The 68,221-nt window shown below is 49.5% G+C and overlaps 6 pseudogenes; 2 read left to right on the plus strand and 4 right to left on the minus strand.

Moving 5' to 3' along the window:
* Positions 1-972: 972 nt before the first annotated feature.
* On the plus strand, positions 973-1,033 carry LOC142265979 (U7 small nuclear RNA; annotated as a pseudogene).
* An 11,681-nt stretch (positions 1,034-12,714) lies between these two features.
* On the minus strand, positions 12,715-12,775 carry LOC142265989 (U7 small nuclear RNA; annotated as a pseudogene).
* Positions 12,776-16,213: 3,438 nt separating this feature from the next.
* Positions 16,214-16,274, plus strand: LOC142265980 (U7 small nuclear RNA; annotated as a pseudogene).
* A 917-nt stretch (positions 16,275-17,191) lies between these two features.
* LOC142265982 (U7 small nuclear RNA) lies at positions 17,192-17,252 on the minus strand (annotated as a pseudogene).
* Positions 17,253-29,745: 12,493 nt separating this feature from the next.
* On the minus strand, positions 29,746-29,806 carry LOC142265983 (U7 small nuclear RNA; annotated as a pseudogene).
* Positions 29,807-37,150: 7,344 nt separating this feature from the next.
* Positions 37,151-37,211, minus strand: LOC142265973 (U7 small nuclear RNA; annotated as a pseudogene).
* Between the last annotated feature and the right edge of the window lie 31,010 nt (positions 37,212-68,221).

Below are 68,221 nucleotides of genomic sequence, written 5' to 3' on the forward strand. Positions count from 1 at the left end.
AGGGTTCTCTGCAGTCACTGGTGATGAGGGGGATTCAGGGTTCTCTGCAGTCACTGGTGATGAGGGGGATTCAGGGTTCTCTGCAGTCACTGGTGATGAGGGGGATTCAGGGTTCTCTGCGGTCACTGGTGATGAGGGGGATTCAGGGTTCTCTGCGGTCACTGGTGATGAGGGGGATTCAGGGTTCTCTGCGGTCACTGGTGATGAGGGGGATTCAGGGTTCTCTGCAGTCACTGGTGATGAGGGGGATTCAGGGTTCTCTGCAGTCACTGGTGATGAGGGGGATTCAGGGTTCTCTGCGGTCACTGGTGAGGGGTCAGTTACCACTATACGGCACAAACATCCGCTGTCTTCTGTGAGCGGGGGGAGCCGGACCCCAGGGAAAGCCGCTTTCTGTCTCTGATGGCTGCACCTGGGGTAAAATGTGGGTGCTCGGAGGATGATGAAGCTGCTCCCCTGTATATGCAGTGTGAACAGCGGCTGGAGGCAGGAGAGGGGCGACCGCATCACACTCCACTGATTGCACCATTATCTGTGATCTGATATCTGACATGGAGAGTTCTTGATATCGTGTGATCTACTTTGTGAGACTCGAGACTTGTGAGACGCTTCCATCCACCTCCCTGAGATTCAATGTAACAATCTCCCTCCCCTGAGGATCCAGGGCTTGTGCTGCTGATTGTGGAGGTGGGAGGAGCCTTGGAGGAAGGAGGTGTGGTTTCCAGAAGGGGTGGAGCTATGTAGATTTCCTCTGGTGGTCTCTGGGTGGATTCCTGTCGCCTCCTCCTGATTTGATCTCTCCGGGATCATTATATATGAAGGATCTGCTGATGATTATACAGCTGTGATCTGTGATCTGGAGGGATCTTTCTATTCTGTGATGATTTCTCAGATGATGGATCTGTGCGGTGTCGTCTCCATGATATTGATGGTGATGGGGGAGGGGAGGTCGGGGAAACGCTCCATGTGACCCAGGTTTATAGCTCTTTTACTATTTGTTTAACTGCTTTTTGGTAAATGCTGAAAAGCCCAAATGCCTGTGAAAAATAGAAAAGTTATTCCTGAGACTGATGATCACCAGTGTGATCCAAGTGACTGCAGCACAACATAAGGATCCATTTGTGAAGCTGAAATGGGGAATTTGCATAGCTCCGCCTACTTATGGGAAAGGGCGAGTGAAGATCCTCTCCGAAAGCTTCACAGGTCCTGGAAGAATCAATGGCATCAACTAACAACCGAGTGTGACCCAAGAATGGCGATCACCGGCCGGAGGCAGCAGAGACCGGAGGATTTATTACTGCAGTGAATTATTCCTGGAAGAGATGGAAGCGTCTCACACAACGGGATCTGTAAGAAGATCCACTGCCTTCAGATCCCTCAGCATCTAAGCCTCTGTGACCGGGATCTTCTTACACAGGAGATCCCAGAGGTCACCTACTTCCTCCAAGGGTCCTTACCCACAAGCCCCGTGTTACGAGTCCTGCTGCTAATAACTCGCGTTCTCCTTTGTCCCTTTCTGTTGCAGCGTCCTGGTGGTCCCAGATCACAGAAGCGCTATTGCGATTTGAAGGGCGACGCTGTTGTGATCTGCGCATGTGCATCATGTGAAGAACGCTGATTGGTCGCAGATGACGTCACGCCACGTGGAGAACGCTGATTGGTCGCGGATGACGTCACGCCACGTGGAGAACGCTGATTGGTCGCAGGTGATGTCACGCCACGTGGAGAACGCTGATTGGTCGCGGGTGACGTCACGCCACGTGGAGAATGCTGATTGGTCGCGGGTGATGTCACGCCACGTGGAGAACGCTGATTGGTCGCAGATGACGTCACGCCACGTGGAGAATGCTGTTTGGTCGCGGGTGACGTCACGCCACGTGGAGAATGCTGATTGGTCGCAGGTGATGTCACACCACGTGGAGAACGCTGATTGGTCGCAGGTGATGTCACGCCACGTGGAGAATGCTGATTGGTCGCGGGTGACGTCACGCCACGTGGAGAATGCTGATTGGTCGCGGGTGACGTCACGCCACGTGGAGAACGCTGATTGGTCGCGGGTGACGTCACGCCACGTGGAGAACGCTGATAGGTCGCGGGTGATGTCACGTCATGTGGAGAACGCTGATTGGTCGTGGGTGATGTCACGCCACGTGGAGAACGCTGATTGGTCGCGGGTGATGTCACCGCTGATGCGATGTCACTTGTCTCTGACGCTCTGGTTGCTGATTGGCTGTGTGATCCTCCATCTTGGAGGAGGCACAGAGTCTATATAAAGCCCTGACACACGTTGCTCAGCGTCCAGTCCTCTTGGTCCATGCACAGGAGTAGACGCTCCATGCTGGTTCCTTCCTGCACCATTACTGTCACAAGTAGGTGAGTGCTATCAGTAGGATAGTTCTTGTACCTTGCAGCATGGCTGACTTAGGCAGGTGCTTGGTGCATGTGGCCGTGCTGGGACTTGTTGTTCCACCCCAGCTCTTAGGTTGGAGAGCTCTCCCTGTGTTGCTAGCGGTTATCTAGCAGACGTTACGTACTCTCCTGTGCTCTTGCACAAGTGATCTCATACTGTCTCTGTGAAGAGTAATGGAGATGACTCGCCCACCCCAGGGCTATGGGACACCCGGTGCCGGGCCGGACTAGTCCGGTGGTAGTCAGTGGTGGCTGGGCCCGGCTCCGTGGCCCTGGTGGGTGTCAGTTGAATATGTGGCTTGCTTGTTAATGGTTGTGTTCGTGACGCCACCTGTGGCATGCGGCTATTAAGCCGCCGCTGCTGTGTGAGGCCTCCGGGGTGATGTTATGGCAGCAATGGTGGTACTGCTCCCCACAGGTGGAGCGGAGCCCCGGGAATACTGTTAGTGCTCGTGGAAGTCTATGGTGCTGTGTGACTAACACGGTGCAGGGCAGACAAGCAATGAAAGAACCAGGCACAAACAACAGTCTCTTTACCTTTTCCTCTTTTACTCTGGGAACAGTCCAGTCCTGGGAGACCGTTACAGGTGGTGATGGGGATCCGGTCGGCCTGGAAGTACTTGGGGTGATCTTTCTGGCCAGCTGAGTATGAGGCCTACTCCTGTACCTTTCTTGGTGATGATAGGACCCTGCTTCTCTGAATCCAGCAATGGCCCTCTTCGCTGCTGGGACCAATGGCACGTCCCTTCCCTCTGTAGGTGGCTGCGCAGGCCCACTCTCTGGTGCTTCTCCGCTGGGGTCCACACCGGGCCCTGATGCTGCAGCTGTACCTTGGATGTGTCTGGGCCAGGGGCTTGCAGCTCCCCTGCCCTTCGGATTCGGCTACCAGGGACGGATTTTATACCCTGGCAACCACAGACTCCGATGTCCGAGTCTCTCTGCTGCCTCTCAGCTACTCCTGCTTCTCTGGGCCAAACTGCTCCAGCTCTAGGCCCCAGATTCACAGGACAGCTCACTCTGTGTCTGTTCACTTCTGCTGCTCCCTACAGACTCACTAACTCCTCCCCCAGGTCAGGCTTAAGGAAGCTCCCTGAAACTTCAGGTTCAGAGCTCCCCCTACTGGCCTGAGGGAGAAACTGCGGTGGATGTTAACTTACTGGCCAGTAGATTTCCCCATTACCTCCAGGCTCAGCATTAACCCTCAGGAGGGCAATGCCGTTGTGGCGACCAGGTCCTAGGGCGCCACACTCCCCCTTAGTTAAATTCAGTACTCCCGGACTGTAGAAACAAAACATAACATGTCATACATTTCATCCCAATATGGGAGGCACATTCTCTTTAACGTTACAATCTTAAACATTTCTATAAGAGTCCAGTGTGGCTCCCTGCCGGGTGTCCATTACACTGCTCCATGGGGGACCCGCCGCGATCAAACCCCCAACGTAGGCTCTGGGCGTGCGTCAGAGCATTGATGACCCCACTCTATGCACGCCGGACGGGTTTTTCTTCAGGGGTGTTTGAGCACACTGGTGCTAACTATGAACAATTTAGGTGTTGGCCACCCATAGTCCAGTGGCCCAATTGTCCATTTTCGCAATCAAAGAAAAAGAAAACATTTTGTACACAACATGACAGACATTTTGCATAACTATTTACACTCTAATAAGTACTCTTTACTTTATACAGTAGACTCCCTATACCTTAGAGGGGGTTGTCCCCGAGTGCTGCGCTGGGACCTACGTAGCTCTGGTGTTTGCCCCTGACTACGTGGTGCGTCTTCTATCTCAGCACTACAGGTGGGCCTAACCCCAATAGGTAAGCGTGATGGTTGCCTTTGTGGTCTAGGAGTCGCCAAGGGTATGACAGGTTCACCACTGACAGGGGGTTGATCCTCCTGTTCCACTGCTGGCGTGTCATCTCGTGCTGGAGCGGACGATTCTTTAGGTGGATCCGGAACCTTTTCTGTTTCTGGCTCGACCAACTGCGGAAACGCCAAAACTGGTACCACTATGGCATTGTTGATTCGGGTCCAAGTTTTGGGGAACTTCCCAAGGATGGTTTGAATCATCTCCCCTTCTTTCTCTTGACTTTGGGGACTTCCTTGTACTCCTTCCATTTCTCTTTGGATTCGGCACCGTTCAGGGCACGCTTTCAGGCGGTCTCGGGAAATTGCTTGACAGGTCTTGCCTTCATCTTTGCTTATGAGGCATACCTTACTATTGTCAAAGTTGGAGGGGATAATGGTGTAGGGCTCGTTTTCCCACTGATCATCCAACTTATGCGTCTTCCGCTTCTTCTTGAGGACTTGTTCTCCAGGTGCTAAGGGAGTTGCTGGGGCTGTTTGATTGTAATGCTGTTCTTGTCTCGTTCTTCCTTGAGACAGGCTCCTTTCCACGCACTCCTGGACCTTACGGTACCGCTGCTGCCGTTCTGCATCCCAATCCTCTATTTCTTGAACCGCCTCAGGCGACACAGTCCCCATCTCAAAGTCTACAGGCAACTTGCCTGGTCTGGCTCGCATCAGGTAAGCGGGGCTGCAGTTGGTCGAATTCACTGGGATGTGGTTGTACAAGTCTACCAGATCTGGCAACTTTTCTGGCCATTGGTTCCTCTCTTCCAGCGGTAGGGTCTTCAGCATATCAATAACCACATGGTTCATTTTCTCGCACAGTCCATTGGTCTGGGGGTGGTACGGTGTGGTTCGAATTTTCTTACAACCGTACATGTTACAGAACTCTTGGAACACTTCAGCCTCGAATGCAGGACCCTGATCCGTCAGTACCCTTTCCGGATAGCCGTGCGGTCGACAAAAGGATGCCTGGAACGCTCTAGCTGCCGTCCTGGCTGTCTGGTCCTTCACAGGCACTACTACCAGGAAACGAGAGTAATGGTCCACAATGGTGAGGGCGTACACATAGCCTGACCGGCTTGGTGTTAACTTCACGTGGTCCAGGGCCACCAACTCCAGGGGCTGCTTCGTGACAATTGGCTGTAGGGGAGACCTTTGGCTGGCATCATCCTTCCGCCTCAAGTTACACGGGCCACAGTCTCGGCACCATTTCTCGATCATCTTTCTCATGTGCACCCAGTAGAACCGATCACGGAGTAAGGCCTCCAACTTCTTCCACCCGAAGTGCCCTGCGTTATCATGATACGCTGCTAGGACCATTGGAGCATCCCTCTGCGGAACCACTATCTGCCAGACAAGTTCATTTGTTCGATAGTTGACATATCTCTTGCAGAGCTTGCCCTGGTAGGTGAACAGTCGTCCCCTCTCCTTCCACAGCTGCTGGGCTTCCTCTGGAGCGTCTGGGCCAAGATGGGTCTCAGCTTGCGCTAGCTTCTCTTTGACCAATCGCACGGCCGGGTCACCATTCTGTGTTTCTTCCCAATTATGGTGGAGTAATGGATTGACCGAGACCTCGTGCTGGTTTAAGCGCTTCACTCCCACAGCATGCTCACACTGTGAAACACCCTGGTGATGGAAAGCCGGTAACTCTATCTCTTCGAGTTCATCCAGGTCTTCTCCAGACTCGGGTAAGTGAGGCATTCTGGACAGCGCATCAGCATTGTTATTCTTCTTGCCAGCCCGATACTTGATGGTAAAGTCAAAGTTAGACAGCCGGGCCATCCATCGCTGTTCCATCGCACCTAACTTGGCTGTTGCCAGGTGTGTCAACGGATTGTTGTCCGTGAAGATGGTAAACTTGGCCGATGCCAGATAGTGCTTGAAGCGTTCAGTCACTGCCCACACAATAGCGAGGAACTCCAGCTTGAAGGAACTGTAGTTTTCTGGATTCCTTTCCGTGGGCCGAAGCTTCCTACTGGCGTACGCTATTACCCTCTCTCTGCCTCCCTGTACCTGGGACAGAACTGCTCCCAGTCCCACGTTGCTGGCGTCTGTGTACAGTATAAACGGTTGGCTGTAGTCAGGGTAGGCCAGAATTTCTTCTCCCGTGAGAGCCCCTTTCAGCCGGACAAAGGATGTTTCCAGTTGGCTGCTCCATTCAAATGGAGGGCTCTGCTTCTTAGCCTGCTTCGGCTGGCCCACCAGGAGATCTTGAAGGGGCGCTGCTATCTTGGTGAACCCATCAATGAACCTTCGGTAGTAGCCCACCAGTCCAAGGAACTGCCGCACCTCCTTCACCGTGGTGGGTCTTGGCCAGTCCTTGATTACCGTGACTTTCTCCGGATCAGGTGCCACGCCTTCTGCGCTGACCACATGACCCAGGTACTGTACCTTTGGCTTCAAGAGGTGACATTTGGACGGCTTGATCTTCAGGCCATATTTCGACAAGGACTCAAACACTTCTGCTAAGTGCTTCAGGTGGTCCTCATAAGTCTTGGAGTAGACTATTACATCATCCAGGTACAGCAGCACGGTTTCAAAGTTGTGGTGGCCCAAGCAGCACTCCATCAACCTTTGGAATGTCCCTGGGGCGTTGCAGAGCCCGAATGGCATACAATTGAACTCACAGAGACCCATTGGTGTCGTGAATGCAGTCTTCTCCTTGTCCGCCTCTGCCACGGGAACCTGCCAATACCCACTGGTGAGATCCAAGGTGGAGAAATAGTTAGCTGACTTTAAGGCTGTTAGTGACTCCTCTATTCTGGGTAGTGGATAGGCATCTTTATGTGTAATGCGGTTAATTTGCCTGTAATCTACACACATTCTCATTGTACCATCTTTTTTCTTTACGAGCACTAGTGGAGCTGCCCAGGGGCTACAACTATCTCTGATAACCCCAGCCTCCTTCATTTCCCGTAACATTTCCTTGGCACACTGATACTGTGCGGGGGGTACAGGGCGGTATCTTTCTTTAATGGGATGATGATCACCCGTGGGGATTTGATGTTGAACCCCTTTCACCTGCCCAAAATCTAGGGGGTGTTTGCTGAAGACCCGCTCGTACTCCTGTACCACCCGGTAAACCCCATGCTTTTGGTGCGAGGGGGTGGAGTCGGTGCCTACATGTAATTTTTGGCACCAGTCTTCCGGCTGCCCCTTGGAGCCATTGTCTTCCGCCTGGTCGGACGGGATCAAGGGTTCCACTGCTTTAATGGTATTGTTGCTGACAGTGTACAATTTTGCCACAGTGGCATACCGGGGCAATTTGGCCTCCTCCTCCCCACAATTCAGGACACGGACGGGCACTCTCCCCTTGCGGACGTCCGCTACCCCTCTGGCTATCAGGACTCCAGGCCTACTGTCTGAATACATTGGTTCTACCAAGGCATGGTAATCCTGACCCTTGAGGCCTATTGCTGCCCGACACCATATCAACATTTCACTTCTTGGGGGTATTACAATGGGGAGGGGGTCACTTACCCTCACACTGCCAATTTCTCCTCCGGCCAGCTCTACCTGCTGCCTCCTCATCAGGGCTCTGATCTCCCTCTGTAGGACACGCTGCTGCCCGGAGCTGGCAGTTTCAGACGCCTGTTGTAACAAAATTATCACTTCGGCAATACAATTTTCTATCACATTTGTACCAAGAGTTAGCAGTGGGTCAGATTCTTTGCGATCAATATCTACAATTATCATCCCCTGACATGGCAATTCTACCCGCCCCACTTTAATGGTTACTTCTTTGTACCCAATCTGAGGTAAGGGCTGACCATTACTGGCCACAATTGTTAAATCATCATCTGGGCCATGGTCAATGTCTGAATCGGCCCAATATCTTTTGTACAGTTTGTGGGGGATGGTTGTTACCTGGGACCCCGTATCCAGGAGGGCATTCAAAGGGATCCCATCCAGCACAATAGGAAGGACCGGTCGTCCTCCCACATACTTGCTGCGGCTGGGGGTTGAGCCGGGCTTCCTTACACCTGGGGGTCGGCTCCTGGCCCCAGGCTCGGCCCATTTAAAGGACAGCGTCGTGCAATGTGGCCCGCCTGGTTGCAGTTGCGGCAGATCGGTTGTCCTGTTGAATCATACCGGTCTGTGTCTCTGCCTCGGGTCGGCGGAATCCTTCTCTGTCGCATCCATGGGACGTCCTCTGGGCTGGAGGCCAACTCGATTTTCGCAGGCGAGGGGGTCATTTGTAGAGACTGCACGGTCTTGGCAAGGGCAGCCACAGTCTTGGTCAGCTCCTGGACCTGTTGTCTGAGCTCCGCAGTGGGATCCTTATCCAGGGACTGCGCCTCAGCCCCTGCAGTGGCTCGTGTTGCAGGCACCACCCCGGGGTACGTGATAGCAGGAGGCCGGAGGGGTACTGGGTCACTCGGTGTAGATTCTCTCAGTACCCTGATGGCCTGGTCCTTAAACTTGGCAAAGTCCAGAGCAGGGTTCTGCAGGACCAGGATACGCAGCTGGGTCCTGTGGGCATCTGACAGGAGCCCCTCTATGAACTGCTCAGTTAGGAGTTTGTCTTCTTCACGTACACCCTCTGGGTCCACCTGTTTAACTGCTTTCAGGGCCTCTTGCAGGTTTAAGGCATAGTCCCTTATGCTGTCTGTGGCTCGCTGCTTGCACCCAAAGAATCTCATCTTTATCTCTGCTGCGGTGCGAGTGTCAAACGTACTCTTTAGCTTGGCCAGTATCTGGGCTGCTGTCCCTTTATCTGTATCAGGCCAGGACTTCGCTTCACGCTGGGCTGCGCCGGCTAGCTGTCCCATTACTATGCCCACCTTCTGGCTCTCAGTCAGCGGATACACCCGGAATAAGCTGTGCAGGCTTTCTCTGAAGTCACTCAAGGTATGGGACTCCCCGGAGTATTGCGGCAGCCATTCTGCTCCCGGTATGTATGGCATGGTGATCGGCATTACCGGCGCTACAGTGGGGGCCGGGGCGACGGCGACTGGGATTGCTTCTGCTGGTGCTGCGGCGTCTCGGGCTATGGCAGCCACCTGCCCTCCCTCTGAGTCGGACATCTTCCTCCCCCTTAGTGAACCTTACCAGGCTCCGTTCACTTTTCAAATTTTCTTCCGGGTCGCGCGGGGTTAACAGCGCTCTGCTCTGATGGCGCGCTCCCTTCGCGCTCTTTGTCAGGCACGCCCCCCTTCTTCCTGCGCTCGGCGAGGCTAATGGCGGCGGTGGTCTGCAGCCAGTACACAGTCTTTTAAGCACAATTCCGGCAGGCGCACAGTACCCGGTGGGACCGGGCACGAAATCCTGTTCGTGACGCCAAAATTGACTCGCCCACCCCAGGGCTATGGGACACCCGGTGCCGGGCCGGACTAGTCCGGTGGTAGTCAGTGGTGGCTGGGCCCGGCTCCGTGGCCCTGGTGGGTGTCAGTTGAATATGTGGCTTGCTTGTTAATGGTTGTGTTCGTGACGCCACCTGTGGCATGCGGCTATTAAGCCGCCGCTGCTGTGTGAGGCCTCCGGGGTGATGTTATGGCAGCAATGGTGGTACTGCTCCCCACAGGTGGAGCGGAGCCCCGGGAATACTGTTAGTGCTCGTGGAAGTCTATGGTGCTGTGTGACTAACACGGTGCAGGGCAGACAAGCAATGAAAGAACCAGGCACAAACAACAGTCTCTTTACCTTTTCCTCTTTTACTCTGGGAACAGTCCAGTCCTGGGAGACCGTTACAGGTGGTGATGGGGATCCGGTCGGCCTGGAAGTACTTGGGGTGATCTTTCTGGCCAGCTGAGTATGAGGCCTACTCCTGTACCTTTCTTGGTGATGATAGGACCCTGCTTCTCTGAATCCAGCAATGGCCCTCTTCGCTGCTGGGACCAATGGCACGTCCCTTCCCTCTGTAGGTGGCTGCGCAGGCCCACTCTCTGGTGCTTCTCCGCTGGGGTCCACACCGGGCCCTGATGCTGCAGCTGTACCTTGGATGTGTCTGGGCCAGGGGCTTGCAGCTCCCCTGCCCTTCGGATTCGGCTACCAGGGACGGATTTTATACCCTGGCAACCACAGACTCCGATGTCCGAGTCTCTCTGCTGCCTCTCAGCTACTCCTGCTTCTCTGGGCCAAACTGCTCCAGCTCTAGGCCCCAGATTCACAGGACAGCTCACTCTGTGTCTGTTCACTTCTGCTGCTCCCTACAGACTCACTAACTCCTCCCCCAGGTCAGGCTTAAGGAAGCTCCCTGAAACTTCAGGTTCAGAGCTCCCCCTACTGGCCTGAGGGAGAAACTGCGGTGGATGTTAACTTACTGGCCAGTAGATTTCCCCATTACCTCCAGGCTCAGCATTAACCCTCAGGAGGGCAATGCCGTTGTGGCGACCAGGTCCTAGGGCGCCACAGAGACATTACAGTGCGCACTCTGTGAGTGCAGCCGTACGCTTGTTATCTCTCATACACCCCTCTGTGAGGTAACAGAGGTACCTGTCTCTGTGTGCGGTTACGGTTAGTGAGCACACGTTTATGTAGAGCTCTGTGCAGATAATAGACTCTACTACGTCCCCTTTTGGTTACTTTTGTAGTCTGCATTAGTTGTTTAGCATATCCCTCATTTGTGTTTATGCTAATTCGGTAGTCGCTGTGATTTAAACAGTGAACGCCGTCTTTGTTAGTGCCTCTGTGACGTGACAGTGTCAGTGCTGCTTCTGTGGCACAGGTTCCCCTCGTCCTCTGCCGTTATCAGCAGCAGGTTCCTGCACAGTGGCCCCCGATAGCCTGTGGTTATCTACTATCAGCCCCCGTTACACCTCCCTCCTCCGCTGCACTTCTCGTGAACTGTTTGTGTTTTCCTTCCTCAGGCTCTCTGACCTCCTCGGTGGGTGTGGCCAACCACCTGGCTCCGCCCCCTGGTGTGTTCCTCCAGCCCTGAGCGAGGTGACTAGGGTTTAATGTGGTTGGCTGGTATTACCTAGTGAGGGGACAGGTGTTGTGCGGGGCTCTATCAGTCACCACCTGGCTTGTCCAGGGCGTCACAGAGATCCCTCAGTCCAGTCTCTTCTTACAGAACCTGTTGCGTGACCCATGACACGTCTCCATCTGTACCGCCCCGGGGGTCGACCAGCTGCCGAGCCGCTCGGGTCCGTGCTCGTCGGTGGGTGGTTCGAGCTCCTCCCGGACCCTGGGGTCACTTCGCTCTGAAGGGGAGTTGGCGCTACGTGTAGGGATTTCGGTGGAGAAGGTTCACGGCTGAGGCCGTTGAGTTTATAGGTGTAAGTTCGTGACGCCACCGACGGGTTGTGGTGAATGTGGGCACCACCGCTGCCATTAACTAGGCTCCCGGGGACGGTGTTGTGCAGCCTGGTGTTAACCCCTCCGTGGGCAGGGGGTGATGGTCCCGGGGCCCGGTGGTTGCGAGGTGCGGGCGGGATGGTGCGGTGCGGTACGCGGCCCGAGGGCACTGTTGTACTCACTATGACAGATACACCGGAGTCTCTGGTAAACCAAAAAGGATGGTGGTCGGTGCCCGCAGCCGGCTGCGCTTTGCCCCTTTCTCAGGTTGGTGGTTCCCGCCTTTCTCCTGCACCTCTTTGTAGAACTTGACTGCCTATGCTTCAGCGACGGGAGTCCGCTCCCCGGCTTGATGTGTGTCGGGGAACCCGTTTGCCCGCAGGCGCTGGCCTGTGGGATCTCTCTGCCTGTGCGGTGGCTTTCTATCCCCCTCGGTGGGCTGTTGCCGTCTTTGGGTCTTGGGACAGGAAAGGACCTAAGGTCCAGACCTCAATCAGTGAATTCAACGTGGTCCAGTGGCTTCTTGACCTCGTTCTGGGTCTGAGAACCCCTCCTGGTGCTCCGGTTTCCAGTTGGCTCCCCGGTTCGGTTCCGGTGGGGCACTACCCTGTCCCGGTCCCTTATGGTTCCACCAGCCGTTTTCCCGACTCCTGCAGGCGGCAACCACCGTCTGCCTCATTGCAAGAGGTGACTGGACTCCAACCCAGACACCTGGTGTTAGACTGTGGCAGACCTGGTCTGCACTTGAACTCCACTTCACTTCACTGTCCAAACTCAACTTTTCTCTTTTTGTTTTTCCTGCCTCCGGGGCCTGTGAACTCCTCGGTGGGCGTGGCCAACCGCCAGGCTCCGCCCCCTGGTGTGAACATCAAACCCTGAGGGAGGTGACAAGGGTTTGTAGGTTGGCTGCTGTCACCTTATTAGGGGCTGGTGTTTGTGCAGGGGTCTACCTGTGACTACATGGCTAGTCCAGGGGTCACACATCCATTACCATAAGACCCCAGCGATGATGATGAGACGACCCCGGGATGAAGCGTTACTCGCCATTCTTCTCTTATGTAGAGTTCAGCAAATCTCCGGCTCCAGGAAAATGTGTAACTATAAAAGCTCCTCACGAGATCGTTACTTCTCATCACAAATACTATATAACAATAGATCAAAGAAGATTCCGCTATGAGATCAACTTAAGGAATAACTTTTCTATTTTTCACAGACATTTGGGCTTTTCAGCATTTGCCAAAAAGCAGTTAAACAAATAGTAAAAGAGCTATAAACCTGGGTCACATGGAGCGTTTCCCCGACCTCCCCTCCCCCATCACCATCAATATCATGGAGACGACACCGCACAGATCCATCATCTGAGAAATAATCACAGAATAGAAAGATCCCTCCAGATCACAGATCACAGCTGTATAATAATCAGCAGATCCTCCATATATAATGATCCCGGAGAGATCAAGTCAGGAGGAGGTGACAGGAATCCACCAAGTGACCACCAGAGGAAATCTGCATAGCTTCACCCCCTTGTGGAAACCACGCCTCCTTCCTCCAAAGCTCCTCCCACCTCCACAATCAGCAGCACAAGCCCTGGAGCCTCAGGGGAGGAAGATTGCTGCCTTCAATCCCAAAGAGGTGGTATACATCACAGGAGGAGTTGGGGCATATATACATCACAAGAAGAACTAGGGACATATACACATCACAGGAGGGGCTGAGGACATATACACATCACAGGTGGGACTGGGGGCGGACATATACACATCACAGGAGGGGATGGGGACATATACACATCACAGGAGGGGATGGGGACATATACACATCACAGGAGGGGATGGGGACATATATGTACCGCCCCACTCTCAGCAGCCGAGCAGCTCGGATCCGGTCCTTCTGTGGGTGGCTCGAGGGTCTCCGGACCCGGGGGTCTCGTAGTCACTTCAAATGAAAAGGGGAGGGATGGTGGGTGTAGGACGTGTATATATACGGGCTGAGCCGTACAGAGTTCGTGACGCCACCCACGGTATGTGGTGATATTGGACACCACCACTGCAGTTACGGGGCACCTGGGGGAGATGTGTACCGCCCCGCTGACTTGGCTGCGACCGCCGAGCCGCTCGAATCTGTGCTCGCACTGCGGGTGGTGGCTTGAGCCTGTCACGGACCCGGGGGTCACGTCGCTCTGCAGGGGAGTTGGAGCTACACACGGGGATTTGGGGTGTTTGGATTTGAGGTGATAGTTCGTGACGCCACCCACGGGTTGTGGTGATTGTGGACACCACCGCTGCGGTGAAGGTACGGGGATCCCGGGAGCGGTGTAATGGTGCAGCTAGGTGTTGACCCCTCCGTGAGTAGGGGTTGTTGGTCCCGGGGTCCGGTGGCCCGAGGCCCGGGTGCAGGGTGTAGTGTTGCGGTGCACCGTTGCGGTGAAGGTACGGGGATCCCGGGGAGCGGTGTAATGGCGCAGCTAGGTGTTGACCCCTCCGTAGGTAGGGGTTGTTCGTCCCGGGGTCCGGTGGGCCGAGGCCCGGGTGCAGGGTGTAGTGTTGCGGTGCAGGGTGTAGTGTTGCGGTGCCGGGCGGTGTGGTGCCTGATGGTACTGGTGTACTCACTCTGACACAAGACACTGGAGTCGCTGGTAAACGAAACGGAGTGATGAACGGGGCCCACAGCCGGCTGCAGCTTTTCCCAGGTTAGGTTGGTAATGTCCGCCTTTCTCCTGCACCTTTATATATGAATCTTGACTCCTGTGCCTAGACACCGGTAGTCCGTTCCCCGACGTGTATCTGTCGTAGGAGCCCCTTTGCCCGCAGACGCTGGCCCTTTGGATCTCTGGCCCTTGGCGGTGGCACTTATCCGGAATGGTTGGGCTGTTGCCTTCAATCGGGACTTAGGTGGGAATGAACCCCTGGGGTCCAGACCGCAATCAGTTAATTTGACTATGGTGATGGCTTCTAGCCTAGTTCAGGGTCTGAGTATCCTGCCTGGTGCTCCAGTATCCAGTTGGCTCCCCGGTTCGGTTCCGGCGGGCCACTACCCTGTCCCGGTCCCTTACGGTTCCACCGGTCGTATTCCCGGTCTCCTGCAGGTAGCTACCACCGTCTGCCTCCTTGCCGATGGTGACTGGGCTCCAACCCAGCCACCGGAGTAGTCTCTGGCAGGCCTGAGCACAGGTCTGCTTCTGGACTTGAACTTGACCCTTCCAGGGCCTGAGCTAGACGCCAACTCTCTCTCCACACAACTCCTGTTTTTCCCGCCTCCAGGCCTGTGAACTCCTCGGTGGGTGGAGCCAACCACCTGGCTCCACCCCCCCTGGTGTGGACATCAAACCTGGAGGGTGGTGACAAGGCTTTTCGTTTGCCTGATGTTACATAACTGGGAGGGGGGTGTGTAGTGTTGTTGTGTCTACCTGGGACGACCAGGATAGTCCAGGGCGTCACAGATGTTGTGCAGCAAGTTGTTAACCCCTCCGTGGGCAGAGATGGTGGCCCTGGGACCCGTTGGGGTTTGGTGGTTCAGAGAGATGGGCGAACGCAGGGTGCTGATGTACTCACTATTAGAAAAGCACACGAGTCTCTGGTAAACCAAGGTGATGGTGGTCGGTGCCCGCAGCCGGCTGCGTTCGGGTTCCCCTACCCGGCTGGTGGTCTCTGTCTTTCTCCTGCGCCTGTTTAGAATGGTGGACTGCCTGTGCTTGCAACTTCAGGAGTCCGCTCCTGGCTAGTTGTCGCCTAAGGAGCCCTTTGCCCGCAGACGCTGGCCCGTGGGATCTCTGTGCCCTGGCGGTGGCCTCTTATCCCCCTCAGTGGGCTGTTGCCTTCAATCGGGACTTTGGGTGGGACAGGACCTCTAGTCCTGGCCGCAATTAGTTAATTAACTAGTTGCAGTCACTTCTGGGCCTAGCTTCAGGGTCTGAGTACCCCCCTGTGTGCTACGGTTTCCGAGTCGGTTCCCCGGGTCGGTACCGGCGGGGCACTACCATGTCCCGGTCCACCTCGGTTCTACCGAGCCATCTTCCCGCCTCCTGCAGATGGAGACCGCCATCTGCCTCCTAGCCAAAGGCACCAGGGCTCCTACCCTGGCACCTGTCCAACCTAGGGTATTTGCCTCACACAGCTCCAGCCCACACTCCTCTCCAACTTGAACTCTAAACACAAACTGACTTTTTCCTGCCCCGGGCTATCTAAAACTCCTAGGTGGGCGTCTTCCAACCGCCTGGTTCCGCCCCCTGGCGTGTCTATCAAGCCCTTAGGGGGGTGACTAGGGTTTTAAGTTTTGGCTGTGTGTTACCTGTGGGGGAAGGGTGTAATGCGGGGCCCTATTTGTGACTACCTGGACCGGCCAAGGCGTCACACTTCCATCCACCTCCTTGAGATTGAAGACAGCAATGTCCCTTCCCTGAGGCTCCAGGGCTTGTGCTGCTGATTGTGGAGGTGGGTGGATCCTTGGAGGAAGGAGGTGTGGTTTCCAGAAGGGGGTGGAGCTATGAAGATTCCCCTCTGGTGGTCTCTTGGTGGATTCCTGTCGCCTCCTCCTGACTTGGTCTCTCCGGATCATTATATATGGAGGATCTGCCGATTATTATACAGCTGTGATCTGTGATCTGGAGGGATCTTTCTATTCTGTGATGATTTCTCAGATGATGGATCTGTGCGGTGTCGTCTCCATGATATTGATGGTGATGGGGGAGGGGAGGTCGGGGAAACGCTCCATGTGACCCAGGTTTATAGCTCTTTTACTATTTGTTTAACTGCTTTTTGGTAAATGCTGAAAAGCCCAAATGTCTGTGAAGGATAGAAAAGTTATTCCTTAGATTGATCTCATTGATCACGAATCTCATAGTGGGATCTTCTGTGATCTATCGTTATATAATCTCTGTGATGAGAAGTAACAATCTCGTGAGGAGCTTTTATAGTTACACATTTCCCTGGAGCCGGAGATTTGCTGGACTCTACATAAGAGAAGAATGGCGAGTAACGCTTCATCCCGGGGTCTCCTCATCATCATCGCTGGGGTCTTATGGTAATGGCTGGAGACGTCTCACGAGTCACACAACAGGTTCTGTAAGAAGATCCGACTGCACCGAGGCGTCTCCAGATCTCCTCAGTATCTGAGCCTCTGTGACCGGGATCTTCTCACACCTAGTTATGGAGCCCGAGATGGATCCTTGGTGCAGGAGGATCTTCTCCATCGTGAGACGCTTCCATCCACCTCCTTGACAATAAAGGAGACAATTTTCCTCCCCTGAGGCTCCGGGGCTTGTGGATAAGGATCCTTGGAGGAAGTAGGTGACCTCTGGGATCCCCTGTTTGAGAAGATCCCGGTCACATAGGCTTAGATGCTGAGGGATCTGAAGGCAGTGGATCTTCTTACAGATCCCGTTGTGTGAGACGCTTCCATCTCTTCCAGGAATAATTCACTGCAGTAATAAATCCTCCGGTCTCTGCTGCCTCCGGCCGGTGATCGCCATTCTTGGGTCACACTTGGTTGTTAGATGATACCATTGATTCTTCCAGGACCTGTGAAGCTTTCGGAGAGGATCTTCACTCGCCCTTTCCCATAAGGAGGCGGAGCTATGCAAATCTATCATTTACCATAGATGATTCCCTTAGCAGATCCTTATGTTGTACTGTAATCATAGGGATCACACTGGGGATCATCAGTCTCAGGAATAACGTTTCTATTCTACACAGACATTTGGGCTTTTCAGCATTTACCAAAAAGCAGTTAAACAAATAATAAAAGAGCTATAAACCTGGGTCACATGGCGCGTTCCCCCGACCTCCCCTCCCCCATCACCATCAATATCATGGAGACGACACCGCACAGATCCATCATCTGAGAAATCATCACAGAATAGAAAGATCCCTCCAGATCACAGCTGTATAATCATCAGCAGATCCTCCATATATAATGATCCCGGAAAGACCAAGTCAGGAGGAGGCGACAGGAATCCACCAAGAGACCACCAGAGGGAAATCTGCATAGCTCCACCCCTTCTGGAAACCACACCTCCTTCCTCCAAGGATCCTCCCCCAGAGGTGGGTCATGCGCAGTATGAAGCCGGGTGTACGCGTCTCAGCTTCAAACTGTACAGTCATGGCCAAAGGTTTTGAGAATGACACCACAATGCTATTTTCACATGATCTGTTCCCTCTGGTTTTTAATTGTATTTGTCTGATGTTTACATCACATACAGAAATATAATTGCAATCATATTATGAGACCAGACGCTTCTATTGACATTAGAATGAGTTAATGCAGCAAGTCAGTATTTGCAGTGTTGACCCTTCTTCTTCAGGACCTCTGCAATTCTCCCGGGCATGCTGTCAATCATCTTCTGGAGCAAATCCTGACTGATCGCTGTCCATTCTTGCATAAGCAATGCTTGCATTTTGCCAGAATTTGTTGTTTTTTGTTTGTCCACCCGTCTCTTGATGATTGCCCACAAGTTCTCAATGGGATTAAGATCTGGGGAGTTTCCAGGCCATGGACCCAAAATCTCTATGTTTTGTTCCATGAGCCATTTAGTGATCCCCTTTGCTTTATGGCAAGGTGCTCCATCATGCTGGAAAAGGCATTGTTGGGCGCCAAACTGCTCTTGGACAGTTGGAGAAGTTGCTCTTGGAGGGCATTCTGGTGCCATTCTTTATTCATGGCGGTGTTTTTAGGCCAGACTGTGAGTGGTGCGATTCCCTTGGCTGAGAAGCAGCCCCACACATGAATGGTTTCCGGATGCTTAACAGTTGGCATGAGACAAGACTGGTGGTAGCGCTCACCTCTTCTTCTCCTAATAAGCTGTTTTCCAGATGTCCCAAACAATCGAAAAGGGAATTCATCTGAGAAATGCCTTTCCCCCAGTCCTCAGCAGTCCACTCCCTGCACCTTTTGCAGAATATCAGTCGGTCCCTGAGGTTTTTTCTGGAGAGAAGTGGCTTCTTTGCTGCCCTCCTTGAAACCAGGCCTTGCTCCAGCAGTCTCCGCCTCACAGTGCGTGCAGAAGCCTCACACCAGCCGCTGCCATTGCTGCGCTAGCTCGCCACTGCTGGTAGTCCCATCCCGCAGCTGAAACAGTTTTAAGATACGGTCCTGGCGTTTGCTGGTCCTTCTTGGGCGCCCGGGAGCTTTTTTGGCAACAATGGAAGCTCTTTCCTTGAAGTTCTTGATGATGCGATAGATTGTTGACTGAGGTGCAATCTTTGTAGCTGCGATACTCTTCCCTGTTAGGCCATTTTTGTGCAGAGCAATGATGGCTGCACGTGTTTCTTTAGAGATAACCATGGTTAACTGAAGAGAAACAATGATACCAAGCACCAGCCTCCTTTTAAAGTGTCCAGTAGTGTCATTCTTACTTAATCATGACTGATTGATCGCCAGCCCTGTCCTCATCAACACCCACACCTGTGTTACTGGAACAATCACTAAAACAATGTTAGCTGCTCCTTTTAAGGCAGGAATGCAATGATGTTGAAATGTGTTTTGGGGGATAAAGTTCATTTTCTTAGCCAATATTGACTTTGCAAGTAATTGCTGTTAAGCTGATCACTCTTTATGACATTCTGGAGTATATGCAAATTGCCATTAGAAAAACTGAAGCAGTAGACTTTGTAAAAATTAATATTTGTAGCATTCTCAAAACTTTTGGCCATGACTGAATAGTGCGAATGACTGAACCTCCGGGGTCATTTGCACTGACCTGAAACCCAGCGATGGCAGCGGAGAGGTGAGATCATCCTGTGACGCTGCACATTCATTAGCATGTTAGCATGCCCATAGGGGCCCACAGGGGTGTACTAACATACTAATAGGCCCGACTAGAAACAGAAGCAACGCCCTTGAGACTAGTCCCTGCGCTCATTAGCATACGATAAAAGATCTTTAGAAATACTTTCTGTATAGATCCCTTTATCTATGCTAGTGTATACAGGGACGGTTAGGCAGGGATTAGCAATATACACCCAGAGCTGCTCGTGCACCTGGCTGCATATTGCACCTGACAGGTTCCCTTTAAGGACACCAAGGGAAGTGCTGATGATTAACAGATGAAAGGTGAGGAAATCCACAGGGTTCTAAAGGGAAAAGATTAACACATGTAGAAAAGAGAAGGTCAGGGAGCAGCTTGTGTAGCCAAACACTATGACTGTCTACAGCCGGACACCACAGGACTGTCTGTCCAGCATGAAACATCCGTGACAGTGTCACATGGAGTTGTCTTCTATTCTTTATCTCACATTTACCAACAAGAGGTGGTGACACGGTGTTACACCTCGTGGCTCCCCTGTTGCAAGGAATGATGTGGTCTCCCATTCCTTGCCTGCCACGAGCCCTCCTGCTCAGCAGCGCCAAATGTCTAAGAGGCTACGCAATGTGCAGAGGATAGCGGCTCAGGGAAGGAGCAAGAGTTCTGTTATCCCTGCACATTGTGAAACCGCGGATCCCGCTTCTATGTCCCGGAGGCGGGAAGATGCGCATGTGCAATACGTGGCATGTTTCGATTCGCCCACTGACGTCACACGGCTTGATGACGCGCCGCAAGCCGATTGCTTTGACATCAGTGAGGCTGATGACGTGGTGAACCCTGACTGGCCGGGCTGGGACGTCGTGGACCCTGATTGGGCCAAGTCCGTCATCACCGCCTCGCGCCCGCCTTTGGATGGAGCTGCGCCTCCTTAAAAGCTCCGCTTGCCAATATGGCGGTGCGCAACCGCTCTCTATTGTTAGATGTCTGGCAGCGAGCTGCTACGCCACTGTCCAGGCATTTTGGACCAACACAAGCAATTGTCCCCAATCAGGAAACAAATCAGTGGTTCATGGTTAAAACAATGATTTTTATTACATAAATTAAATAACACACATTTTAAAAAAACAGAACTATCCTGTAGGGACACTATTAATTCCCAGAAAACATTTGTTACATCCAGACACGAGTGAGGCTATATGCTAGAATGACAGAAACTTCCATATATGTGGCAGAATCCCATAAAGCAGTGCTGCTAGTAGGACCATACATGCACTGACATACACATTATATCCATAAAGCTGCCCATACATAGAAAGAGCAAGGAGAAAGGACGGGACTCAGCACCAATTCCAGGATAGCAAAAAATATAAATCCAACGAAAAATATATAAAAATGTAGAAACTTTATTCAATGATTAAAAATCCAAGAAAAACATCATCGGTTCCATGAAAACATCATGGCTTGACGCGTTTCGGACAGTTGGAATATAGATAAGTCCTTAATCATAAGCAACTGCAATTGAAAGTAATTGGTCTGTTTATTTTATGCAGTAGATTATATATAAAGTAGTACTACTTTTATATTTATGAAGGACTATGTATTTAATGAGATAAATAGTAATTTCTCTTATCATTAATTCTACAGTGACCTGTGTATAGATCCTTCTTTCAGTCATTTGCTCACTATATGAAGTGTATATGTCTTTGCAAATGGTTGTGCGCAGACTCGGATCGCGGACCTCCGAACTTCCGGTCGCGCGCACATGGGAACTCAGCTTGCGGTTCAAGCTTGCGTTCCACGCGCACGGCTTGTGTAGTTCCTGTGGGAGTGGCCGATGATCAGCGTCTGCAGCCGAGATACACCCTCTGCAACGAGCATCATAGGGGAACAACCAGGTGAAGCGACTTAAACTCATTGGCGTCACTATAAATAGACAGCCTTTTCCCCAATTAGACACGCCCCCGGAAGAAGCAAGGGCGAAACGGCGTTGGGGTGCAGGGATGCTTTACCCGGATCCAGGTTATTCATCAGGTAGCTATTGTGGCGTTAGCCTTGGGATGACCCTTTGTTACATCAGGGCAGTGCATACTCTGTAGCTATCAGGCTCTTTCTATGTATGGGCAGCTTTATGGATATAATGTGTATGTCAGTGTGTTACGGGGGAACCGGCAGATTAGGACCAGGGGGTATATATCCTAATCGCCAGTCGGGGCCCACCGTGCTCCAGATGACAAAGGAGCTGCTGGCACCTGAGGGTTAGACGGAGACTATAGAGCTGGATGGCTCTGAGATAACCCAGGAACTCTGGGAACCGGTCACGTGTGTTGGGACACGTCAGACCGGACGACAACCCGATTAGTGTTTTGGTGCACCTAGCGCTACACCAACCACGTGTGCAGGAAACACGTCAGGCCGGGTGGTAACCAGGTAGCGTTGACCGGAAGACCGCCACGAAAGCGCCCTGTCGGCCACGTGTGTAGGACACGTCAGGCCGAGCGGTCCTCCGATTAGCGTTTCTGGCCACCTCTCGCCTGGCCACGTGTGTGTAGGACACGTCAGGCCAGATGGGTACACCAGTAGCGTTGACCGGGAAGCCAAGGAGGATAAGGAACACCCTGTTAACTCCACAGGGGTCCTGGGGTACGCTGTCCGTGCGCGTAGGTGGCACAACCGGACAGGTGGCGCAGCAGGTGCGTTGTCCGTGTGCGTAGGGGGCACAATCGGACAGGTGGCGCAGCAGGTGCATTGTCTGTGTGCGTAGGAGGCACAATCGGACAGGTAGCGCAGCAGGTGCGTTGTCCGTGTGCGTAGGGGGCACAATCGGACAGGAAGCACAGCAGCCGCAGCCCAGTTAACGCCACTGGGCTGCTATAGCAAGACTGGAACGGCAGGAGGGAAGCACGGCGCCTGACCCTGATGTGCCGAGCCACGAATCTTGGCGTGACAGGCACCGTTCGCCTAACCCTACCTACCGCTTCCCAACATAGGCTTATGCCGCAATGAGGCTCTAACATGGAGGTGTGCTCTGACTGAGCAGACTGCACAGACAAAAACAAAGAACCATTTGCATCCAAATAAAGGCCCGTCCTAATGAAATAAAGACAGACACCATTTTGTTGGCAGATATCGGTCACAGCTTTACTGATATATTATTATTTTACAAACTTTTACAAACTCATTAAAACTTGTAAAACATATTTTATAAACTTTTTCCAAACTCTTTAGAACTTGTAAAACATAACTTGACTCCAGGTGAGAAGGGACACTCTACCACAGGACCAAGGACTTCCGCTCTCTCACCAGAATGCTGTTGACACATGCCAAGGAGGAGACCAGTCTCAAACTGAACTCCGACCCCCACCATTTGGAAAAAGGCTTGCTCCAGGCCGCCCTGGATTATAGATAAAATTGTGTCCAGACCGATATCTGCCAAGAGCACACCATCTTGAAGCATTAACCTTCGGTTGTCACCTTCCAACTAAAATCATCGGAGCAGACAACTGCCTGCTGATGGCAACCACCTCCAACAAGACCTGAGCCACCTCCAACAAGACCTCCAACCACTAAGCAGTTCCACAGAGTAGAATCCAAGATTGCGACTGTTACCAGCTCTCTGAACAGCCAAAACACGTAGAAATGGCCAACAATCCAAAAACTTTTTTTTTTTTTTTTTTTTTATAGCAATGCCGAACCTGTAAAGAAATTAAAGTAAATGTGCTATAAAATTGGTTACTTCCTGCAATAAATCGTGCGATGCATATCTGACAAAAAAGCAGAGCGCAATTTACCAATATGCACTGTATATCAGAGTCTGATAAAGCCCGCCCTGGCAGCCTTAGTGGCTGCCACAATGAAAAGGAATGAGTCCCAAAGTGATCAGGGGGTGAAAAAAACGCAAGCGGTGAGGCAGCACCGAAAAAAGGAGCGGTAAACTGGTACCTAGTAAGGGGGGAACCATCCTAATAAACTAACAGTGAGGTACCAGTAGACCGACAAACAAAAATTCCATCAAACGCAAAGGGCAGGTAGGGCCAGGAACAGTCTAATCCCAGAATCTCTGGCCACTTGGTCAGTTTGGGCTCCTGAATGCGGATACGCATGAAGGGTCAATAAGTAGTATGGCTCACAATTGAAGGCAACCAAACCATTCTTGGACGGTGTGGCGAGTTCGCTGACTCTGAGGGCCCAGAAAGGCCAAGTTAAAGGTTGTGGACAACAGGGATATCTCCCGTGGGATTGAACAAACAGCCTGCATAGTCGATTAACTGAAGAAGCATCAGGTAAAAATTGGGATGCCTCTTATCTATGGTTTGGTGGGACTTAAACCAGCCATTAAAGGGATTTGCAAATAACAAGATTTAGTAACGTAGAACATCCCATCAAAAATGAAACAAAATACAAATAAATGCTTCTGGGCTACAGAGGCGAAAGAACCAAAGTTATAAAGGTGATCAAATATTAGAGGGTAACCTCCGAACAGGTAAAGTTATCAGAACCGAGGGACCAGCTACCAGCCTACCTATACCTAACCACTGTTTCACGCCTATCCATAAAGTTGCCACTTTGAAGGGGGATCTGAAGTCCTAATCTCTGTCAGGAGTTGGTCCTGACAAGATCTCGCAGCGGTGTGGCAATGGCAACCCACCGGGCTGGCATTGGGTACCATCTGAAAAATCCTGCAAACAGAAACAATCAATATGGAGCATTACTCTGAGAACCCGTAGCCCATGCTCGGATCCAAATGTGTATTGTATGCAGCGTAACAGCAAACAAAATATTACAGTTGGCTAGTGACTTGTGCCATAACTCCACAGCAATGACAATAGGGAACGATTCTGAAAGGGAAAATTAGCAGTAAAACAAAAAGTTAACAAGGTGAGGGCCAGGTGCCCCGGCACCACTGATTGCCAAAAAACAGCGCTAAAACCATCAGAAAAAAGACGCATTGGTGAGCAAAAATAAAACCTGGTTAGACACCACAGAACACATGTTGTACATGCACTCATTAAGGTGAAAATGAATTGAGACCAAATCAGTAAGTCAGAAGTAATCGTAATCCTGTGGTCAGGGTGAAGCGCCCCCTCTGGTGGACTTATGAATCCTGTGGTCAGGGTGAAGTGCCCCTCTGGTGGACACAATAATCCTGTGGTCAGGGTGAAGCGCCCCTCTGGTGGACACAATAATCCTGTGGTCAGGGTGAAGCGCCCTTCTGGTGGACTTATGAATCCTGTGGTCAGGGTGAAGCGCCCTTCTGGTGGACTTATGAATCCTGTGGTCAGGGTGAAGCGCCCCTCTGGTGGACTTATGAATCCTGTGGTCAGGGTGAAGCGCCCCTCTGGTGGACTTATGAATCCTGTGGTCAGGGTGAAGCGCCCTTCTGGTGGACTTATGAATCCTGTGGTCAGGGTGAAGCGCCCCTCTGGTGGACTTATGAATCCTGTGGTCAGGGTGAAGCGCCCTTCTGGTGGATTTATGAATCCTATGGTCAGGGTGAAGCGCCTCTCTGGTGGACTTATGAATCCTGTGGTCAGGGTGAAGCGCCCTTCTGGTGGACTTATGAATCCTGTGGTCAGGGTGAAGCGCCCCTCTGGTGGACTTATGAATCCTGTGGTCAGGGTGAAGCGCCCTTCTGGTGGACTTATGAATCCTGTGGTCAGGGTGAAGCGCCCTTCTGGTGGACTTATGAATCCTGTGGTCAGGGTGAAGCGCCCTTCTGGTGGACTTATGAATCCTGTGGTCAGGGTGAAGCGCCCTTCTGGTGGACTTATGAATCCTGTGGTCAGGGTGAAGCGCCCCTCTGGTGGACTTATGAATCCTGTGGTCAGGGTGAAGCGCCCCTCTGGTGGACTTATGAATCCTGTGGTCAGGGTGAAGCGCCCCTCTGGTGGACTTATGAATCCTGTGGTCAGGGTGAAGCGCCCTTCTGGTGGACTTATGAATCCTGTGGTCAGGGTGAAGCGCCCTTCTGGTGGACTTATGAATCCTGTGGTCAGGGTGAAGCGCCCCTCTGGTGGACTTATGAATCCTGTGGTCAGGGTGAAGCGCCCCTCTGGTGGACTTATGAATCCTGTGGTCAGGGTGAAGCGCCCCTCTGGTGGACTTATGAATCCTGTGGTCAGGGTGAAGCGCCCTTCTGGTGGACTTATGAATCCTGTGGTCAGGGTGAAGCGCCCCTCTGGTGGACTTATGAATCCTGTGGTCAGGGTGAAGCGCCCCTCTGGTGGACTTATGAATCCTGTGGTCAGGGTGAAGCGCCCCTCTGGTGGACTTATGAATCCTGTGGTCAGGGTGAAGCGCCCCTAGTGGACAATGAGAGGCGGTGAACTGCATTTGGCGCAATGTAACTTTCCTGTAAAGACACAAATACTTATAACTATACTATGCCTGTAATTCTAATTAGCTCGGGCTGTAATTCTGACCTCTCTAATGCTGCGGTTCAGTAATATAACATCACATAAGCAACAAAATTGTCCAACAGAATTACCAATTAAGAAAAAACAAAAAGCCAGCACCAAATGTGCACTTCAGCACTAAACATTCCAAACTGTACTTATTATAAAAAATTTTTGAGATTTTTGGCAAAAAATTGCAATTTCTTGAGCTGCCTCGCCACGTCACGGCAAATCTCATTAGAGGCAGTCCTACACTAAAATATTTTTATAAAATGTGCCATACGGCCTCACATATGAATAGTAGAACTGCTCTTAGCAGCACTCACCTGGTCTATTTCAATCCCGTACCCATGACTGAGTCATGGCTGTGGGCGGGACAGGTCCAAGCAAATGCTGCATGAAGTAAATAGCCTGTGGACAAAGCCTGATGACTCAATGTGAACAGTCACCAACCGCCAAAATCTAGACAGATGGAATACATCCCAAATTGGGGTGCATAGCAAGGTGGAGGTCAACCACCGACCAATTCAATGAAAATTTTTTTTATAATAAGTACAGTTTGGAATGTTTAGTGCTGAAGTGCACATTTAGTGCTGGCTTTTTGTTTTTTCTTCATAGAATTACCAATTAGACAAAGTGAATGTTTTTTCATGGTATGTAGAAAATCCCTTTAAGCTGCACCGTACAAAAACAAAACCCACACTCAATTGAAACAGGGTCTGAATCTTTCGTGCCCTACGTTTGTTTGGGGGCAAAGGGACAACAAACTCAATATCAACTGAAAAATGTCAAAAATTGTTTGCATTCATCGAAGTCACTAGAGCAATTAAAGAAAATCATCAAGTAGTGAGTGACAAATTTTGAGACCGTCTCACACCACCGCACCCATTGAAGAAATGAACTGAAGAGTTAAAAATAATGGAATGACATAAAGCATCCCATGGGAAGTAAAGAATCGTAATAAAAATTGCCCTACATGCAACAACCCAAACTATGGAACAGTGCGGATGAACAGGTAACGGACAAAACACAGATTCGATATCAGATTAAGCAAAAGTGCACTGCGTCCGAACTCCCGTATAAGAGAAATTACACTGTAAAAAGACACAGAAATCAAAGCTTACTCAGGAGGGATACCATGATTAACAGACCCGCCGTGTGGGTGAGATACAGTACGTGGTGTATCAATTGAAATTTACCTGGTTCCGTTCCTTTTAGGGACAATAAGGGAGCAATTAGGAAAATTAAATGGAATAAATAAAGTGAAAGAAAAATACAAAACTGATATGACCAGCCACATCCTTATTGGGATAGTTGTCAAGCCACAAGGGGCATCTCTGATACCTTTACCGGGGTCGTCTGAGACATTTGTACCATTTTACCGAGGACCTTGGAAGGAGGGTGAGTGCATCTAACAGCCAAATGGCTCCGCAGCAAGCAGAACACTCGTGCTAGGATTGCATTACCCAAAGAACCGGAAGTGTCAATCATTAAACAACCAACACGCTCCTGGGCGGCGCACGGCCACCATGGCTGGACCTTGTGAAGCTCCCGGCACAGTGGCCGTGGATTGAAAAGTGGTATACTGGCTTCTGTACGGTCATTAACCTAAGCCAGAAATCCATGGCTCGGACACTCAAACCAATGCCAGGGTGTAAGAGCAAGCCGACGCTGAAAATCCTCATAATACCAACTACACCCATAACCACCGTGAGTTTATAGGAACTATAAATTAGGTATTGATAAATGAACATTTCAGGACCACGGTCGGGATGTTTCTGACCCAGGACTGAAAAACCTGTAGCCAATTACTAATCGTTCTCGTGACCCTGGGTTTCTTATCATAAGTACTGGGACAAATATAAACGTGACTTAGTCGACATGATGCTATCACAGGGGGAGTATCCATCAAAACACCACCGCTGACGTGACAGCACAAGACCGCCAGGCATCCTCGAAGCGCCCGATCTCTCAAACAATGAAGATGGAGAATGCCACCTTAAGGAGCTGTAATTCCTTAATCCCCCAAGCCTCCGTGAACACACCGGATGTTGATGTGGATGCTATCTCTGTGGAATTCGCCGTAGATACACCACCGCTGACGTGGGAAGGGGCATACCTCACATCCCCGGGCTGTTCAGTAGCAGACCAATTCCTCTGTGTCCTCGTAGGCTGCACCATAGATGTTCGTGCACACTCATCAGTCACCCTCGAGACGCTTGAGCCCTCAAAAGGAATTCAAAAGGCGACTTCTACCAGATGAGTGTGAACGCCAGCTTCTGTGTGTACGGGAGAAGTTCCGTGAAGAATGCCTCAAGCGCCTCCTGCACCGATCCGACGAGCGACGCTGATCGTTCAGATCCGACCGATGCAAGGCCATGTGCCCACGCTGCGTTCTATCCCTACAGAAATTTCCGCAGCGATCTGAACAGCACGCGTGCGCCCCAAACCGCCGCAGAAACAGTCCGTACTGAAAAGCCGATTTCATGCGCTCCGCACGCAGCCCCCCCCCATAGACAGAGCAGGGGCTGCATGCAGAGCGCACAAAGAAGCGACATATCACTTCTCAGAACGCAGCGCCCCGGCAGTAGCCGAAGCGCTGCGCTCCAATACGCCATGTGGGCATGAATTATGCACAATCTTCATAGATTCTGCTGGGGACGCAGGACGCATGCAGCCACGCTGCGGTGCAGAACGCAGCGTAACTGCATGAAAACACGCCACGTGGGCACATAGCCCAACGCAGGGGGGAAGCGGGACCGATAACTGGTAGGACATAAGCAGGACCCCTGTGGTCTGTAAGGATTTAGACATTGTGAAAGTAGCTGTGGATGTGAAGAAGGGGACAGCTTGGGCATCAAGGGTTAATTGAGAACGTGGCAGACCATCACAGGTATGCAGCACAGGAGGGGAGTTATGGGTGGGGGAGCCAGGGATGCAGGCTGGTGAGCAGACACACTGCCCAAAACCTGCAGAAGAGGAAGTGGTGTCATTGTCCATGGCAGTATATGAGGGGTTAAAGTAATACTGCTGTGATGCTAATGCACTAGAAGTGCTGGGAGCTGCAGGGGAGATGAAGGGGGCGTGGGGCAAACTGTGCTGTGTGAAAACAACAGGGAAGGGGGCTGAGGGAGCAACAGTTGTGAGGTGTTTATTAAAGCCTGCCTGTCGTGCTAAAGGCAGGGACAGGAAAAGCAGGGATGCACGTGGGGCAGGGGCCGACGGAAGCACCTAGGAGAAGAAACACTTCCCCGGCAGGTGCTGCAGCTCTCTGCAACATAGCCCCTATCTGTGACTGAGGAGAGCTGAGCTCTGCAAATAAATGAGCCAGTCATCCCTAACCTTCATGCCACGCATGGGCCTGCAGCGTCTCAAGGATGTGAAGGGCCATCGGGTTTCTCCTGCTTCCACCAGGCAGAGCTGCTCCGGATCCTGGGATACCAGGGGAAGAGGCCGGACACCGGCCCAGACCCCAATATATAGGTAGAAATTACACCCTATAGGTGGGATTGGGAATTCAGGAGGGGCCAGGACGGAGTCCCCTCCCAAACACAGGAAGAGCAGGGCCTGGACGGGAGAGGGGGCTGGACAAAAACAGCATTGGGGTTAACCCCTTGCTGCACAGTCTGGGGCAGTTTCATTATGCACTACACTGCCCACCAAATTGTCTCCTTTATTCTCAAGGAGGTGGATGGAAGCGTCTCACGATGGAGAAGATCCTCCTGCACCAAGGATCCATCTCGGCCTCCATAACTAGGTGTGAGAAGATCCCGGTCACAGAGGATCAGATACTGAGGAGATCTGGAGACGTCTCGGTGCAGTCGGATCTTCTTACAGAACCTGTTGTGTGACTCGTGAGACGTCTCCATCCATTACCATAAGACCCCAGCGATGATGATGAGGAGACCCCAGGATGAAGCGTTACTCGCCATTCTTCTCTTATGTAGAGTTCATCAAATCTCCGGCTCCAGGAAAATGTGTAACTATAAAAGCTCCTCACGAGATTGTTACTTCTCATCACAAATATTATATAACGATAGATCACAGAAGATCCCACTATGAGATTTGTGATCAATGAGATCAACCTAAGGAAGAACTTTTCTATTCTTCACAGACATTTGGGCTTTTCAGCATTTACCAAAAAGCAGTTAAACAAATAATAAAAGAGCTATAAACCTGGGTCACATGGAGCGTTTCCCCGACCTCCCCTCCCCCATCACCATCAATATCATGGAGACGACACCGCACAGATCCATCATCTGAGAAATAATCACAGAATAGAAAGATCCCTCCAGATCACAGATCACAGCTGTATAATAATCAGCAGATCCTCCATATATAATAATCCGGAGAGATCAAGTCAGGAGGAGGCGACAGGAATCCACCAAGTGACCACCAGAGGGGAATCTACATAGCTCCACCCCCTTCTGGAAACCACGCCTCCTTCCTCCAAAGCTCCTCCCACCTCCACAATCAGCAGCACAAGCCCTGGAACCTCAGGGGAGGAAGATTGCTGCCTTCAATCCCAAGGAGGTGGTATACATCACAGGAGGAGTTGGGGCATATATACATGACAGGAGGGGCTGGGGGCATATATACATCACAGAAGGGACGGGGGCATATATACATCACAAGAGGGACTAGGGACATATACACATCACAGGAGTGGGACTTGGAAATCACTAGGGGGCACAGACAGTACTGCCAGGCATGCACAGAACTGGCAGCAGCACGGACAACACAAGAGGGGCACGCACAGCACTGGGGGACACGGACAGGACTAAGGGGGCACAGACATCACCAAGGGGCACAGACAGCACTGGGGGGTGGCACACAGCACTGGGAGGAGAGCACATAGCACTGGTGGGAATTAACAGTTCTAGAGGGGGTACACAGCACTGGGTGGAGGGCTCACAGCAGGAGGCTCACATCACCGCGGGAGGGAGGAGGCTACAGGCAGGAGACACATCACCGCAGGAGGCTCACAACAACGCAGGAGGCAAGCGCCACAGCACTGCGGGAGGCAGGAGGCTCACTTCACCGCGGGAGGTAGGAGGCTCACTTCACCGCGGGAGGTAGGAGGCTCACTTCACCGCGGGAGGTAGGAGGCTCACTTTACCGCGGGAGGTAGGAGGCTCACAGCAGTGGGAGGGCACCTACAAAGGGGAGACCGGAAAACCTTGATGCTTCCTCTTCTTCTGTGGGACAGGAGCGCAGCGCATCTCACAAAGTACGTCCTCACCAGGCTGGCACAGGTCACCAGGCTGAGGACCTAATGGTACGTGCCTCACACATGGTGATTTAAAGCGCCAGCCGCCGACTAGACCGCAGCTGCCGCCCGAGTACTGCGGTCCCAATAATGTGCTCAGGGGACGCATAAAAAATCATCGGGGGCCGCATACGGCCCACAGGCCAGAGGTTCCCACCCCTGCACTAAGGCTGCTTTCACACATCCGGCTTTTGCAATGCGGCACACTCCGGCACTTTGCAGGAAAACCGCAACTGTTTTTTTTTTCTGCCGGTTGCGTTTTTCCTGCATAGACTTTAATTAGTGCCGCATTGTGCCGCATGGGCTTGCGTTCGGTCCGGTTTTTGCCGCATGCGGCAGATTTAGCCGATGCGGCGCCCGGATGGAACGTTCCCTGGCACGTTTTTTGCTCCGGCTAAAAAAACCGCATCGCGCCGCATCCGGCCGATGCGGCGCTTTTACCAATGCATCCCTATGGATGCCGGATGCGGCACGATGCGGCAAAAACCGCATCCGGCCGCCGCATGCGGTTTTTGCCACTGCGCATGCTCAGTAGCATGCCGCAAGCGGCAAAAACAGGACCGGCCGCATGTAAAAAACTTATGCAAAGGATGCGGTGTTTTCACCGCATCCGTTGCATAGGCTTCACAGCCGGATTGAGCCGCACTGCTCAAACCGGATGTGTGAAAGCAGCCTAAGTGAATCACAAAAGAAAATGGGAATTTGCATAGCTCCGCCTCCTTATGGGAAAAGGGCGAGTGAAGACCCTCTCCGAAAGCTTCACAGGTCCTGGAAGAATCAATGGTATCAACTAACAACCAAGTGTGACCCAAGAATGGCGATCACCGGCCGGAGGCAGCAGAAACCGGAGGATTTATTACTGCAGTGAATTATTCCTGGAAGAGATGGAAGCGTCTCACACAACGGGATCTGTAAGAAGATCCACTGCCTTCAGATTCCTCAGCATCTAAGCCTCTGTGACCGGGATCTTCTCAAACAGGGGATCCCAGAGGTCACCTACTTCCTCCAAGGATCCTTATCCACAAGCCCCGGAGCCTCAGGGGAGGAAAACTGTCTCCTTTATTCTCAAGGAGGTGGATGGAAGCGTCTCACGATGAAGAAGATCCTCCTGCACCAAGGATCCATCTCGGCCTCCATAACTAGGTGTGAGAAGATCCCGGTCACAGAGGATCAGATACTGAGGAGATCTGGAGACGCCTCGGTGCAGCCGGATCTTCTTACAGAACCTGTTGTGTGACTCGTGAGACGTCTCCAGCCATTACCATAAGACCCCAGCGATGATGATGAGGAGACCCCGGGATGAAGCGTTACTCGCCATTCTTCTCTTATGTAGAGTTCAGCAAATCTCCGGCTCCAGGAAAATGTGTAACTATAAAAGCTCCTCACGAGATTGTTACTTCTCATCACAGAGATTATATAATGATAGATCACAGAAGATCCCACTATGAGATTCATGATCAATGAGATCAACCTAAGGAATAACTTTTCTATTTTTCACAGACATTTGGGCTTTTCAGCATTTGCCAAAAAGCAGTTAAACAAATAGTAAAAAGAACTATAAACCTGGGTCACATGGAGCGTTTCCCCGACCTCCCCTCCCCCATCACCATCAATATCATGGAGACGACACCGCACAGATCCATCATCTGAGAAATCATCACAGAATAGAAAGATCCCTCCAGATCACAGATCACAGCTGTATAATGATCAGCAGATCCTCCATATATAATGATCCCGGAGAGATCAAGTCAGGAGGAGGTGACAGGAATCCACCAAGTGACCACCAGAGGAAAATCTGCATAGCTCCACCCCCTTGTGGAAACCACGCCTCCTTCCCTCAGAGCTCCTCCCACCCCCACAATCAGCAGCACAAGCCCTGGAGCCTCAGGGGAGGATGATTGCTGCCTTCAATCCCAGGGAGGTGGTATACATCACAGGAGGAGTTGGGGCATATACACATCACAGGAGGAGTTGGGGCATATACACATCACAGGAGGGGATGGGGACATATACACATCACAGGAGGGGATGGGGACATATATGTACCGCCCCACTCTCAGCAGCCGAGCTGCTCGGATCCGATCCTTCTGTGGGTGGCTCGAGGGTCTCCGGACCCGGGGGTCTCGCGGTCACTTCAAATGAAAAGGGGAGGGATGGTGGGTGTAGGACGTATATGTACGGGCTGAGCCGTACAGAGTTCGTGACGCCACCCACGGTATGTGGTGATATTGGACTCCACCACACTGCAGTTACGGGGCACCTGGGGGAGATGTGCACCGCCCCGCGGGCTCGGCTGCGACCGCCGAGCCGCTCGGATCTGTGCTCGCACTGCGAGTGGTGGCTCGAGCCTCTCACGGACCCAGGGGTCACGTCGCTCTGCAAGGGAGTTGGAGCTACACACGGGGATTTGGGGTGTTTGGATTTGAGGTGATAGTTCGTGACGCCACCCACGGGTTGTGGTGATTGTGGACACCACCACTGCGGTGAAGGTACGGGGATCCCGGGAGCGGTGTAATGGCGCAGCTAGGTGTTGACCCCTCCGAGGGTAGGGGTTGTTGGTCCCAGGGTCCGGTGGACCGATGCCCGGGTGCAGGGTGTAGTGTTGCGGTGCCGGGCGGCGCGGTGCCTGATGGCACTGGTGTACTCACTCTGACACAAGACACTGGAGTCGCTGGTAAACTAAACGGAGTGATGAACGGGGCCCACAGCCGGCTGCAGCTTTTCCCAGGTTAGGTTGGTAATGTCCGCCTTACTCCTGCACCTTTATATGTGAATCTTGACTCCTGTGCCTAGACACCGGTAGTCCGCTCCCCGACGTGTATCTGTCATAGGAGCCCATTTGCCCGCAGACGCTGGCCCTTTGGATCTCTGGCCCTTGGCGGTGGCACTTATCCGGAATGGTTGGGCTGTTGCCTTCAATCAGGACTTAGGTGGGAATGAACCCCTGAGGTCCAGACCGCAATCAGTTAATTTGACTATGGTGGTGGCTTCTAGCCTAGTTCAGGGTCTGAGTATCCTGCCTGGTGCTCCGGTATCCAGTTGGCTCCCCGGTTCGGTTCCGGCGGGCCACTACCCTCTCCCGCTCCCTTACCGTTCCACCGGTCGTATTCCCGGTCTCCTGCAGGCGGCCACTACTGTCTGCCTCCTTGCCAATGGTGACTGGGCTCCAACCCAGCCACCGGAGTAGTCTCTGGCAGGCCTGAGCACAGGTCTGCTTCTGGACTTGAACTTGACCGTTCCAGGGCCTGAGCTAGACGCCAACTCTCTCTCCACACAACTCCTGTTTTTCCCGCCTCCAGGCCTGTGAACTCCTCGGTGGGTGGAGCCAACCACCTGGCTCCACCCCCCTGGTGTGGACATCAAACCTGGAGGGTGGTAACAAGGCTTTTAGTTTGACTGATGTTAACTAACTGGGAGGGGGGGGTGTAGTGTTGTTGTGTCTACCTGGGACGACCAGGATAGTCCAGGGCGTCACAGATGTTGCGCAGCAAGTTATTAACCCCTCCGTGGGCAGAGATGGTGGCCCTGGGACCCGTTGGGGTTTGGTGGTTCAGAGAGATGGGCGAACGCAGGGTGCTGATGTACTCACTATTAGAAAAGCACACGAGTCTCTGGTAAACCAAGGTGATGGTGGTCGGTGTTCGCAGCCGGCTGCGTTAGGGTTCCCCCACCCGGCTGGTGGTCTCTGTCTTTCTCCAGCATCTGTTTAGAATGGTGCACTGCCTGTGCTTGCAACTTCAGGAGTCCGCTCCTGGCTAGTTGTCGCCTAAGGAGCCCTTTGCCCGCAGACGCTGGCCCGTGGGATCTCTGTGCCCTGGCGGTGGCCTCTTATCCCCCTCAGTGGGCTGTTGCCTTCAATCGGGACTTTGGGTGGGACAGGACCTCTAGTCCTGGCCGCAATTAGTTAATTAACTAGTTGCAGTCACTTCTGGTCCTAGCTTCAGGGTCTGAGTACCCCCCTGTGTGCTACGGTTTCCGAGTCGGTTCCCCGGGTCGGTACCGGCGGGGCACTACCATGTCCCGGTCCACCTCGGTTCTACCGAGCCATCTTCCCGCCTCCTGCAGATGGAGACCGCCATCTGCCTCCTAGCCAAAGGCACCAGGGCTCCTACCCTGGCACCTGTCCAACTTAGGGTATTTGCCTCACACAGCTCCAGCCCACACTCCTCTCCAACTTGAACTCTAAACACAAACTGACTTTTTCCTGCCCCGGGCTATCTAAAACTCCTAGGTGGGCGTCTTCCAACCGCCTGGTTCCGCCCCCTGGCGTGTCTATCAAGCCCTTAGGGGGGGTGACTAGGGTTTTAAGGGTTGGCTGTGTGTTACCTGTGGGGGAAGGGTGTAATGCGGGGCCCCATTTGTGACTACCTGGCCCGGCCAAGGCGTCACACTTCCATCCACCTCCTTGAGATTGAAGACAGCAATGTCCCTTCCCTGAGGCTCCAGGGCTTGTGCTGCTGATTGTGGAGGCGGGCGGATCCTTGGAGAAAGGAGGTGTGGTTTCCAGAAGGGGGTGGAGCTATGCAGATTCCCTCTGGTGGTCTCTTGGTGGATTCCTGTCGCCTCCTCCTGACTTGATCTCTCCGGGATCATTTTATATGGAGGATCTGCCGATTATTATACAGCTGTGATCTGTGATCTGGAGGGATCTTTCTATTCTGTGATGATTTCTCAGATGATGGATCTGTGCGGTGTCGTCTCCATGATATTGATGGTGATGGGGGAGGGGAGGTCGGGGAAACTCTCCATGCGACCTAGGTTTATATCTTTTTTTTTTTTTTTTTTTTTACACTATTTATTTAACTGCTTTTTGGTAAATGCTGAAAAACCCCAAATGTCTGTGAAGAATAGAAAAGTTATTTTATTGTTTGAGGCTGAAGATCCCCAGTGTGATTTCTATGACTGCAGCACAACATAGGGATCCACTAAAGGAATTATTGAAGGAAAATGGGAATTTGCATAACTCTGCCTCCTTATGGGAAAAGGGCGAGTGAAGACCCTCTTCGAAAGCTTCACAGGTCCTGGAGGAATCAATGGTACCGTGTTTCCCCGATAGTAAGACGTAGTGGGGGTTTTGGGGGGGTCGGCTAATGTAAGACGTACCCCGAAAGTAAGACGTAGTAAAAATTTATTTATTTTTTTTTTTTCCTCTTTACAGTACAGTTACAGCGGTCGAGCGCTCAGCTGAGCGCCCTAACATGCCGGCGGTCGGGCACTCAGCTGAGCGCTCGGCTACCGAGAAATGTTGAGATGTTGCAGTAATGTTGTCCGTGGTCCATCAGGACCATGGACAACATACAAAATCACACAGCCTCAGTGCCCTCATGTGCAGCCGCTGGTGGTTAAGTTTCCTTAACCTGCGGTACACTTAGGGCGCAATTGCGGCAAGTCCCCATACGGTACATTGCATGGAGACTTGCTGCGATTGCTGTGGGATTTTTTCCAATATAAGACATACCCCGAAAGTAAGACATAGTGGCACTTTTGGGGGTAAAAAGAATGTAAAACACTGTGTTACTTTCGGGGAAACACGGTATCAACTAACAACCAAGTGTGACCCAAGAATGGCGATCACCGGCCGGAGGCAGCAGAGACCGGAGGATTTATTACTGCAGTGAATTATTCCTGGAAGAGATGGAAGCGTCTCACACAACGGGATCTGTAAGAAGATCCACTGCCTTCAGATTCCTCAGCATCTAAGCCTCTGTGACCGGGATCTTCTCAAACAGGGGATCCCAGAGGTCACCTACTTCCTCCAAGGATCCTTATCCACAAGCCCCGGCGCCTCAGGGGAGGAAAATTGTCTCCTTTATTCTCAAGGAGGTGGATGGAAGCATCTCACGATGAAGTGGATCCTCCTGCTCCAAGGATCCATCTCGGCCTCCATAACTAGGTGTGAGAAGATCCCGGTCACAGAGGATCAGATCCTGAGGAGATCTGGAGACGCCTCGGTGCAGTCGGATCTTCTTACAGAACCTGTTGTGTGACTCGTGAGACGTCTCCAGCCATTACCATAAGACCCCAGCGATGATGATGAGGAGACCCCGGGATGAAGCGTTACTCGCCATTCTTCTCTTATGTAGAGTCCAGCAAATCTCCGGCTCCAGGAAAATGTGTGACTATAAAAGCTCCTCACGAGATTGTTACTTCTCATCACAGAGATTATATAACGATAGATCACAGAAGATCCCACTATGAGATTCGTGATCAATGAGATCAACCTAAGGAATAACTTTTCTATTCTTCACAGACATTTGGGCTTTTCAGCATTTACCAAAAACCAGTTAAACAAATAGTAAAAGAGCTATAAACCTGGGTCACATGGAGCGTTTCCCCGACCTCCCCTCCCCCATCACCATCAATATCATGGAGACGACACCGCACAGATCCATCATCTGAGAAATCATCACAGAATAGAAAGATCCCTCCAGATCACAGATCACAGCTGTATAATAATCAGCAGATCCTCCATATATAATGATCCGGAGAGATCAAGTCAGGAGGAGGCGACAGGAATCCACCAAGTGACCACAAGAGGAAATCTGCATAGCTCCACCCCCTTGTGGAAACCACACCTTCTTCCTCCACAGATCCGCCCACCTCCACAATCAGCAGCACAAGCCCTGGAGCCTCAGGGAAGGAAGATTGTTACAAGTCACAAATAGGCCCCTGCACTGCACCTGTCCCTCACAGGTAACACACAGCCAACCATTAAAACCCTAGTCACCCCCCTAAGGGCTTGATAGACACACCAGGGTGCGGAGCCAGGCGGTTGGAAGACGCCCACCGAGGAGTTTTACACAGCCCGGGGCGGGGAAAAGTCTGTTCAGTTCAGTTGGAGTGGAGGTCAGGCCTGTGTCTGGGCCTGAGGACAAACTGACAGGTGCCAGGGTAGGAGCCATGGTGCCTTTGGCTAGAAGAAAGACGGCGGTCTCCGTCTGCAGGAGCTGGGAAGACGGCTCGGTGGAACCGTTGTGGACCAGGACAGGGTTGTAGCCCGCCAATACTGACCCGGGGAACCGACTCGGAATTCGGAGCACACAGGGGGGTACTCAGACCCTGAAGCTAGGTTCAGAAGCGACTGGAACTGGTTAATTAACTGATTGCGGCCAGGACTAGAGGTTCTGTCCCACCCAAAGTCCCGATTGAAGGCAACAGCCCACTAAGGGGGATAACAGGCCACCGCTACGGCTCAGAGATCCCACGTGCCAACGTCTGCGGGCAAAGGGCTCCTTAGGCGACAATTAGCCGGGAGCAGACTCTTGAAGTTGCAAGCGCAGGTAGTCCACCATTCTAAACAGGTGCAGGAGAAAGACAGAGACCACCAGCCGGGCGGGGGAACCCGAACACAGCCGGCTGCGGCTCCAGGGCTTGTGCTTCTGATTGTGGAGGTGGGAGGAGCCTTGAGTGAAGGAGGTGTGGTTTCCACAAGGGGGTGGAGCTATGTAGATTCCCTCTGGTGTTCACTTGGTGGATTCCTGTCGCCTCCACCTGACTTGATCTCTCCGGATCATTATATATGGAGGATCTGCTGATTATTATACAGCTGTGATCTGGAGGGATCTTTCTATTCTGTGATGATTTCTCAGATGATGGATCTGTGCGGTGTCGTCTCCATGATATTGATGGTGATGGGGGAGGGGAGGTCGGGGAAACGCTCCATGTGACCCAGGTTTATAGCTCTTTTATTGTTTGTTTAACTGCTTTTTGGTAAACGCTGAAAAGCCCAAATGTCTGTGAAGAATAGAAAAGTTATTTCTTAGGTTGATCTCATTGATCACGAATCTCATAGTGGGATCTTCTGTGATCTATTGTTATATAATCTCTGTGATGAGAAGTAACAATCTCGTGAGGAGCTTTTATAGTTACACATTTTCCTGGAGCCGGAGATTTGCTGAACTCTACATAAGAGAAGAATGGCGAGTAACGCTCCATCCCGGGGTCTCCTCATCATCATCGCTGGGGTCTTATGGTAATGGCTGGAGACGTCTCACGAGTCACACAACAGGTTCTGTAAGAAGATCCGACTGCACCGAGGCGTCTCCAGATCTCCTCAGTATCTGATCCTCTGTGACCGGGATCTTCTCACACCTAGTTATGGAGGCCGAGATGGATCCTTGGTGCAGGAAGATCTTCTCCATCGTGAGACGCTTCCATCCACCTCCTTGAGAATAAGACTGACAATTTTCCTCCCCTGAGGCTCCGGGGCTTGTGGATAAGGATCCTTGGAGGAAGTAGGTAACCTCTGGGATCCCCTGTTTGAGAAGATCCCGGTCACAGAGGCTTAGATGCTGAGGAATCTGAAGGCAGTGGATCTTCTTACAGATCCCGTTGTGTGAGACGCTTCCATCTCTTCCAGGAATAATTCACTGCAGTAATAAATCCTCCGGTTTCTGCTGCCTCCGGCCGGTGATCGCCATTCTTGGGTCACACTTGGTTGTTAGATGATACCATTGATTCTTCCAGGACCTGTGAAGCTTTCGGAGAGGGTCTTCACTCGCCCTTTCCCATAAGGAGGCGGAGCTATACAAATTTACCATTTAGCATTGATGATTCCCTTATCAGATCCCTATGTTGTGCTGTAATCACAGGGATCACACTGGGGATCATCAGCCTCAGCCTCAGGAATAACTTTTCAATTCTTCACAGACATTTGGGCTTTTCAACATTTACCAAAAAGCAGTTAAACAAATAGTAAAAAAAGCTATAAACCTGGGTCACATGGAGCGTTTCCCCGACCTCCCTTCCCCCATCACCATCAATATCATGGAGACGACACCGCACAGATCCATCATCTGAGAAATCATCACAGAATAGAAAGATCCCTCCAGATCACAGATCACAGCTGTATAATAATCAGCAGATCCTCCATATATAATGATCCGGAGAGATCAAGTCAGGAGGAGGCGACAGGAATCCACCAAATGAGCACCAGAGCGGAATCTGCATAGCTCCACCCCCTTCTGGAAACCACACCTCCTTCCTCCAAGGCTCCTCCCACCTCCACAATCAGCAGCACAAGCCCAGGAGCCTCAGGGGAGGAAGATTGTTACATTGAATCTCAAGGAGGTGGATGGAAGCGTCTCACAACTAAGATCCTCCTGCACCAAGGATCCTCCAGGTCTGATTTCCTCAGTATTTAATCCTCCATGACCGGGATCTTCTCAGTGATGTCACATCTGATCCCGCAGGTGATCACAGATTAATGGTGAAATGAATGGAGTGTGCTGCGGTCGCCCCTCTCCTGCCTCCAGCCGCTATTCACACTGCATATACAGGGGAGCAGCTTAATTTTCCTCCGAGCACCCACATTTTACTCCAGGTGGAGCCATCAGAGACATAAAGCGGCTTTCCCTGGGGTCCGGCTCCCACCGCTCACAGAAGACAGCGGATGTTTGTGCCAGATCAGGGGTAAATGATGTGACGCTCTGGCAAAACCAGGTTGTCACAGAGACTGCACAAATCTTCCAGATGCAGGATTCCCTCCTCCTCACTACCAACACAACCCCACATCCAGGTACAACACCAGCCACAAAAGACTAGGTACCCCCCCAGGACAATAGGGACAAACCAGTGGGCAGGGACAGGCAGATTGAGACGCCCACCTAGGGGTCCTGAGGTGTCAGGGGTGGGAACACAGCAGATTAGTCTGCACAGAGGGTGGGAGAGGAGTGAAGTGGTAGTCGGGGGTTGTAGCTCCCGGACTACCGGACTACCTGAGCTGTCTAGGTGGCAGACGGCACAGCAGGGCCACAGGCGGTGGAGATCCGGTTGCGGGAAACCTTAAGTGGACCGTGGCAGGGTTGTAGCCCGCCGGTGCCGACAGCGGGGATCCGGTCTGGAGGCCGTGCACAGTCGCACTGCTTCAAACACCTTGTCAATTAACCAGCAGGGGACAAGATTCCAAGTCTTGTCCCACTAACAGCCCAGATAGAGCGAGACAGAAGCCCAACGCGGGGGATAGGGCGTCTGCAAGTGCCTGCAAAAATTCCAAGGGACAGATCTTGTGGGCCACAGCTCCCACAGCAAAGACACCGGGAGCGGACTTTTCCCGTTTCATGCGGACTAGTCAGCACACAAGACAAACACTGAAGTGCAGGAGGAAGGGCCCCTGTCCTGTCAACCGGTGTGCGGGACCCGATCACACCCTTCCGGAGGCTACCGGTATCTGGCACTTTATTTACTACTTGGACTTGGAGTGATTTATTTCTACACAGTGAGTACACTGGTATCATCTGGTCCAGGCCTGCGGACGGCGCCCCAGCACTGAACACCACCTACACCTGGGCCCCGGGACTACACCTTGTAAAAAAGTTCACATTTATTAAATAATTTAGAATATAATACATCCAGATAATAGATCTATAGATGGCAGAATTTATCAAGAACAGTAATTAAATTAAGATAAAGGTATCTGTATTGAATATAGATAGATGCTGACATAGTATGATATATATACATATATATATATATTCTAGGGTTACATCATGTGTAACATGCATTCAGAAGAATCACCCTATATGGTTTGGACACCTGCATATATAACATGATACGGTGGGAGGGGGCTCACTCCTGCACATGTCGCCAGTCTGCTGAAGCAGATCCATCCATCCATCCATCCATGATGAAATAACATATGCTGTCAGGCCTACAAGTATGGACTAATTATCGAACTCTTTACGTAAGCTAACAAAGAATACTACTTTTTTCCTTTTCTATAACTGAACTGTAACTTTGTAATTTGGCAACCATTTTATTAGATATAAAATACATCTATTTTTTTTACATTTTTTAAAGTTCTGTCTTTCATGCGCTTATCACGTATTTGAAGAAAAAATATATGTAAGGGATATATTTTTAACATTTTGGTGAGCCAGCTATTAGTGTTTTTTAATTTTTTGCACTTATTCCTTCACTTTGCACAACGGGGGACACAAGTAATGAATATCTCTTGCAAAGTGTCGGGAATCGACAATTTATAAAAATGACGCAGGACCTAAAAAAAAAAATATGGATAAGTTTCAAGTCGCATGAATGTTTTTTTAAATGAACTTTAAAGAGTTTGCAAAGCCACAGAAGATTATCCTTTGACGTGTCTTTGGAGGAGAAAGAATAAGTCAGTCAATAAGAAGTACTACAAGTGCTGATTATAATTCCAGGTAAGAAAATGGATTTTATCTCTTCTTTTTCTAAACAAAGTAAAATACAGTTCACATACTCAGATATTTCTAATGTAGAGACGCTCTGGGTAAGCCTTTATGGGAAATGTGAACTTGAGAATTCACGTGTAGAATGTGCAATGTCTTTTAATAGAGAGAAACAGAAAATCAGGAATGTCTGTCATTTCACAAGTTAGTGTTAGAAAAATGTAAAGATGGTAGAAATGGAAAACCTGAATTGTCAGAAAATGATTTTGACTGTAGTCAAGAAGGCGCAGACATGTGCTGTCTATTGAACATGACCTTGAGGTCACCGGAAAAGAAGCAGGAACCTTCTTTTTATTAGATTTTAATAACAAAACCATATAATCAATAATCATATAATACAATACATTATGATTATGTTAAACTACAAAATTACGGATAATGTATCTCCTCGAATCGCTAGGTGAGTCGCAACATGGTTGCTGGTGAGCTGTCAATCAGGCAGATCTCACCAGTGACCAGCCTGCAGCCCCCAGCGACGCGGCGCTTGGTAACTAAGGTAAATATCGGGTAACCAAGCGCTTGGTTACCCGATATTTACCTTGGTTACCAGCGCACACCGTTTAGCGCTGGCTCGCTGCACTCCTAGCCAGAGTACACATTGGGTTAAAAAGCAAACCACTTTGTTTATTTACCCGATGTGTACTCCGGCTATGTGTGCAGGGAGCAGGGAGCCAGCACTGGCAGCCTGAGAGTGGCGGATGCTAGTAACCAAGGTAAATATCGGGTAACCAAGCAAAGCACTTCGCTTGGTTACCTGATATTTACCTTGGTTACAGCTTACCGCAGCTGCCAGATGCCGGCTCCTGCTCCCTGCACATTCAGATCTTTGCTCTCTTGCTGTCACACACAGCGATGTGTGCTTCACATCGGGAGAGCAACGTCCAAAAAATGAACCAGCGCTGTGTGTAACGAGCAGCGACCTCACAGCAGAGGCCAGATCGCTGCTCAGTGTCACACACAGCGAGATCGCTAATGAGGTCACTGCTGCGTCACAAAACCGTGCCTCAGCAGTGATCTCGCTATGTGAGAAGTACCCGTAACTGTCCTTCCTGTTGGACATTGGCACAATGGGAGGATCATCGCACCCAATCCAAGACATATCTGAAGTTTGCGGCAAGATTATATCTACCAATATCTGGAAGGTTAATTCCCCCCTTCTTTTTGGGAAGGGTAAGTTTAGAGAGGCTCATCCTGGAGCCCCCCACACGTCCCCAGAGGAATTTCCTGAATCCCGTATTTAGCATCTTTATATCAGAGCTGGTTAGCAGCAATGGAAGAGATTGGAAGAGATACATCAATTTAGGAAACGCTATCATTTTTCTGAGATGACACCGGCCCGAGAAAGAGAGTATAAATCTGTCCTATGACTGCAGGAGCTGAAGCACGGAGGCCATACAAGGCCTATAGATTAATGTATACATCAGTGATGGGTTGGCTGGAAGTTGGATGCCAGGTACCTAATAGACTCCGAACACCACTGAAATGGAAATGAGGCATCATTAATTTTACCAGTTCTAAATATCGCCAATGCCTCCGATTTGTTGTCGTTAAAGCCTGAGATTTCCCCAAATCTGTTTAGTGTATTCATTATTGCCGCGATTGCTTGAGCAGGGTTGGCCATACATAGCAATACATCTTGCAATGCAAAGTAGAAAAAGTATAGCACTCACCGGTTAAATTGCTGTGCAGAAAAACTGTTTATTTAAACAGCGGAGGTTACATGTGCGGAGAGGGCTGGTGGGGAGAGGGAGTGTGCGCTGTAGCAGACGACGGCCGTTTCGCACCTGTCCGGTGCTTCAGCTGGTCTGATTAGGTATGACATCATATCCTTTTTATCCATATCCAAAAAAAAAAATTTATTTTTTTTTTCTTTTTTTTTTTTTTTTTTTTGTGGTTGATGTCAAATAATTAAAACATATGTTAAAAACAAAGAATATACATACAATACTTGAATTTCAGCAACAATTTTCAGCAAACATATATAAATATACATGGAAGAAGCCAAATGCCTCATAAATCAACCTAGAAACACACTAAGGTCATTTTTATCATTTAACCCTAGAGGGCCTGTTGCGTTGAATCTCATAATAAATTCAGCCTCTTTTCTTAATAGCATTTTATGCGTATCACCTCCCCTAGCGTTAGGCTCAACCAATTCTATCCCTGCAAAGGATAATACATTGCAATCAGAATTATGAAATTCTCTTATATGGTTGATTAACCTAGTTGCCCCTATTCCACTATGAATGGAGTTCCTATGCTCTCTAAATCTTACAAAGAGCTGCCGTATCGTCTTCCCAATGTAAAAATATTGGCACGGGCAAAAAATCACGTAAACGACCATTTTAGTCCTACAGGTTATCAAATGCCGCACATAATGTGAATGGCCACCAATTACAAAAGAATTGCCCGTCATGTGAAAACTGCAAAATGAACAGTTTCCACATCTGTGATTACCTGTAGGACCCACCTGGTGTAGCCAGGTTTTAGGAGGTATATACCGTTTCTTGACTAAAATATCACCAATATTTTTACATCTTCTATGCGTTATTAGGGGTTTATTGAGGGCCATTTCCCTAAGTTCTGATACTCCTTCAATTATGTGCCAATTTTTATTTATGATTGTTTTGATCATCCGATCCATCGGGCCATATTTGAAGTTAAAGATGAATCGATTCATTTTTTTAACAGGTGTAATACCCCGATTTAAACAGGAAATATTTTTCTCATGTTGAATCTTACTTTCAGCTTGTTTCTGCATTGAATTGATAAGATTAGAGGGATACCCCCTTTCTAAAAATCTTTGCTTGAGATCGTTCGTCTGTGTCACAAAAGCATCGGGATTATTCGTGATCCTATTCAGCCTTAAAAATTGACTGAAGGGAACAGATCTCAATACATGAGTCGGATGGGCACTATCAAAATGCAACAAAGCATTCACAGTAGTAGGTTTTCTATAAAGTTCCCGTATAATTCTCCCTTCCTGGGCCGTCAATTTAACGTCAAGGAACTCCATAGTTTTATCACCAAAATGGTGTGTGAACAGCATATTGTAGTTGTTATTATCATTCAGGTATGCCACAAAAGACTCAAATTGAGATCTGTCCCCGTCCCAAACTATCAATACATCGTCCACAAAACGCATACATTTCTTTATGTGTTTTATGAAAGGATTAGTAGGACTGTATATGAGATTATCTTCCATATGCGCAAGGAAGAGATTTGCAAAGGTGCAAGCCACAGGAGTCCCCATCGCCACCCCCGCTATTTTGCTGGTACCAAACATGCCCAAATTTAAAGGTGTTATTTTTCAACACAAAGAGCAGAGCCTCTTCTACAAAATTTATCAGTAAATCATCTTCACCGAGCCCCCTCAGCATATCAATAATGACATTGACACCCAAATGCTGTGGTATTCTTGTAAATAAACTTTCAACGTCTAATGACGCCCAGCAAAAAGTGTCTTGCCATTCAAACTGATTTAATTGTGTCACCAGATCCCCTGTGTCCCTCACAAAGGAGGGAATTAATTCTAACAGAGGATGTAGTAACCAGTCAAGGTATGCCGAGAGGGGCTCCGTGAGTGAACCTGAACCGGAGACGATGGGTCTCCCCGGAGGTCTAAATTCAGACTTATGCACCTTTGGTAAAAAATACCAATGTGGCTTTGTAGGGAATAAAGGAAAAAGCTTTTCCGCTCTATTCTTTGTAATGAAACCCAACATCATATGCCTATTCAAAAGGCTACGCAGTTTTTCTTTCAACTTGTTAGTGGGATCACACTCTAATTTCTGATATACATTACTATTATCTAGATGGCGTTTTGCCTCATCCAGATAATATTCCGTGGTCATGAGAACCGTGGCACCACCCTTGTCTGCCTTCCTTATTATCACATTTTTGAGGGATTTAATTTTTTTCAAAGCAGATTTTTCAATATTAGACAAGTTATTTTTCAGCACTGGGTAATTCAAAGCTCTCATATCCTTCATGACAATTTCTTGAAATAAATCAACATTATTGCCTGGAGATATGGGTGGAACAAATGAAGATTTTAAACCCTTTGAAAAACCTGCAGTATCAACTGCATTATTTTTCCCTGCAGGAAAGGGTGCGTTATCTATATCACTATCTGTTAGACTCAGGAGTTGTAGAGCGTCTTTACTGATCTTACTGTATTCCGAACCTTCATATGAAAAGCCCAGGGGGCCACTCTGACACTGCCTTTCATTTTTGGAAGCTTGTGTTGTACCCTGATTAATATTTGCAAAATATACAATCTTACTGACCATCCGCTAGATGAAGCAATGATCTCGATTTTGGAGAAAGGACTGAACTTCTGCATTCCAGAGCCTTTTGATTTAGTGCAATTTGAAGTTGATTTATATAAAGCATGTCGAAAATTACATCTAAAAAAACATTTTGCAAATATTAATCAGGGTACAACACAAGCTTCCAAAAATGAAAGGCAGTGTCAGAGTGGCCCCCTGGGCTTTTCATATGAAGGTTCGGAATACAGTAAGATCAGTAAAGACGCTCTACAACTCCTGAGTCTAACAGATAGTGATATAGATAACGCACCCTTTCCTGCAGGGAAAAATAATGCAGTTGATACTGCAGGTTTTTCAAAGGGTTTAAAATCTTCATTTGTTCCACCCATATCTCCAGGCAATAATGTTGATTTATTTCAAGAAATTGTCATGAAGGATATGAGAGCTTTGAATTACCCAGTGCTGAAAAATAACTTGTCTAATATTGAAAAATCTGCTTTGAAAAAAATTAAATCCCTCAAAAATGTGATAATAAGGAAGGCAGACAAAAGTGGTGCCACGGTTCTCATGACCACGGAATATTATCTGGATGAGGCAAAACGCCATCTAGATAATAGTAATGTATATCAGAAATTAGAGTGTGATCCCACTAACAAGTTGAAAGAAAAACTGCGTAGCCTTTTGAATAGGCATATGATGTTGGGTTTCATTACAAAGAATAGAGCGGAAAAGCTTTTTCCTTTATTCCCTACAAAGCCACATTGGTATTTTTTACCAAAGGTGCATAAGTCTAAATTTAGACCTCCGGGGAGACCCATCGTCTCCGGTTCAGGTTCACTCACGGAGCCCCTCTCGGCATACCTTGATTGGTTATTACATCCCCTATTAAAAATAATTCCCTCCTTTGTGAAGGACACAGGGGATCTGGTGACACAATTAAATCATTTTGAATGGCAAGACACTTTTTGCTGGGCGTCATTAGACGTTGAAAGTTTATTTACAAGAATACCACAGCATTTGGGTGTCAATGTCATTATTGATATGCTGAGGGGGCTCGGTGAAGATGATTTACTGATAAATTTTGTAGAAGAGGCTCTGCTCTTTGTGTTGAAAAATAACACCTTTAAATTTGGGTATGTTTGGTACCAGCAAAATAGCGGGGGTGGCGATGGGGACTCCTGTGGCTTGCACCTTTGCAAATCTCTTCCTTGCGCATATGGAAGATAATCTCATATACAGTCCTACTAATCCTTTCATAAAACACATAAAGAAATGTATGCGTTTTGTGGACGATGTATTGATAGTTTGGGACGGGGACAGATCTCAATTTGAGTCTTTTGTGGCATACCTGAATGATAATAACAACTACAATATGCTGTTCACACACCATTTTGGTGATAAAACTATGGAGTTCCTTGACGTTAAATTGACGGCCCAGAAAGGGAGAATTATACGGGAACTTTATAGAAAACCTACTACTGTGAATGCTTTGTTGCATTTTGATAGTGCCCATCCGACTCATGTATTGAGATCTGTTCCCTTCAGTCAATTTTTAAGGCTGAATAGGATCACGAATAATCCCGATGCTTTTGTGACACAGACGAACGATCTCAAGCAAAGATTTTTAGAAAGGGGGTATCCCTCTAATCTTATCAATTCAATGCAGAAACAAGCTGAAAGTAAGATTCAACATGAGAAAAATATTTCCTGTTTAAATCGGGGTATTACACCTGTTAAAAAAATGAATCGATTCATCTTTAACTTCAAATATGGCCCGATGGATCGGATGATCAAAACAATCATAAATAAAAATTGGCACATAATTGAAGGAGTATCAGAACTTAGGGAAATGGCCCTCAATAAACCCCTAATAACGCATAGAAGATGTAAAAATATTGGTGATATTTTAGTCAAGAAACGGTATATACCTCCTAAAACCTGGCTACACCAGGTGGGTCCTACAGGTAATCACAGATGTGGAAACTGTTCATTTTGCAGTTTTCACATGACGGGCAATTCTTTTGTAATTGGTGGCCATTCACATTATGTGCGGCATTTGATAACCTGTAGGACTAAAATGGTCGTTTACGTGATTTTTTGCCCGTGCCAATATTTTTACATTGGGAAGACGATACGGCAGCTCTTTGTAAGATTTAGAGAGCATAGGAACTCCATTCATAGTGGAATAGGGGCAACTAGGTTAATCAACCATATAAGAGAATTTCATAATTCTGATTGCAATGTATTATCCTTTGCAGGGATAGAATTGGTTGACTAAACACACACTTGACATCGAATTATCGGCCAAGAATGAAGTGAGTTCACACAATATTATCTATGAAAATTATTTTATTATTAATAAACTTAAAATTACACTTTCAAACAAGAGAGCCACCAGGGGGCGCAAGATTCCAGATTGTCTACATGTCATATCAATCCTATGTATACATATATAACATATCAGATTGAATCCAAAAACACCGGATAATTGTACTCAATATTTATACATAAATGCTTATTTAAGTCATGAAATTATATCCAATGTCTGTTTATATCAACTGACAGAATATAACAAGGAATAATTGTAAACAGTACTAAGTGTGTAATAAGAAATAATTGAAAGCAGTCCTCAATTAATCATTATGACATATATGGCTGCTTTCAGTGCTTATATAAATATTGCTGCCCAATACATAAACACCTAGACCTTCTTTGCCTTCATCAGCGTGAAAATGAGGTAAAATCATAAAGACAAACCCCCTAACATTAAATTTGGGGCTGTCACACATACAGCTGAGCTGTCCATCAATACATTAAATCAGCATCCACTGACTTGTATGGACTGCCACTCAGCTGCTGTGTCTCCGTCTTCGATTGACACTGAACCCCCACAGAATCACGCTGATGATGCACGGGCATCAATGCCAAATAGGTAGTAAAATGTATACCAGGGCAACCAGAGATAACAACCGTTACACAACAAGGTACTTGCATTACATATTCAACAGGTAGAGTTATAGAATAGATACTTACATTGACTAATTTGTCTGGTCATGCACCCCGCCACCCCTGACGTACGTTTCGCCGCTGCTTTCTCAAAAGGGGGCGTGTCAGGGTGGGGAACGTCCGTGCTTATATAGTGCAAACCAGCCGGGTAATTACCGCGTCTCATACAAATGACGTCCATACACGTGCGAGCTATTTCCGGTTTGTGTCGGCGCATGATATTGATTCTGCTTCCCTCATTACAAGGGACTTCCGGACTGCGCGCGCTGACCCGCAAGCGTCATCACGCTCTAGGTCACATGATGCGCGCACGTCATGAAGTCCGAGGGGCAGAAAACAGTACATGCGCACTGCCGGATTAGTATAATCTATCTATCGCTGTGCATTTACCGCCACGTATAGAGGCACATATATAGATTTAAAGTATAACACTGCATTAGAGATCTACATTATACGGAGGGTGGCCGATGCAGTATCGAAGATTATCACTGTATATCAAACCCTGTTATAACGAAACATTAAGTTTATTTAATTCTAAGGGCTGCATCCACGATCCTCCTGTACACTACAGATCTCAACCAAAACAGGACAATCTACAGATTACCACCACTGAACCTTATCATATATAAATATATTATCAACAATCCTCAAAATAAGCATTAAATATAGTCTCATGGATTTAATCCGGAAAAAATTATCCACCTTACATCAGACATTTTACAAGCATTATTTCTGGTGTAACTTTCAATTCTCTTATGGTAACTACAATATCATTTATTCGAATACAGCTACACTCATATAACAAATATTAAATATTACAGCAATATCTCACATATATGAAACATTATATTATTGTATTTCGACAGTTCTCTCCTCGTCGCTTATTTCTTAGTTAGTCCTTGTTATTGTTGTTCCTCAAGGTCTCAACATCACCTCCGATCTTATAGATTCATCCTATTATGCATCAACCTATTCTCGTCAGTTATATGCAGTGTATAGCATCAGTTCCTTGGCTGGAAAAATAAATAAGGTGAATTAAAACCAATTACAAAAGACACTTAAAAACATAACCCACACCTTAAAAACAACCACAGAGTCTTGCAGGTATACACAATCTTATTCCTGCCTATTAATGAGCCAACATATACATCAATCTCTATATCAGGATTTCTAAATTTTCGTTATAACAGGGTTTGATATACAGTGATAATCTTCGATACTGCATCGGCCACCCTCCGTATAATGTAGATCTCTAATGCAGTGTTATACTTTAAATCTATATATGTGCCTCTATACGTGGCGGTAAATGCACAGCGATAGATAGATTATACTAATCCGGCAGTGCGCATGTACTGTTTTCTGCCCCTCGGACTTCATGACAAGCGCATCATGTGACCTAGAGCGTGATGACGCTTGCGGGTCAGCGCGCGCAGTCCGGAAGTCCCTTGTAATGAGGGAAGCAGAATCAATATCATGCGCCGACACAAACCGGAAATAGCTCGCACGTGTATGGACGTCATTTGTATGAGACGCGGTAATTACCCGGCTGGTTTGCACTATATAAGCACGGACGTTCCCCACCCTGACACGCCCCCTTTTGAGAAAGCAGCGGCGAAACGTACGTCAGGGGTGGCGGGGTGCATGACCAGACAAATTAGTCAATGTAAGTATCTATTCTATAACTCTACCTGTTGAATATGTAATGCAAGTACCTTGTTGTGTAACGGTTGTTATCTCTGGTTGCCCTGGTATACATTTTACTACCTATTTGGCATTGATGCCCGTGCATCATCAGCGTGATTCTGTGGGGGTTCAGTGTCAATCGAAGACGGAGACACAGCAGCTGAGTGGCAGTCCATACAAGTCAGTGGATGCTGATTTAATGTATTGATGGACAGCTCAGCTGTATGTGTGACAGCCCCAAATTTAATGTTAGGGGGTTTGTCTTTATGATTTACCTCATTTTCACGCTGATGAAGGCAAAGAAGGTCTAGGTGTTTATGTATTGGGCAGCAATATTTATATAAGCACTGAAAGCAGCCATATATGTCATAATGATTAATTGAGGACTGCTTTCAATTATTTCTTATTACACACTTAGTACTGTTTACAATTATTCCTTGTTATATTCTGTCAGTTGATATAAACAGACATTGGATATAATTTCATGACTTAAATAAGCATTTATGTATAAATATTGAGTACAATTATCCGGTGTTTTTGGATTCAATCTGATATGTTATATATGTATACATAGGATTGATATGACATGTAGACAATCTGGAATCTTGCGCCCCCCTGGTGGCTCTCTTGTTTGAAAGTGTAATTTTAAGTTTATTAATAATAAAATAATTTTCATAGATAATATTGTGTGAACTCACTTCATTCTTGGCCGATAATTCGATGTCAAGTGTGTGTTTAGTCTAATTGTATAGAAGTGATTATAAGGAAGTGGACTTTGGTGATTAATTGTTGTTTCTGTTTAATAACAGTGTGTCCAAATTATTCATTAATATGGATTTTAAAGCCAAGGAAACACTTTGGTTATCCAAAGCTAATGAATTATTCAAACAGGGAGCCCCATCTGTCGTTTTGGAGAAATCCACAGATAACAAAGAGCATTTAAGACAACACAAAAATCTACTGCATAAAAAAGTTAAATTATGGTGTAACAAAACATCATTAATGAATTATTACTCCCAGAAAATCATTCCACGTGGCCTCAGGATACAAGTCTATCCATCATTTGACTTACATAATGAAATTTTGATTGATAGATGGAAAAAAGCAGCCGAGACATGCTCTTTGGAATTTATTCAGATTATTATTGACAATAATCTCGTATCTCTCAAAAAAATTGATGAGGAGATTGAAGCGTTGATGGAAACAATAAAAAAAGATATGGCATTAGACCAACTTAATAAATATATGAATGAGGTCGAGAAAGAACTGGACAAATGGGAACGAGATTAGTCAGGGTAAAATGAAGAAATATCAAAGAGACTTGGGAGATTTTGAAAATAATAAAATTTACAGATGGCAGTTGAAAGGCAATATGCCACACAAAACAAAGGTCCTGACAAATCAATCTGGGAATAATAATAATACATCTGTATCAGATAGTTATGCATCGTCCAGTGATATGGAAGATGCAGGAGATATTTTTCAGAGAACACGTGCCAAATACAGAGGAGGAAACAAGTACCATGACATCTTTAAACATCCTAGTGAACAACACAAGAAACGGGACCAATACAAGGTAATTAACCTTTCCGAATATGAACTGACTCCAATACAGTTGGGGGTTATAGAAAAAGGTCTGACCTTTTCCCCCTCTCAGCCTCTTGACAAATTTGTTGCTGTGAAGGATATTCATCTCTTTTCACGGAAATTGATACTCCGCCGGTTACATTCGAGAACTTGCGGTAGTGAGATATTTGATACTGAGGCTGAGAGGGAGGCTTTAGACGCTTTAGAATCGTTGGCCTTGGAAAGTGAGGAAAAGGTAACTAACAAGTTCCCTATTCATTTGTGGGGCAAATCCAAAAATTTTCCATCTCTTTCAATCTGCCCAGCGGTAGAAATTTTCACCAGACTTGTAATTAGTGATATTGAGCAAATGCCTTTTAAAAACTTTTCTTTAAAACCTAATTTAACAGTGAATGAGAGAGAGGCGTTAAAAGATCTTAGCCAAATACCAGGGGTTGTATTTAAGCCCGCTGATAAAGGCGGAAACCTTGTGGTTTGGCCATCGGCCCTTTATGAAAAACAGGCATACAAGCTACTGGATGATGTAAAGTGTTACAAGATCTTGCCCAGTAATCCAACTGCTCAGTATCAGGACAGATTGGTGGAAATTTTGGAGCGGGCTTTTGAGGATGGATTGATACCATTAAAGTTTTTGGAGGCAGTTAAGAAGTTACATCCACGCCTACCCACAATGTATCTGATCCCTAAGATACATAAAAACCCGAGTGATCCACCAGGAAGGCCTATTATATCAGGCAATGGGAGTCTCTGTGAATTAGTCTCTGTCACCATTGACCACTTCCTCAAACCCATTGTTGCTACGTTGCCGTCGTATATTAAGGACACCACGGCGGCTTTGCGGAGGATTGGCAACGTGCACGTGGATGAGGGAGTGGTCATGGTGACGGCAGACGTTGAGTAATTATACACTTCGATTCGTCACAGGGATGGCCTTAGGGCTGTGGAGTGGTTCCTCCGCACTAGTAGTCTTGACGCATCCACTGCTGAACTGTTACTGACACTGCTGGAGTTTGTATTAAGACATAATTTTTTTACTTTTAATAAAAAAATTTATTTACAGTTACAAGGAACTGCGATGGGGGCCTCATGTGCCCCCTCTTATGCTAATTTATTTTTGGGCTTTTGGGAAAGAAAAATTTTTTTGGGTGAAGATATACCAGCAGTGTCAAAGGTTCAGGAGTGGATGCGCTATATAGATGATGTGTGGTTTTTGTGGGTGGGGTCTAATGAGGAGTTAGATATGTTCATGGCCGATCTAAACAACAATGAACAAAATATCAAATTAACCTATAAAAGCGGTACCCAACTGGAATTCCTTGACATCATGGTTAATATTGATGTCAATGGAGAGATTGTTACAGACATGTACCGCAAACCTACTGCTACGAATTCCCTGCTCCATGCGTCTTCCTCACATCTGCCCTCAACTATTCGAGGGATACCAGGAGGGCAGTTCTTAAGGGCGAGAAGATTGTGCTCTACCATGGATAATTTTAAAAAACAAGCAGGTGACATAGCTCGTAGGTTTGCGGAGCGTGGATATAGTCAGAGAAATATAAAAAACGGATACGGTAAGGCCCTTCGATGTAATAGAGATGATTTGTTGTACGGAACCCGTGTTAAACAAAATAAGACTATTGAAGGTACGACTCGCATTGTTACTACGTATAATTCAAGATGGAGTGAGTTAAAAACCATCATTAACAGACATTGGGGAGTATTGATGATGGATCCGATTCTGAAGAAGGAATTGTCCCAGACACCATTGATGGTGGCAAGAAGGTCGCGTAATTTACGCGACATTCTTGTTCACAGTCACTATGAAAACAAGCCTACCACAAAATCCTTTATGGGTAACTCCCTCAACGGTTTTTTTCCATGTGGCCTGTGTAAGGCGTGCGGTAACTGTGTGAAAACTAAGAAATTCAAAAATTTTGATGGGTCAAGAATATATGATATACGTAAGACACTGAATTGTTCATCTAGTGGCATCATATATCAAGCCGAATGTCTTTGTGCAAAGATCTATATTGGTCTAACGACAAGAGAATTTAAGGTTCGTGCTCTGGAACATCTTAAGGACATTCGAAATGCAAAGACAGCTAAAGACCCATCAGTATTGAAAACACTGCCGCGCCACTTCCACCGGTTTCATGGATGTAACCCTAGAGGGTTAAAATTTTGTGTTATTGATCAGATCAATTTGGGCCCGAGGGGAGGTGATTTAGGCCTTGCCCTAGCAAGGCTAGAATGTAAATGGATCTATCGATTAGGTTCCATGGCCCCTCAGGGGCTCAATGAAAGCAGTGGGTTTGGCTCCTTTTTGTGATTCCATCTCCCCCTTAATTCCTTTCCTTTTTCCTTTTCCCCCCCTTCCCGTTTCCCCCCCCCCCTTTCCCTCATCCATGTCCTCCCCCCGTCCCCCTTTCCTTTTCCCTCCTCTCTTCCCCCCCCCCCCTCCCCCTCCCCTTCTTTCCTCTCTCTCCCTCCATGGTTTGTTATGTGAGTAACATATGTAGTGGAAGGGTAATATCTCCGAATGAAAATTTATAAATCCTGATATAGAGATTGATGTATATGTTGGCTCATTAATAGGCAGGAATAAGATTGTGTATACCTGCAAGACTCTGTGGTTGTTTTTAAGGTGTGGGTTATGTTTTTAAGTGTCTTTTGTAATTGGTTTTAATTCACCTTATTTATTTTTCCAGCCAAGGAACTGATGCTATACACTGCATATAACTGACGAGAATAGGTTGATGCATAATAGGATGAATCTATAAGATCGGAGGTGATGTTGAGACCTTGAGGAACAACAATAACAAGGACTAACTAAGAAATAAGCGACGAGGAGAGAACTGTCGAAATACAATAATATAATGTTTCATATATGTGAGATATTGCTGTAATATTTAATATTTGTTATATGAGTGTAGCTGTATTCGAATAAATGATATTGTAGTTACCATAAGAGAATTGAAAGTTACACCAGAAATAATGCTTGTAAAATGTCTGATGTAAGGTGGATAATTTTTTCCGGATTAAATCCATGAGACTATATTTAATGCTTATTTTGAGGATTGTTGATAATATATTTATATATGATAAGGTTCAGTGGTGGTAATCTGTAGATTGTCCTGTTTTGGTTGAGATCTGTAGTGTACAGGAGGATCGTGGATGCAGCCCTTAGAATTAAATAAACTTAATGTTTCGTTATAACAGGGTTTGATATACAGTGATAATCTTCGATACTGCATCGGCCACCCTCCGTATAATGTAGATCTCTAATGCAGTGTTATACTTTAAATCTATATATGTGCCTCTATACGTGGCGGTAAATGCACAGCGATAGATAGATTATACTAATCCGGCAGTGCGCATGTACTGTTTTCTGCCCCTCGGACTTCATGACGTGCGCGCATCATGTGACCTAGAGCGTGATGACGCTTGCGGGTCAGCGCGCGCAGTCCGGAAGTCCCTTGTAATGAGGGAAGCAGAATCAATATCATGCGCCGACACAAACCGGAAATAGCTCGCACGTGTATGGACGTCATTTGTATGAGACACGGTAATTACCCGGCTGGTTTGCACTATATAAGCACGGACGTTCCCCACCCTGACACGCCCCCTTTTGAGAAAGCAGCGGCGAAACGTACGTCAGGGGTGGCGGGGTGCATGACCAGACAAATTAGTCAATGTAAGTATCTATTCTATAACTCTACCTGTTGAATATGTAATGCAAGTACCTTGTTGTGTAACGGTTGTTATCTCTGGTTGCCCTGGTATACATTTTACTACCTATTTGGCATTGATGCCCGTGCATCATCAGCGTGATTCTGTGGGGGTTCAGTGTCAATCGAAGACGGAGACACAGCAGCTGAGTGGCAGTCCATACAAGTCAGTGGATGCTGATTTAATGTATTGATGGACAGCTCAGCTGTATGTGTGACAGCCCCAAATTTAATGTTAGGGGGTTTGTCTTTATGATTTACCTCATTTTCACGCTGATGAAGGCAAAGAAGGTCTAGGTGTTTATGTATTGGGCAGCAATATTTATATAAGCACTGAAAGCAGCCATATATGTCATAATGATTAATTGAGGACTGCTTTCAATTATTTCTTATTACACACTTAGTACTGTTTACAATTATTCCTTGTTATATTCTGTCAGTTGATATAAACAGACATTGGATATAATTTCATGACTTAAATAAGCATTTATGTATAAATATTGAGTACAATTATCCGGTGTTTTTGGATTCAATCTGATATGTTATATATGTATACATAGGATTGATATGACATGTAGACAATCTGGAATCTTGCGCCCCCCTGGTGGCTCTCTTGTTTGAAAGTGTAATTTTAAGTTTATTAATAATAAAATAATTTTCATAGATAATATTGTGTGAACTCACTTCATTCTTGGCCGATAATTCGATGTCAAGTGTGTGTTTAGTCTAATTGTATAGAAGTGATTATAAGGAAGTGGACTTTGGTGATTAATAGAATTGGTTGAGCCTAACGCTAGGGGAGGTGATACGCATAAAATGCTATTAAGAAAAGAGGCTGAATTTATTATGAGATTCAACGCAACAGGCCCTCTAGGGTTAAATGATAAAAATGACCTTAGTGTGTTTCTAGGTTGATTTATGAGGCATTTGGCTTCTTCCATGTATATTTATATATGTTTGCTGAAAATTGTTGCTGAAATTCAAGTATTGTATGTATATTCTTTGTTTTTAACATATGTTTTAATTATTTGACATCAACCACAAAAAAAAAAAAAAAGAAAAAAAAAAAAATTTTTTTTTTTTTTTTTTGGATGTGGATAAAAAGGATATGATGTCATACCTAATCAGACCAGCTGAAGCACCGGACAGGTGCGAAACGGCCGTCGTCTGCTACAGCGCACACTCCCTCTCCCCACCAGCCCTCTCCGCACATGTAACCTCCGCTGTTTAAATAAACAGTTTTTCTGCACAGCAATTTAACCGGTGAGTGTTATACTTTTTCTACTTTGCATTGCAAGATTTGTTATCTATTAATATAAGCACCCCGGTGTTTGCTTCCAGCCTCTGAATACAGGACTTTCTTTGTAATGGACAAATAGGCTTGTTGAATACTGAGTAGTGCCCTGGAATTCCTCCCTTTTTCTGAATGAACATAGCAATACATCATCTGCAAAGGCCAGCATATTGATGCTAGAATGGCCGCCCTTCACTCCCTGGAACTCTGCTGGCAAGGTTTGTAATGTTCCTAGAAGTGGATCTAAGGCCAGGTTACATAATAACGGTGAGAGCCGGCGTCCCTGACGCGTTCCCCTCTGTACAGTAAAAGATTGAGATGGCGCATTGTTTATGGACAGATAAGATCTTGGGTCCTTGTAAATCGTTTGCATTGTTTCGCCAAACCAGGGACCAAATGTTCGTCTATCAAGAAGGCCATACAGATAGCCCCAGGAGACCCTATCGAAGGCCTTGGCCGCCTCCAATCCTACAATGATGTTCTTGGAGAGTCGGCTCACCCCCTTTTACTGGATAAATGTGAGATAATGAATAGAAGACGTCTCCATGTGACACTGTCATGGTTGCTTCCCCCGCGTCTCCATGTGACACTGTCATGGTTGCTTCCCCCGCGTCTCCATGTGACACTGTCATGGTTGCTTCCCCCGCGTCTCCATATGACACTGTCATGGTTGCTTCCCCCACGTCTCCATGTGACACTGTCATGGTTGCTTCCCCCGCGTCTCCATGTGACACTGTCATGGTTGCTTCCCCCGCGTCTCCATGTGACACTGTCATGATTGCTTCTGTGTCGCCCTGGGCAAGCCAGGGGACACAGATAACAACACACACGCACCCCACATTCCCTGTAGGTACACCAGCTAACCCACAAATCCTTGTTGCCTTCCTCCAGGAGTCTGATGATGCACACCAGGGGGTGGGCCAGGCGGTTGGCTCCGCCCACCGAGGGGCTCACAACTCTGGAGGCAGGAAGTAACCAGGCAGAGGAGCTCAGGAGATAGCTCAGGGAGGAGCAGGAGTGAGGAGCTAAGAGAGAGTCGAGCCCAGGCAGGGCAAGAGTGAAGGAGTAGTCTAGACAGGGTTAGAGTAAACAGCTAAGTGAAAGTGAAGGAAGAAAGCAGTAAAGAAAGAAAGCCTGAAGTTAGTCTGTGGCTGTGTGCCCAGACGGAGTCAGCAAGGTCAGCAGACAGTGGTGAAGATCTGCAGTGGGACTGTCTGGAGGTTGCTGGAAGGGCCACGGAGGCTGTGTGTATCCGGGGGTCTGGAGCAGTATACAAAGGGCAGTCAGCACCAGAGCAGGGGCTTTCGGATCCCAGCAAGGCTTGGAGTCGCTGTAAATTGCTAAATCCGTTAGTGAAGGGGACGTAGATCCCCCAACAAGCAAGTCCTGATTGACGGCAAAGGTCCAACCACAATGGGGAAACACCGCCACCGCCAAGGCACCAGTTTCCCAGGGCCGGCGCCTGCGGGCAAAGTGTGGAGCTCCTCCGGCACAGATTGCAGTCGGGGAGCGGGTAACCGGTGGGAATCCACCGCTACCAAACAGACATTTCAAAGGTGCAGGGAAGAGACCGTCACCGCTAACTGCAGGGAACCGCAGCACCGTGAACCGTCCGAGGGACCCGTCCAACCAGCCGTTTGTTTACCGAGAACTGTGTCGTGTTTACTGGCTGAGTGAGTACCTCAGTGCCGCAAGGCACAGCGCTGCCCCTGCGCCCCTGCACCCCACTGGGCCCCGGGATCACCAACCCCTACCCACGGAGGGGCAACACAACAACTGGCTGCTCCACATCACCATCCCCGGGATCCCCACATTGAGCAGCGGTGGTGAAATCACCACAACCGTGGGTGGCGTCACGAACTATAACAATCCCCACACCCAACCACAAAACCCCCCTTTCACTCACGGGCAAGGAGTGTCGCTCGAGAAACCCCGGGATCCGGCCTACAGCTCGAGCCACCAGGAGCAGCTGCCGGACCCGAGCAGAAGGGGTGAGCGCGGTGTGCTGACACCCTCCTCCCCGCCCGCGACAACTTGGCGTCACGAACAGGATTCTACCGCTCTGCCGTCAGGTGGAGGTGCGCCTTGTTACCGCCGGAGGCATCCGGCAGGAAAATTTCAGAAGCCGCCATCTTTGGCGCGAAAAGTTCCCGCTCGAGCGTCTTCTCGAGCAGTAGAGGCGCGAAGGCCAAAACCCCGCCCCGAGAGAGGAGGGGCCGGAAAGAGCTAAGGGGGACGCGATGGCGGCTGGACGCATGTAGCTGCGGCTATAAAAGCAGGGACGCCAGGACCTTGCGAGAATACCGTTCCTGGAAGCAAACAGTGAAGACACCATGTGGATGCCGTCCCGCGACACCGTACCCCCCGCGCCTGGAACCGCGGCGTGGGTGGAGATCCGGACCGCGCAGCTCTATCAACGGCTGCAGGTGAAGATGCAGCTCCTCATGGAGGAGTGGGAGGCCGACATGGCGGACGTTGTAGCCACCGTGCGGAGACGCGAGGAGGAGGCGGAGAAAGGGAGGGTGAGTGACCCACGTCCCGATGCCCTTGCAGGGCCGGTCATCGCGGCTGTGGGGCCCGGTCTAAGCCCTCTCCCCCCGTTGCCTCCCTCGCCACCCATCTCGGAGGTCGTGACCCCGCCACTAGGCCCGCTACCACCGCAACCAGTAGCGATACCCAGCCCGTCCGCCCCAGCGGACCGACCTGTAGCCGGAGCCCGTAACAAACCGGAGGCATTACCTTGGAAGGCCCCGAAGATTGTGCCAGAGACAGTCCCCAAGCAGTTTCCCGAGCCGGAGCCGACGACCCGCTCCGAGCCGAAGGCCCGGCTGCGGAAAGCCCCTGTGCCCATCCCCCACACCTCGGCTGAGGTGGCGCCGGGTTGTTGCTGCAAGGCAGCGCCCAAGGCCATGACACCGCGGGATACGCTACCCACCTTCCTGACAGTGGGTAACGTGCTGGATGTCCCGCGGGGCTCAACCCGTGCGCCGGAGCTGGCAGCAGCGCCATACTGGGACAGGGAGCCGACAAAGCTGGGCCTGGAGATCGCGGAGAGGGAGAGAAGGAAAGCCGAGCTGGTGGCCCGAGCCATTCGGGAAAAGGAAAACCTGCGGCAAGCGACCTTCCGTGTCCGGGGCCCGTTCTACGAGGGGCAGGTGAGGCGGTTTGATGTCCGCCGGGGCTACGGATTCATATACGAACCGGGCCTGGAGGCCGAGGTGTTTGTGGCCCGGCGGGACGTGAATGCCCATCTGCCCGAGGAGCATCCTGGCCGCAATCTTATACCGGGGGACATGGTGCGTTACACCCGGCACTGCGGAGAGAGGGGGTGGTTTGCCCTGGATGTAAAGCTGAAGGGCAGTCCGGAGAGCAAGGTGAGCTCTGCATCCCCTCCCTCGGATGAAGCAGCAAAAGGACCGGAGTAGGGCAGCGGATGCCCGTTGCACCGTCCCCGTTGGGACCACCACTGAAGTTGCTGTTTGTTTGAAAAAGTTTAAAAAGTTTGAAATGATAAGTGAAATTACCGAAGAAGTCACCTGATTTGTTTGTTGATTTGCCTTGTGATTGAACCGTCAGGAGCCGGCACCGTTGTCCCTGTGGGGACCGTTTAAAGTTTAACTTGCATGGGAACTATCCATGGACAAGCCCGTGAACTTGCAGGGCACCACAAACGTTAAGTGGCTTGTAAATATGTTGGTTACCGTTACCGTTTCCGCAATGCCGCCTCCGGAGAGGCAGGTTGGAGGGAGGGCCCTCAGCAGAGCAGGCCAGGGCCCAGCCACCAAAGGAACCGGTGGCTACCCTCTGGAGGGGAAGGACAGATCCCGCTCGGGTAACTTGTGCTGGACTGTGGGTCAAGGGGTGCTGCCTGGGTTTTAGGGGCAGCATCAGGGCCAGGTTGCTTGGGTGGGAGAGAGCGGAAACCGTGACCGTATACCGTTGTAACGTTAAAAGTAAATGTGCCTCCCGTCTTGGGAAGAGTTGTGATTAAAAATGTATATAATTTACCGTTTATAATGTTATACCGTTTTACCTTTTCAGAAAACAAAAAGGAAAATAAAACCGGTGTTGGACGGGCAGCCCGAGGACGGTCTGCGTTTTGCTAAGGGGGAATGTGTCGCCCTGGGCAAGCCAGGGGACACAGATAACAACACACACGCACCCCACATTCCCTGTAGGTACACCAGCTAACCCACAAATCCTTGTTGCCTTCCTCCAGGAGTCTGATGATGCACACCAGGGGGTGGGCCAGGCGGTTGGCTCTGCCCACCGAGGAGCTCACAACTCTGGAGGCAGGAAGTAACCAGGCAGAGGAGCTCAGGAGATAGCTCAGGGAGGAGCAGGAGTGAGGAGCTAAGAGAGAGTCGAGCCCAGGCAGGGCAAGAGTGAAGGAGTAGTCTAGACAGGGTTAGAGTAAACAGCTAAGTGAAAGTGAAGGAAGGAAGCAGTAAAGAAAGAAAGCCTGAGGTTGGTCTGTGGCTGTGTGCCCAGACGGAGTCAGCAAGGTCAGCAGACAGTGGTGAAGGTCTGCAGTGGGACTGTCTGGAGGTTGCTGGAAGGGCCGCGGAGGCTGTGTGTATCCGGGGGTCTGGAGCAGTATACAAAGGGCAGACAGCACCAGAGCAGGGGCTTTCGGATCCCAGCAAGGCTTGGAGTCGCTGTAAATTGCTAAATCCGTTAGTGAAGGGGACGTAGATCCCCCAACAAGCAAGTCCTGATTGACGGCAAAGGTCCAACCACAACGGGGAAACACCGCCACCACCAAGGCACCAGTTTCCCAGGGCCGGCGCCTGCGGGCAAAGTGTGGAGCTCCTCCGGCACAGATTGCAGTCGGGGAGCGGGTAACCGGTGGGAATCCACCGCTACCAAACAGACATTTCAAAGGTGCAGGGAAGAGACCGTCACCGCTAACTGCAGGGAACCGCAGCACCGTGAACCGTCCGAGGGACCCGTCCAACCAGCCGTTTGTTTACCGAGAACTGTGTCGTGTTTACTGGCTGAGTGAGTACCTCAGTGCCGCAAGGCACAGCGCTGCCCCTGCGCCCCTGCACCCCACTGGGCCCCGGGATCACCAACCCCTACCTACGGAGGGGCAACACAACAACTGGCTGCTCCACATCACCATCCCCGGGATCCCCACATTGAGCAGCGGTGGTGAAATCACCACAACCGTGGGTGGCGTCACGAACTATAACAATCCCCACACCCAACCACAAAACCCCCCTTTCACTCACGGGCGAGGAGTGTCGCTCGAGAAACCCCGGGATCCGGCCTACAGCTCGAGCCACCAGGAGCAGCTGCCGGACCCGAGCAGAAGGGGTGAGCGCGGTGTGCTGACACCCTCCTCCCCGCCCGCGACACTTCCCCCGCGTCTCCATGTGACACTGTCATGGTTGCTTCCCCCGCGTGTCAGTTGTGTGTTTTGTGCGGCTGGTGATAATGTGACGCTGGGTCGGGGGATGTAGCACGCGTGTGGTGACAGGGAAGGGGGAGATGGCGTCCTCTGGATCCTCTGACCACCCTAGATAGACTCCGCACCTATGCGCTGAACAGGATACCTGACCCTGACTGACCCTAGAACTGGGCCCTAGGTAGGGAATGGATGGGATTAAGCTAAGCTCTAAAGAGGACACAGGGAGGACGCACAGAGGAAAGCACATGAGCAGCTTATCTCCAGGAAGACTCCGGGAGAGGAACAGCAACAAACAACAACATTTCTTCAGATGGATACAAGCCGACTGCTCGCATCCAGAGCCTGGAGAGGAGTATAACTCTATCACTAGCATAGACCAAGGAGGAATGTGAGTATTTAAGGACACCAAGAGAAGTGCTGATGATTAACAGCTAAAAGGTGAGGAAATCCACAGGGTCCTAAAGGGAAAGAATTAACCCAAGTAGAAAAGAAGAGAAGGTCAGGGAGCAGCTTGTGTAGCCAAATGCTGTGACTGTCTACAGCCGGACACCACAGGACACTCTATGCACTGTGAAACAACCATGACAGTTTCTATGGAGTCGTCTTTTTTTCACTACCTCACATTTACCGACAAAAGGTGGTGAGAGGGATTCAGGGATCTCTGCAGTCACTAGTGATGAGAGGGATTCAGGGTTCTCTGCAGTCACTGGTGATGAGGGGGATTCAGGGTTCTCTGCAGTCACTGGTGGTGAGAGGGATTCAGGGTTCTCTGCAGTCACTGGTAATGAGGGGGATTCAGGGTTCTCTGCAGTCACTGGTGATGAGAGGCATTCAGGGTTCTCTGCAGTCATTGGTGATGAGGTGGATTCAGGGTTCTCTGCTGTCACTGGTGATGAGAGGGATTCAGGGTTCTCTGCAGTCACTGGTGATGAGAGGGATTCAGGGTTCTCTGCAGTCACTGGTGATGAGGTGGATTCAGGGTTCTCTGCAGTCACTGGTGATGAGGTGGATTCAGGGTTCTCTGCAGTCACTGGTGATGAGAGGGATTCAGGGTTCTCTGCAGTCACTGGTGATGAAAGGGATTCAGGGTTCTCTGCAGTCACTAGTGATGAGGTGGATTCAGGGTTCTCTGCAGTCACTGGTAATGAGAGGGATTCAGGGTTCTCTGCAGTCACTGGTGGTGAGAGGGATTCAGGGTTCTCTGTAGTCACTAGTAATGAGAGGGATTCAGGGTTCTCTGCAGTCACTGGTGATGAGGGGGATTCAGGGTTCTCTGCAGTCACTGGTGATGAGGTGGATTCAGGGTTCTCTGCAGTCACTGGTGATGAGGGGGATTCAGGGTTCTCTGCGGTCACTGGTGATGAGGAGGATTCAGGGTTCTCTGCGGTCACTGGTGATGAGGGGGATTCAGGGTTCTCTGCTGTCACTGGTGGTGAGAGGGATTCAGGGTTCTCTGCAGTCACTGGTGATGAGGGGGATTCAGGGTTCTCTGCAGTCACTGGTGATGAGGTGGATTCAGGGTTCTCTGCAGTCACTGGTGATGAGGGGGATTCAGGGTTCTCTGCGGTCACTGGTGATGAGGGGGATTCAGGGTTCTCTGCGGTCACTGGTGATGAGGGGGATTCAGGGTTCTCTGCGGTCACTGGTGATGAGGGGGATTCAGGGTTCTCTGCAGTCACTGGTGATGAGGGGGATTCAGGGTTCTCTGCAGTCACTGGTGATGAGAGGGATTCAGGGTTCTCTGCAGTCACTGGTGATGAGAGGGATTCGGGGTTCTCTGCAGTCACTGGTGATGAGGGGGATTCAGGGTTCTCTGCAGTCACTGATGATGAGGGGGATTCAGGGTTCTCTGCGGTCACTGGTGATGAGGGGGATTCAGGGTTCTCTGCAGTCACTGGTGATGAGGGGGATTCAGGGTTCTCTGCAGTCACTGATGATGAGGGGGATTCAGGGTTCTCTGCGGTCACTGGTGATGAGGGGGATTCAGGGTTCTCTGCGGTCACTGGTGATGAGGGAGATTCAGGGTTCTCTGCAGTCACTGGTGATGAGGGGGATTCAGGGTTCTCTGCGGTCACTGGTGATGAGGGGGATTCAGGGTTCTCTGCGGTCACTGGTGATGAGGGGGATTCAGGGTTCTCTGCAGTCACTGGTGATGAGGGGGATTCAGGGTTCTCTGCAGTCACTGGTGGTGAGAGGGATTCAGGGTTCTCTGCGGTCACTGGTGATGAGGTGGATTCAGGGTTCTCTGCAGTCACTGGTGATGAGGGGGATTCAGGGTTCTCTGCAGTCACTGGTGATGACGGGGATTCAGGGTTCTCTGCAGTCACTGGTGATGAAAGGGATTCAGGGTTCTCTGCAGTCACTGGTGATGAGAGGGATTCAGGGTTCTCTGCAGTCACTGGTGATGAGGCGGATTCAGGGTTCTCTGCGGTCACTGCTGATGAGGGGGATTCAGGGTTCTCTGCGATCACTGGTGATGAGGGGGATTCAGGGTTCTCTGCAGTCACTGGTGATGAGAGGGATTCAGGGTTCTCTGCAGTCACTAGTGATGAGGTGGATTCAGGGTTCTCTGCAGTCACTGGTAATGAGAGGGATTCAGGGTTCTCTGCAGTCACTGGTAATGAGAGGGATTCAGGGTTCTCTGCAGTCACTGGTAATGAGAGGGATTCAGGGTTCTCTGCAGTCACTGGTGATGAGGGGGATTCAGGGTTCTCTGCAGTCACTGGTGATGAGGGGGATTCAGGGTTCTCTGCGGTCACTGGTGATGAAGGGGATTCAGGGTTCTCTGCGGTCACTGGTGATGAGGGGGATTCAGGGTTGTCTGCAGTCACTGGTGATGAGGGGGATTCAGGGTTCTCTGCAGTCACTGGTGATGAGGGGGATTCAGGGTTCTCTGCGGTCACTGGTGATGAGGGGGATTCAGGGTTCTCTGCGGTCACTGGTGATGAGGGGGATTCAGGGTTCTCTGCAGTCACTGGTGATGAGGGGGATTCAGGGTTCTCTGCAGTCACTGGTGATGAGAGAGATTCAGGGTTCTCTGCAGTCACTGGTGATGAGAGGGATTCAGGGTTCTCTGCAGTCACTGGTGATGAGGGGGATTCAGGGTTCTCTGCAGTCACTGGTGATGAGGGGGATTCAGGGTTCTCTGCGGTCACTGGTGATGAGTGGGATTCATGGTTCTCTGCAGTCACTGGTGATGAGGTGGATTCAGGGTTCTCTGCGGTCACTGGTGATGAGAGGGATTCAGGGTTCTCTGCAGTCACTGGTGATGAGGGGGATTCATGGTTCTCTGCGGTCACTGGTGATGAGAGGGAATCAGGGTTCTCTGCAGTCACTGGTGATGAGAGGGATTCAGGGTTCTCTGCAGTCACTGGTGATGAGAGGGATTCAGGGTTCTCTGCAGTCACTGGTGATGAGGAGGATTCAGGGTTCTCTGCAGTCACTGGTGATGAGAGGGATTCAGGGTTCTCTGCAGTCACTGGTGATGAGGGGGATTCAGGGTTCTCTGCAGTCACTGGTGATGAGGGGGATTCAGGGTTCTCTGCAGTCACTGGTGATGAGGGGGATTTAGGGTTCTCTGCAGTCACTGGTGATGAGAGGGATTCAGGGTTCTCTGCAGTCACTGGTGTTGAGGGGGATTCAGGGTTCTCTGCAGTCACTGGTGATGAGGTGGATTCAGGGTTCTCTGCAGTCACTGGTGATGAGAGGGATTCAGGGTTCTCTGCAGTCACTGGTGATGAGGGGGATTCAGGGTTCTCTGCGGTCACTGGTGATGAGGGGGATTCAGGGTTCTCTGCAGTCACTGGTGAAGAGGGGGATTCAGGGTTCTCTGCAGTCACTGGTGATGAGAGGGATTCAGGGTTCTCTGCAGTCACTGGTGATGAGAGGGATTCAGGGTTCTCTGCGGTCACTGGTGATGAGAGGGATTCAGGGTTCTCTGCAGTCACTGGTGATGAGAGGGATTCAGGGTTCTCTGCAGTCACTGGTGATGAGGTGGATTCAGGGTTCTCTGCGGTCACTGGTGAAGAGGGGGATTCAGGGTTCTCTGCAGTCACTGGTGATGAGAGGGATTCAGGGTTCTCTGCAGTCACTGGTGATGAGGGGGATTCAGGGTTCTCTGCAGTCACTGGTGATGAGAGGGATTCAGGGTTCTCTGCAGTCACTGGTGATGAGAGGGATTCAGGGTTCTCTGCGGTCACTGGTGATGAGAGGGATTCAGGGTTCTCTGCAGTCACTGGTGATGAGAGGGATTCAGGGTTCTCTGCAGTCACTGGTGATGAGGTGGATTCAGGGTTCTCTGCAGTCACTGGTGATGAGGTGGATTCAGGGTTCTCTGCGGTCACTGGTGATGAGGGGGATTCAGGGTTCTCTGCGGTCACTGGTGATGAGGGGGATTCAGGGTTCTCTGCAGTCACTGTTGACGAGGGGAATTCAGGGTTCTCTGCAGTCACTGGTGATGAGGAGGATTCAGGGTTCTCTGCAGTCACTGGATCCTTAGTGGATCCCTTTATTGTGCTGCAGTCATAGGGATCACACTGGTGATCATCAGCCTCAAACATAGACATAACTTTTCTATGCTTCACAGACATTTGGGCTTTTCAGCATTTGCCAAAAGCAGATAAACAAATAGTAAAAGGAATATAAACCTGGGTCATATGGAGCGTTTCCCCGACCTCCCCTCCCCCATCACCATCAATATCATGGAGACGACACCGCACAGATCCATCATCTGAGAAATCATCACAGAATAGAAAGATCCCTCCAGATCACAGATCACAGCTGTATAATGATCAGCAGATGCTCCATATATAATGATCCCGGAGAAACCAAGTCAGGAGGAGGTGACAGGAATCCACCAAGTGACCACCAGAGGAAAATCTGCATAGCTCCACCCTTTTGTGGAAACAACGCCTCCTTCCTCCAGAGCTCCTCCCACCCCCACAATCAGCAGCAATCCCAGGGAGGTGGTATACATCACAGGAGGAGTTGTGGCATATACACATCACAGGAGGGGATGGGGACATATACACATCACAGGAGGGGATGGGGACATATATGTATCGCCCCACTCTCAGCAGCCGAGCTGCTCGGATCCGGTCCTTCTGTGGGTGGCTCGAGGGTCTCCGGACCCGGGGG

This window comes from Anomaloglossus baeobatrachus, unplaced genomic scaffold, assembly GCF_048569485.1.
Source record: "Anomaloglossus baeobatrachus isolate aAnoBae1 unplaced genomic scaffold, aAnoBae1.hap1 Scaffold_2804, whole genome shotgun sequence".
Taxonomy (NCBI): domain Eukaryota; kingdom Metazoa; phylum Chordata; class Amphibia; order Anura; family Aromobatidae; genus Anomaloglossus; species Anomaloglossus baeobatrachus.